We start from the raw sequence: 70,631 nt of genomic DNA, 5'->3' as shown, positions 1-70,631 counted from the left end.
CTGTTAGTTGCCACAGGGGTTTTAGGCAATTGTAAATGGAAGAGGAAATGTCCACAAAACAGTCTGTTATACACATAATGGGAGAGTTTAAGAGGTCCTCAGCTAATAATACACCCTGCAGGAATTTAGCAGTGAAAGAACAGCAGACTGGCAGAAGTGGAGTTGATCATACTCAATACAGCGCATGTGAGAGTCTCTTTAAGGTTGTTTGGCTTATGTTACGGTAGAACAGTTCTGTTCTTGTTAACCCTACTGAAGTCCCATAGGGGACTACTTGTTAACTTCTCAGTCCACAGCATACCTATTATGTTTTAGTGTAAAATGACTGAGTAAAACACCTGTCTAAGGCCTTGACTCCTTCACTGGCCAAAGGGATGTTGTACAACAACCAGGTCTAAACCCTTGTTCTGCTAGGAAGCTTTCACCACCTCTCCGTACAGTCCCGGCTGTTCCATTAATGGCCAGATATTACATCTCGGCCTTGCCTCTTCACCACCTTTTTTTATTTTATTGCCCTTTGAATCTTTGAAGCTTAGACAAAGCTGATGGCATCCAGAACTCATTGAGATCAAAGACCATTTTCTTTCCAGAGAGCTATGAGAAGTGTTCTGGAGAAATCACTTGTTCTCTTCAGGGTTGATGAAAACTCTCATTCCTGATTCTTCCTTAGGATTCTTCCTTAGGAGTAGTCCCCACATCCCTGCTATTTACCTGATATCTGCTTTCTAAGGAGACTGTGGTTTCATTAAGCCCCTGTCTTGGGTGACAGTGTTGGCAAGATCACTTTTACTTCTGTTACTCCATTTCCCTCCCTGTAAAATCATCATAAGCTAAAGCTTCCTTTCAAATGACATTGGAAGCTACTGATGAAGTGTCAAATAATGCTACACACCAGTATTAATATTAGTTGCCACTGAGACTTCGCTATCACAAAACTCAGGCTGCCTCCTGTTTTAACGTCCTTGAGGTGAACAAAATAACACCACCCAAGCCATAGTAACGGTAAACTTGCCTGAGTAACATCTCTCCTTCTGGCGTACGCACACACACACATTCATACCCTGTCCCGAGCCCCCTTCTGCTGCCTGAGCAACCTCCTGGCTGTCTTTTCTGATCTGTGAGGGAGATAAGATGAACAGTATTGATGTAGAGATTAGAAAACAGGAAACACGAGGCCCACAACCACCAGTGACAGGAGGAAATCCACCCTCCCTCTCTCTCTCTCACACACACACCCCACATCCTTCTCTGAGAGGATGACACACGGAGTGAAACCTTCCAGCTTTTCACCCAGGTCCATCAGGTAGGTCCTTCTGGAAACCTTTGTGCCAACAGAGCAGGCCATGAGCCAGACCAGGGCGTAGCTATCGTCCCCTTTGGTTTGCCACAGCAGCAAAAAGGAACCTTCCTCCAGCACCTGGGGTGGGTGAAGCAGTGACTGGACAAGCAGGGATCTCCACAGCTTTCTACTCCTCAACTTCTCATTACCCAGATGCACAGAAAAAGCCTGTGTGGCAGGCAAGGCAATGGAGCCCCGGAGACAGTAACATCCTGTTGCCAGCACCAAGCAGCTAGAATGTGTGTTAGGCTCCCAAACACACGAGATTGGCCTACAGAACAAGTATTATTATTGTTAACAATAGATTTCAAATGAAGTCTTTTCCACTTGCCTTCTTTCTTTTAAAACTGTCAGGACTCGTGCTTTCAGGCTCCTCTCCAAACCCAGAAGGAACAGAAACATGCTCGATTTTATAAAAAGGAATTCCAACCCAGGAACTGGAACGTCAAACCAAACACCACACCATTTGAGGCAAAATCACAAATGGTCATATCCCTGTCCCCTCCCCTCTAACTTAGAGCTGTATCAGAGGCCATCAGCCAGGGAGCAGTGAATTTGGGCAGTCCCTGGTCAGCAGTGCCGTCCCTAAGGGCCATTCCCGTCAACATTAATGTCAACACTCGTGAAGCTGTGCCAGTGTGTGCTGTGGGCTGGCTTCCTGCTGTCCAACAATCTTGGAAGTGGCTAATAGTGGCTTTAAAATACTGTTTTGCCTCCTACTTTTATCTGCCCTGGCAAGCTTAGGGCTGCTGAGGACTTAACCCACTAAACGCTCTCTTGCAAAATGACATGTGAGAGCACACGATGACATCTGTGCAGCCACAACACACACACAGAGGTAGGTATAGCTGTATACCCCTCCATACACATACATGTCAGAGGAGTTTTCACAGATTTTTTCCTCCCCTGTGAAGCTGACATGATCCAGTACTAACTATTAAAAGCAGCAGAGAGAGCTCCTTAAACCCTTATTAAGTCCTTCAGAGCTGATTTCCTCCATCCCGCAGACATCAGAGATATGCAGGCTGCATCCCCAGCCACCTGAAACAGCATTCAGATGAAGGGATAAAGTTAACAAGCAATCCGTCTAATTCCACCCAGCATTCTTCATTGCTTTGTTTGCACTCAAGTGGTCATCAGCCACTAACCTTGAGGCAAGGTGGGTGGGAAGTAGAGTGTATTGAGGAGTTCTCTTTCATTTTTACACAAAATCCTAGTTTTCTGTCAGAATCTTAGTTGCTTTTGCCTTTCTCAGGAGATGCATTTATTTAATCTGTCTCTCCATTGCAGGTTTTGAGCTCCCAGGAAGAGTGGTACAAGGCTGAACTCAGGGGTCAAGAGGGCTACGTTCCTAAGAACTTCATTGATTTTCACACCCCCCCGTAAGTGTCTCAGACGCTGCGTGCACCACCACTGCACAGTGCTACGGAGTGCTGTCAAGAGAGTGTGTCTGTGTGTGCGTGCAGGTGGGCAGGTGTGACAGAGGAAGCACTGGTTATAACATACTGCAATTTAAGGCTGGCAAGGACTGCCATAATGCTGTACACAGTTCTTCCAGCGCACCTTATTCCTACCATGAAGCATCCCGTGTTCTTTTTGAATTGAATGGTTCTCAATGCTCTGCATCACTCTCAAGTGACTCCTTTGTTAGTGCTGCTCAGAGGGATGTCACTGGGATGTGGCAGGAACTGCATTTAGCTCTCCTTGGACAGCAGGAGAATAGGCATGATGTGAAGTCTTGGCAACAGAGGCAGAGTCTGAGCACAAAAGGAAGAGCAAGAACTCTCTCTATAAATGAATTATAAAAAAATGTAATCCGCCCCCCCCCCGACTCTTAACTACATTAACTCCCTTTTCCCTACCCTGCCATCCACGTTCCCTCCCCCCACGAAGCGTGTGCGAGTTTCTCTCGATGCGCTAGAGGTCAGTGCAATGCTGCACGAAATGTGACAGCTGGTGTTGCTCATGGATTGACAGAGACGATAGACCAGACATGCCACCCTGCTCCCACACACATGCAGACACACACACACACACACACCCCTCTCCACGCTTCGTGACTGCACACCCAAACACGGATCTGCCAGAGGACAGGCATACCCCCCGTCCTCCCTCCCCGCTGTGTGGATGACACGACAGCAAGGACTGATAGGTGTTTAAACGCTTGCTAAATGTGCTGTCCAGCCCCATGCCATAAATATGCCAGCGGGTGGCATTTTTATAACCTTCTTCCTTTCAGTTGGCAGAAATCCTCCCTGAAGCCCCTCTAATTGCCTTCTTTTGTAAAAGTGATGCAGCATTTCGGAAGGAGGCAGAGCGTGCACCAAGGCCAGTCCTGCTAGCTCTAACACACTGGTGCCCTGGGCAGGCGAACCGGGAGCATGCAGGGATTTTGTGGCCTACAAAGAAGTGCCGCTGTCCCCTTTGGAGGTGGCACTTACTGGATAGACTGTTTGGACATGAGCCAGCCTCCCTGGCTGAGCTGAAGGACGTTTTTAGTTTGCTCTACAAATACGGGCTGTTGCTTTTGGGCCTCATGGGGACAGAATCTCCCAGCTAATTGTGCTTGTTCACTCTTTCTCAGGGCTGTGGCATCATGCAGGGACACTAGCAGCTTCTTTTTTTTTCACACACATTCTCCTCATGATGTTTTCTCTGTGCAAGAACTGTGAAGAAACATTTCCACTTTGACACTTTTCTAAGAGTAGCACGTCTGCCCTTTGAGGGCCAGATACTAGAACCAGGTGTAGGGAAGAAAGGTGTCTCCTAATTTTGACGGGCCATTTTTCCCATCTATGTATTATCAATAATCATCAAGAGCAGTTATCAATGGTGATTAAAGTCTGATTTCCCTTTTGATTGTTAATGATACATAGGTAAACTGTGATGATGGTAAGGAGAAGAATAACAAAACTCAAAAGAGGAAATGACAGTCTGAAATTATCAGTCCTTAATTGAATGCAATACAGGTAATTAAGCATTACATAAAGGCAGAAGACTGCAGATTGTAGATCTTATTAGCCGCAAACATATATGAGTGTACATGATCTTTTTTTCTCTCTACTTAAAATTTCCTATTGACACTACATTATTTTACTATTTATGGTGACTTTTCTCATTATTTGTCCAGTGCCTTATACTATCCATTTGTTATGTTTGGTTAAATTTACATAAGCGTACTTATGTATTCCGTGTTTCTGAGATTTTGTGGTATTATAACTCTTGTAAAAGCCAATTTATTAGTACTGAAACTTTCATGCCTTGCTTCTGTTAAAAATTTATGTTTGTCCCTTGCAATATATCCATCACAGTCCAGTAATTTTCAATCAGTTTACCAAGAGCAATTTGATGTATGTCTGAGAATTGTGCGTATATGTACATATATATACACATTTGTAATTTTAAATTTCCTTGACTAACGCCTTAGTCTACTGTGCCTGTAATTACACTTTCAGCTGAGTGTTACTTAGCAGGCCAAAGCTTACGTGGTTCTCTTTGCGTGTACATGCTTTTTCAGCTCAGAGAAAATGGTCTGCCTCCACATGGCCAGTGGGAGTAGTCATGTGGGATCCTATGATTCGTTTGTTTTGTCTTTCCTCCAGCCTGTTTATTCATGTTCTCCTTCAGTTCTTCTATTCCTTAATTTAATTCACCTTCTTTATTCTTGTCTCCCTGATTTTTCCCACTTGACAGCTGGTTTGATGAGAGGATATCCCGCCACGAAGCCGAGAGCATCCTCATGAGCAAAGGAGTTGGTTCCTTCATTGTGCGGGCCAGTCAGAACTCTCATGGTGACTTCTCCATCTCTGTCAGGTATCTGCTCTGTGCATTGTTTTCCTGCCCATTCTCCTGGTTAATGGACTCTTCCATAAGTGGTCTCTTCTAATGGTCTGGCTTCCTAATGACAGGAATCTCAATGTGACATTGCCTCTCAGGAATTTTGCATGCTGCCAGTCACTGGCAGTGCTGCTGTGTCACATGAAGGAGAATGAATTAGGCATCTGATTCGCAAATGTTTCTGTCTTTCAAGTGACACAGTGAACCCCATTTCAAAGCTGCATCCCCTGGTGACTTGCTTCTCTGAAGAAGCTGCAGCAAAGCAAGGTGGTTCATAGGACATCTCCCACAGTGCAAAAAGTGTGCCTCCCATTTCTTTTATTTTCTTGACAGCGCCATTCGCTATATCCAAGAATTCCGCTTCTACCAGAATTATATTATTAGCTTATTTTGCACAGATCAATAAAACTGCCATTGGATAAGAATAGCCTTTTTTCTTTTTTTCTTTTTACTAGCAGCCCACTTTCATTTCAGCCACTTGGTGTATCTCAGCCTTTCTCAGAGCTTCAAAGCAGAGCTGTTAAATGATGGTTGGTTTTCTGATTTTCAGTTAATCGATGTTCAATCAATAATTGGTTTTAAATTAAAGTAGTGATTGGCAATGCCTTTTCCAAGCATTTTGAAGTTTCTGATTCAGAGAGTTCAAAAATTATCTGGGGGGAATGCTGGAAAACACTTTGCCAGGAACACTAACTCCGATGTGGCCACCACTTTTCTGTGTATCAGATGCTTGTTTAAGTCATCCCTTCCAGTTCAGGGTAGACTACAACTGTACCTTTGTGTCTCGTACATAGGCCAGAATAAAGCTATCAGATATTTGTGGACCTCAAAACTCCTCTGGCCTTTATTTCAAATGAGAGGCTTTAAAACCCTATGCTTTGTTCTGATAGCACTTGTGACTGGCCCGCCCTTCGACATTCCACGTTTGTAAATTGATGTGTCATTTGAAACACAGAGCCTCATCTAGGTCCAATACACACAAGGGCTAGCATTGGTTTACTTTCCCAAAGTCTAGATTTGGCCAAGTGTCAGAAAGAACTGTTAGGGTTCCCTTCGGGAAAGGACTTTTTCAAAGCAAACAAAGGTGCAAGCCAGTTGGTGATCTCTTACTTTTTCAACTGGATTCAGGCATGAAGATGATGTGCAACACTTCAAAGTGATGAGGGATTCAAAGGGTAACTACTACTTGTGGACAGAGAAATTCTACTCGCTAAACAAGCTGGTAGACTACTACAAGACAACTTCCATCTCCAGGCAGAAGCAGATCTTCCTGAGGGACGAACGAGAAGAGAAGGTAAACACAAACTATCCTTAGGAGTTCCTCAGGGAGAAACCCTTTTATTGAAGGAATTTAGCTCACAAGGATATCTAGGAGGGAGATTTGTCCTTGGAAACCCAATCATATCACTGTGCTGGTGGGCCCTGCAACAAAGATTTTTAGTTAATTTGAGCAGAATTTTCTGATATATATTTTTTAATTATGATAGAAAATGCTGCAAATCTGCATAGAGGTGCTTTGCTAAAGCTGTGCTGAGGCCTCAGAGCTGAACTCCTAAGATGCCTTGCACAACCAAGGGAAGCAGGTCGTGCCTTATGAAACGCCTAGATTTCATAAGGTCTGGTACAAAGTTTGCTGTTAGGCTGTGTCTGAGATGAATTTGAGTCTGGTTTCCTAGCGTCCTTGAATGTACACAGAGTGCAGCTGTTATTACAGTGGAAAGATTGTGTGCTCAGAAGAATCATCTGTCTCCTGTTACTTAGTGAATGGAGTAAGGGATGTGGAGGAACCCAAGGCAGAATCTGTCGCAGTGGCCGGTGGGGGCTGAAAAGTCCTGCTGAGGAGAACATAGCAGATCTGGGAACAAGCTGTGCGTTCAGGGAGGACGTAGTAGATGTTTAAGAAAGCAGGGAAATCCCAGTCCAATGAATGCCTGGTTTTGTGCCAGGAGAACAAGCAAATGACATAGCAAAGCCTGCTATGCGTTGCACACACAATAGTGGGAGTGAACACACCTGGTCACTGCAGTAACCAAAGTCCTGCTTTACTGGGAAGCGGATTCTGGTATTAAATTACCAGGATGTACAGGTAGAGGCAAGGCGGAAAGTACACGTCTTGCTCACTGCAGCAGGAGAGTGTTATAAGCTGCATGTGGGTCATTCTTTCTGGCTCCGATAAAGAGAGGATTTATTTTTCAGTCTGAAGGAAGGGCTTGTGTTGTTGTCTCTTTCTAGACCACTTATTCAGCGCTTTAAAAATGCATTAGTAGGATGTAAAATAGGCACTAAGGGACCTATGAGAAACAGATCACAGCAAATAATAGTTTGGGGAAGGAGAAATAAAGACCAAATGCATGTATATCTATCAGTAAGACAACCTGTTTGGGCTGGCTTTGAGCAGGGAGGGAAAGGGAACAGCATTTGCTCCAAGATGCAGACAGGCAAATGAAAGAACAGGAGTCAAGTTTGCTTTGGCAAATGCTCTGTATATTTGTTATGGTGATAGGCTCAGCAGGGTATGTTTAGCGCTCATCACAGTGGGGTTTCAGTTCACAATTAGAATTTCTAGATGCTACAACCATATGATAAAATGATAGTAATATACAGATTTTAATGCAGAGACAAATGAAGGTTAAGGGCAGTATTTCCAAAAAGATTTTGCCTCCTATGCTCGTCCTCACATCAGTGATCACATTTTCAGCCCAGCATCACCTTTTACTACGCACTTTTCGAATGGGGGATGGGGAAGATCTAAAATATGTGATTCTTTATTTGTCCTTCTGTTCAGAGGGGCAGGAGCATACCTTTGGAAGAGCCTTCATGGTGAAGGATAGTGATAATGATCAGTAGGTAATGATTGCTAAGCTTCAGTCAGGGTTGTGGTGGGAAGCAAACCCTGACCTCACTTTTGGGATCTTTCTTCCATCAGGAAAGGCGTGGTGGGAGTCTGGAACGCATGGGATGGGAAGCACTCCATCTGGGTGGAGCATCTGGTGAAGCTCATTCTTCTATATCCAAGAGATACGTGGATCATCCAGTCCCTGTACTGCACCAGCAACAGGTACTACCTGGAAAGAGGTCACATGAAGCCTGGGCACATGAAACATTGGCCTTGATTGCTTGGTAGAAAGTGAACAGTCACTTTATCAAAATCTGCCGCCCTGAGTCTGCTTTAGGAGGCAGAGTCAGTTAGATCTTCACATGGAAGTAGCAGCAGTGATGGTATCAGCCTGGACAGATCTTTGGGCTGAAACAAATGTCAGCTTTTATTTAGTTCTGTGATCTTTGGGACTTACTGACAAACCAACAACAACAACAACAAAATCAGCACACTGTAGCCCTTTCACTGGGAACCTGTGACTACTGAGCTCCACCCCAAAAAATGGAAAGCAAGGGTAGTGTCTTGTGACACAAAAACACTCTCAGATCTTGCACACACAAATAGGTAGTTTCAGGAACTCCTCTCGAGTCTGTAGGACAAGTGAAACCTTGCTGCCTGTTTCTTCTCTGTCTTATTCCACTGACAGTCTGCACCACAAAACACATCAGGGATTAGAAATGACTATGGTAATCCTAGAAAACCCTGGCTTCTTCCAGAACATTCCTCCTCCTCTTCTGGGTTCTTTCTATTCCCTTTCATCCCATTGCACCCCTGATGCATGATGTTTCTTTGCTCTCTTGCTGGCATAGGGACGGAGAGGACAACAGCAATACTTGGTGATGTCTTCAGAGTTCCTCCTGATTAATTTGGGGGGAAATAGTTTTCACAAAAATCCAAAACACAGCATCATATGAGCCTCTACAAAGAAAATTAACTCTAACCCAGCCAAAACCATGACACTGGGGTTGTTTCATGTCTCTAGGCAGAGACAGCATAGCATCAGCCAAGGAGAGGACTTGTCTTGCTAAAGGGATGAAATCCAAAGCCACGTCCACTAAGGCATGAGAGCATGTATCACATGGCCAGGGACAATCATGAAGTGGCTGTTCTCTCATCAGACAAGGAGCATTGCCTGTCAGGGGACTGATGATGGAATCATACAATCTCTGACAAAGCTGAGGACCTGCACTCTTTGGAGCACTGTCTATGCCTGAGTCACATTCGTTACAGAGCAAAAAGACTCATAGGTGTGAAGTGTCCATGCAGTAAATCTTGCAGCTGCAAAGCCAAGTTGAGTTCTGGCACATCTAGGCAGGGACAGCTGAGGTGCAAATTGTGCCCCAGTCTCAGGGACCTTTTAGACAGACAAAGGTGTAAGTGATACCAAGGGAGCATGTAGAAGAGTAGGAGCAAGAAAATCAGAGGAAGAAAACAATAGCTGCTTACAGCAAACACAAGCTGTTCTTCCTCCCCTCTGTTGATACAACTGATCAGATCTTGTGTCACTGAAGTACTGCTGCAACCTGAGCTAACATGATAACAGATTCTGTCAGGCTGTTATTGTAAAAAAAAAAAAAAAAAAAAAAAAAAAAAACTTTGGTGCATGTAAAGGCCTGAAGAGCTGAAGACACTCAGCACTTCTTGGTTGTGCAGACAAAAGAGAACTTGCTCTCTGGATGATTTGTATTGATGTGACTTCAGATGTGCAGCCATATGTAAGTTTTTCTATGAATGCTATTTAGTCTCTTTCCTCTTTTGTTAATTAAGTTACTGGATTTGAAGGCCTGTTCCCTGCTCTTTACAGTGTGGGGCAGCCCAAAGAAAAAGTAAAGTAGGGAGACTGGGTCATAGTAACTCCAAAAAGGCAAAAGTCTCCTTGTAGAGCTGGCTTTTCACCCATGCCTTAGAACCATCTTAGGTTTTCTCTAAAATTCCCAGAAGCCAAAAAAGCCACTGGCCCCTTTTCTCAGTAGATGTGGAACACAGCTGAAGACAGTCAAATTCCAACCTCTAAGAAGAAAAATCCAAAATAGAACAGTCTAAGGTGACCTTTTCCATGAGAGACATTGCTTCCAGGACTGCAGCACAGGGACTATAGTGGAAGCTGACTTTTAAGATGATTTGCATGAGGCTTGGACCCTGACCACCAATGACTCTTAAAGCCCCTTGTTCTTACACCTCAGTATATTCGTGACTTTTCTCTTGCTGTTGCGTTTCTAGGATAGGTATGGGGGAAGCCTGGACAGGAAAGAAGGGCTGCATGGACTAAGGAATCATGGCCAAGGAAGTGCAGCAGCTATGCAACGGAGACACACAGACCCCCTGCACCAGCAGACACCAGTAAGTGATGTACCTGCATGACCCAACTCAGTGGGTCCCTTGTCAATGGCAAGCAGTCTAGGCATTGCTCCCTGCACAGAGGTTGCACGAGGAATAGTGTGTTAAGCCTGTTGAGATATATCTTAGAAGATGTTTCTGAGTCTCAAGACTATCACAGCTGCTTGAATGTGGTTGAGTCTGCTTGAATCCACATGAGCGTAGTTCCAAGACTGTTCTCAAGATCAGTCTTAGTTAACAAGCAGAATTATTAGAAGAGGGAACTTAGCATGACCTCAAACAATAAGCACCTGGGGCTTTGTGAGTGGGCCTGAGCTCACCAGTGGGTCTGGATCAAGCATGTGATTCCTTGTTCCCTGCCTGTCTCTGTCTCCTTCCCAGCGAACGCTATGGGTCCGTGCCTTGTACGACTTCGATGCTGTGGAACACGACGAGCTGGGCTTCCGCAGCGGAGACATCGTAGAGGTTCTAGACAGCTCCAACCCATCATGGTGGAAAGGACGTCTGCGTGGGGAACTGGGTCTCTTTCCTGCCAACTATGTCACACCGGTGCTCCTGTGAGGGCACAGTATGCCCCGGAGGGCTGTATCAGAGCTGCTCTTCTGACGTGACAGGGACAGAGAGGGAGTGAATCTTCCCTTGCGCCCAGGACATATGGTGTTTTTGGTTTTGTCTTAATTTATTGGGAATTGATCTTTTGAAACGTTGGTAAGAAACAGAACCCTTTAAAGAGAGTGGGAATTTTTTTCCCGTTTTGTACATCCATAAAGGGGAAGGGAGCAAGAATCCTGGTCTGTTTACTGAGACCTTGCTGGATCCTCCCTGCTCTGTTATTACTTTGGCTAAGTATTGATAACTTCCTGCAATTAGGTTTGTTTTGTGGAAGTGCACCTCAGACAAGTCAGGCTTCAATCTTTAGGTAGCACTCCCCCTTTCTTTTAGATCTGGTTGCACTCATGGTCCCTTCAGGCTCCATTTCACCTTTCTTTCAGAGGCAGGACTAATGCCAAGGTGAGTTAAATGATGATTATTAATTACATTAATCCTTCAGGTAGGGATGGAAAGTAAGGGGTACTTAGGCTGAGGTGGAAGGCAACCTTGACTTTTCTAAATAGATTTTGGCCTGCACCTGTAGTACTTTCTGTGGGCGTGGAATGTGTGGATATATAGCAGATGAAGGGACAAGGTCCTGTAAGCTTTTGTACAAACAACCAAGTGGTAAAGACACAGGAGGGTGAGAAGCTAATTTCATAGCTTCTTCAGATAGTCCTGCTCTCCGGCACTTCTGTCTGCACCAACTTGTCCCGTTCTCAACCTGCTTTCCAAGGTACCAAAACATCCTATTAGACATCCTGGTTAGAGCAGGTCAGGCCCGTCAGCTAACTGAATATCCCCTGGATTGAATAACAACAGTGGATATCCCTTACTGATACCTTTCTAAAACTGAGCTGGGGAGGGGTTGAGGAGAAGAGGTTTTTCTGTTTCATGCCAGAAGTTCTTTCCCTGAGAAGGTGGGGTGATCAGGATCACCCCGTATACAACTCTGACTTGCCAGTGGAATGCATCATGCGACTTGTTGAGCTGTGACTTTACAGTGTGCAGACAATAAAGTTGTGGCCATTGAACAGTCTATTCTCTGTTCCAGTTTCTTTTAGATGAAATAAGGTAAATGAATAGGATTTCAAATCATTGCTGACTGAATGCCAAGATGTGATACAAATATACTGCAAATGCACATTAAAATGATCCAAGCCCTGAGAAAGAGATACTGCTGCCTAGCCACCGCTCATGCAAGTTTATATTAAACAAGCTGCCTGAATTTTTCACAACATGTGGAACCTCAGCAGTCAGCAAGGAAGTGATGAATTATCATTCTTGGGAAAGAAAGAAAAGGTAAGTGAAAAAACTCTAAAACCAAATCAGACTCAGCAAGAAAAATGTTCTTATCTTTTGTTAGTCCTAGTGGGAGAAAAAAATCCAGGAAATAGGTTCTTGGTGCAGTCCAATTCAATGTAGCTGGCCTAAATAAAGCTGCCAGCTAGAGAGAGTATTAGCAGAAAGGACCCATTGTCAAGGATTTGAGAGAACTCCACCAAAAGCAGATTATTAATGGTTGAAGTAAAATGAAAATAATTAACAAGGCATATAAGCCCCTAAATAGAATAGAAAACTTTGAAAAACACATTAAGAGCTAATTTCCATTGGCTGAGGGGTGGCTCAGGAAACGGGGAGACACCATATGACTTCCTGAGCTGGACTTGGCCCTGTTACTCTTGCAGGGGCTCTGTTCTGGGCCTTTAGCATCACACCTTTAAAGAGGAGTAAACTCCATGTGGCTTTGTTTGGAACAAGCTACATTATATCGTGGGTTGATGTGGGGGTGTAACCTCTGTGACTCCACAATTTTGAAGTGTTTTGTTTTGATTCACTCTTTTTGAATTTATCCTTTTCTTTTACTAAGCTAATGTCAAATTTGGAAGATAAAGGGTTAATATTCAATGAGGGAGAGGATTAAGACCACAGGAAAGGTGGAGGGAAAGAAAAAAAGCAGTCAAAGCAGAGGAGGGATATGAATGATGATTCTTTCATTCCCGCATGATCTCCTTGTTTTCCCGCATGGCATCCTTTTCTCTAGATCGGGGAGACATGGGTTTGGCAGATGGACCACCCGGTAGGTAAGGAATTGGCTGGATGGTTGCACTCAGAGAGTTGCGGTCAGCAGCTTGATGTCCAAATGTAGATCAGTGGTGACTGGCATTCCTCAAGGGTCAGTATCGGGACCCGCACTGTTTAACATCTTCATCAGTGACATGGACAGTGGGATTGAGTGCACATTCAAGTTTGCTGATGGCACCAAGCTGTGTGGTGCAGTTGGCACAGTGGAAGGAAGAGATGCCATCCAGAGGGACCTGGACAGGCCTGAGCAGTGGGCCCGTGCGAACCTCATGAGGTTCAACAAGGCCAAGTGCAAGGTCCTGCACCTGGGCAATCCCAAGCAAAATACAGGCGTGGGGAGAACAGATTGAAAGCAGCCCTGAGGAGAAGGATCGACGTTCAGCTCTGGGGCCCCCAGCACAGGAAAGACATGGACCTATTGTAGTGGGTCCAGAGGAGGGCCATGAGGATGATCAGGTGTCTGGAGCACCTCTCCTACAAAGACAGGCTGAGGGAGTTGGGGTTGTTCAGCTTGGAGAAGAGAAGGTCACAGAGAGCGGCCTTCCAGTGCCTAAGGGGGCCTGCAGGAAAGCTGGGGAGGGACTCCTTGTCAGGAAGCATGGTGATAGGACAAGGGGTAATGGCTTTAAACTAAAAGAGGGTAGGTTTAGATTAGATACGAAGGAGAACATCTTTTCTCTGAGGGTGAAGAGGCACTGGCACAGGTTGCCTTGGAGAAAATGTGGATGCCCCATGCCTGGAGGTGTTCAAGGTCAAGTTGGATGGGGCTCTATTGGTGTGTTCACCATTATTCCCACTGTGTCAAATCATCTTTCAATTAATTCTTTTTTCTTTTTTTTTGACTAGTTACTCTTTAAATTGGAAGTAATGCCTCCTTTTCCTTTCCTCAGCACTCTAAAGACCCTCTTGGTAGTGAAGATGTAGTTGCACAAAATTAATTGAAGATAATGCACTTAGCAGTCTGATAGCTTTTTCACACATTTGAAACCCCTTTACAGAGATCGACTAATTAAGCAAGCCTAAGTAGTTCATCGTAAGTACCCCCAAGTTAAGTCATGATTCTTCTGAGGAAGAGGTAAATTTCCACGTGATTTTTTTTAATTGACGTTTAAGGAATTAATACTTAAGGTAACTAGCATTAAAGGGCTGCATGCTAATTATAGACAGCACATCAGGACCACAGCTAAATCATGGTTTCCCATTACGGGCAGCACCTGATGACACCAAAATTACTAGGCAGCAAAGGTTTCGTGGCATCTGTGATAACAAGACTGGTGCCATGTCCTGCACTGCCTTGCACAGCCGCAGCCAAGCCTTGGTCTGCGAGTCCCAGTGTCACTTTTGTCCTGGGAAGCAGAGGCAGTGCTACCTGCGGGTACTGTGCATGCCAGCCGCTGGAAGGCACAGGAGTCAGGCTGTAATTTTGTACCCTCCTCCCACAGCAGAAGTTGTTTTCCTCGCAGCAAAACAACAGCACAGAGAGCTGTGGCCCTTCCCAAGTCAACGGAGCCCCTGGCGACAAGGAGAGGTGTAGGCAAAGGGGGGAATTTTGCTGAGGTGGAAGACGCTGTACCCACAGGGTGGAGGAGTTCTCCATGCCCCATCTTCTGCTGGAGTCTACCCACAAAATGAAATCTCCCATAGGTCAGGTCAATTAACAAGAGAGAGACACATTCCTCTCCTCCACCCCTGTATCACTCCAACCTTCCTGTTTCTTCTTCCAGCTGGTTTTAATAACACGATCCTTGTTAACATTGTGGTGCTTCGCTTACAACTACGCTATGAAAGCTTCAGATTCTGCACAACAAACGTGTCAGCAACTGAAGACGGTGGGCCTTAAGATGACGGTGTGGTGCACTGAGCTTTCCTGGCATTTGTTGGTGTTTGGCAAAGAACTAACCCTCCAGAACACAGCCTAAGAGCCCACTGGCAAACAACAACAAAAAAGGAAGGATTAAAGAGGAACCCAGAGAAGTGTTTTGTTGGTACTTCTCTCAGGCAAGAAAGACATTTCATGAGAAAAGAGATGGTAAACAGAGATAAAAGTAGGAATAGCATGTGGGAAGGCAAACATTATTATAACAAATGAAACAGAGGAAGCTGGACTGCACATGGAAAAATAACAGTTTGATGAGCACAGCTGAGCTGTGCTTTCTCCTGTCAGAATGAACTTTTCGCCTACATTCTGCCGCAGATCCATATTTTGTTTATAAAAGTCTCTGTGATTAATACGGCTGAGCGAAAAACAGTAAATGGAAATCTCCTTTCATGAGAAAGCTGTCCAGATGCTTTTCTGTGTCACGGAACAGAGATGTCTCTGTCTTGGTGTACCTGCTCATGCCGGTGGCTGCGCTCACTGGAGCGCTGAACAGGCACGTGCCTGGTTCCCGTACGACTGCTGGCAACATAAGAGCACCGGGGAGAGGATCCTCAGCACGGGCACAGATCTGCCCTGGGTGGGCTGCTAGGCCAGTTCCCCTGCACCAGGCATGCAAATGCATTAATGCAACAAGTTCCTCAGTTGTTGGTTTTGCTTTTTGTTTTTCTGTCTGTCTTTTTAATGAAGGTAGTTCTCAATTTCAACGGGCTGTGCAGGAAATTTGACGCTTTTCACCACAGACACCTGTTTGTCACCTTTTCTGTGCAGCAGCACCTCTCATCCTTCCTCTCAGAGGGGACGCTGATGCTGCAGGCTCTTGGAAAGCTATTTTGCTTTCAGCCATCATGAAGAGCAAGCAAAGAAGGCAGCAGCAGCAGATCCAGCAGCCAAAACCTTGCGGTTGGGAGAAATCAACCTGCCTGGAACAGCAACGTGGTATCAACTGGGACAGCAATGCCCCAGTGCCGAGGTGAGGGGTGAGCTCTACCCTGAGTGGGAAGCAGCAGATCTGCAGTTGTACCCATGCCACATCACAGGGACAACAAGGATGTCTGGCAAGACAGCAAATTTGGCCATCCAGGCTAGGATTGTGCTCAGACTCTTGCTCTGCTTCCACAGCTCTCTGCCAAGGAGCCTGGGTTGCACCAGAGTAGGTGTGAGAAGTATTTGGCAACACTTCCCTCTGAGGCCGCCCAGGGCTGCTGCCTGTCCCTGCCTAACGCAGCTAGGAAGCCTCCCTGCACCTCTCTGCAGCTGCAGCCCATCACCCCGCTGTCCCTCGATGCACCAGAAAGTCCACCAGATGCTTCATTTCAAATACCTGTTCAAAGCAATTGGCTTAGCTGCTTTTAAATGAAACCCTACAGAGATCAGTTGAAACCATTAGCGTTCCCTAGATGATCCAGGCAGTAAGATCTGCTGGTTTAAACGTACGCGTGGAGTAAAGAGCTCCTGACACCCAGCCACTCTTTGCTGCTGAAAGCTTTGCATTTCAGTGGGGAAGCGTGAAGTGAGTGTGTGATAAAGCCTTTCATGGCCCTGAGGAAGAGGGCAGAGCATCACCAATTTCTCTAATTTTTAGAGGCAGATTTTCTGTGACAGAATTCAGGAGCCTTAATTTGCATCAGACACAGAAGATGTTCCTTACATAAGCAGAACTGACAGTCGAAAAGAGATGAGGACTTATCTGCGAGGTGCAGGACAGCGGGGAAACGGGCGAGTGAGTATGAAAAGTTCACCGACCTTTGCGCAGAGGGAAAATTCAAAGCACATTGTTTGCTGTCGCTGTGCAAGAGAGAGAGATGCTTGGCGGGTGTCCAGTCTGCTAACATGAAAATGCAAAATTTTACAAATGGCAGGTATGCAGGGATCCTTGTCGACATGCCAAAAGAAAATTAGCAGAGGCAACAAAGGGAGGAAGAAGAAACAAACAAATTAAAAGATGTCCAGATATCTTGTGGCTTCTCCCCGCTAGTCCAGCCAGGCTCATTTCCACCAAGAGTTATGAAAGATATTGCCATGGCAAGTCTGTTCAAATAAAAATGAGCAGAAATCTGTGGAGGAAAAAAACAAAACAAACAAAAAAAAAGGCAGCAGTTTAGGACTTGAGTCTACTATCATGAGCTTAAAGCCATAAAACTGTGACAGCGCCCTGAGAGCACGGCAGCATCTCCAGTCCCTGGTTAAGAGGCGCTCCTAGAAAACCATCCTGTGATGTCCAGCCATGGATAAAGAAAAGGAAAGTAAAACTAAAAGAAAAGAGGCACCTTCTCTATTAATCTAGAGGTCTTTTGCAGTCACATCAGTTGGTCTGTTCTGAATTTGTGGGAAAAAGTAATATTTCTTGCAGGTTTGCTACCAGCACCAAGAGGTGGGGGACCTGCCCCATGCTCTGCCCCTAATAAAGTTATATTCAGCTGGGGGGAGTGTGTGCATCGCCCACAGCTCATTCTGAACTAGCAGCTTTTTGCCCTCACTTGGCAGAGGTGTGAATCCCAGGAGTGTAGCAGCAGTGAGCCAGCTCTCTGTCCTCCCATATCTGTTTATCTGAGCTTGCCATTGTGATGGCAGCTGTTTGCCTGTTATCAGATGGAGATGGGCTGGTAAAAACAATGGCTGTGATTTCAACAGCCCCAGTGAGTCAGTCTAACAGCCACCCTGCACAGAAGGACCCACTTGTTTTCTGCTGGGTGACCGAGTGGAGTCAGCTCAGCCAGCGAGGCCCAGAGCCAGCGCAAGGAGCACGGTGGGAACGCGTGGCCAGGAGGGGAAAGGGGAAGGCAGAGCCTCCCACTGCTGGCAGCGGGCACGATTAGATCACCTCATCCTAGGCTGCAGGCTCAGCACAATGAAAACTGACTTGGCTCTGAGGTTGGCACGATGCCTTTACGTGAACGGGGAATCCTCGCTTTAAAGCTTGGTTAGGAGACACAGGAGGAGTGGGAAAGGGGGAAAGATCTCAGATCTGCTGCAAATAGTGTGTCCTACGCCTCCTCCGTGGAAGCTCATTCAAACAGCAAAGCTGTGAGTTTGCTATTTCTTGGACTGTAAATTAAAGTAGGAAAAAAAAAAATCCTAACATGTTCACGCTAGTAAAGCTCTCCATCATTCAAGCTACTAACAATGCGAGCTCTGGTGGGGAAAGGAATGTGCACAACAGTTTTCAGGAAAAAAAAAAAAAAAAAAAAAAGAAAAGAAAAAAAAGAATAATAGAAAGAGGCATCTCCCTGCCCTGTGAACCAGCTAAATTAGTGCCACTTGTTGCAGATGCTACTCTCTCTGGGTGGGGTGCAGCTTTCAGTCGTGTTTATCAGGTTGGAGAGCACACCAGTGCTTACAAGCTTAAATCTTCAGCATCAGCTGACCCAGATGATAGCTGCTGGTTCTCATTTAAAATGTGCATGACTTGAAGAGGGCAGACATTTCACAAGCACTTACGCAGCAGAATGTGTGCAGGAACAGCAGTGGTAAACATCTTGAATTTAGGAGTCCAAAAATAACAGGTAAGGCTTCAAGATACACAGATGGGTGGTTTGCACTTTACAAATTCTGACTGAAAATAAAGCATGCTTATTAAACAGAGAATGTACATGACCACTTGAACAGTTATGGTTATAGGAAGCTGGACAATACAGCCATGCCTGTCCTTTCCATCTTCTGAAGCCTCTGGCTCTGTCAGGAAATTGAAAGCCAACCACTCTGATGAGAGATACTGTTGCTAACAAAAGGCTGGTGTTGTTTACTGCCCTTACAACAAACGTTTAAATATGAAGCCTGTTTTTCTGAGAAGCTGGCTTCCCCAGGTCTAGAGGAAGCTGCCTCTGAACACCAGTCTGTTTTAGTGTGAGCGTGTGGCTGTGACACACGCAGGTTTGAGTGTGACTGGGAGGACATCTGAGCCGGCAGTGGGACTGAGCTTTGGCTGAGTAAGTCACTGCTGTACATCTTAAGCCCGTGGAGCTATTCTGATTTTTACTGGTTAAGTTTCTACCTCGTTATTCCAGAAAGAGATCGTAATTTAATTTGATAAGATCTTCAGGTAGGGAGGCAAAGGGTGTGGGTAGTGATTTACTCCTCTTTGAAATTATAATTATGATCTTTCATCTATTTAAAGAATCTTTATATTTACCTGGGTAAGGCAGTCTAATATGGTCAAAGCCACGTGGTTTTCTTTCTCATGACTCAGACAAAGCTGACCACAGCTCCAAAACTCTTCTCAACTTACTCATAACATTACGCTTTATTGTTTCTACCTTCCTTATTTTTGCAGCCTCCAGCTTATTGACAAAGCTGCTGCAATGGTGGTTTCTTTTTCCCCACCTTGCCTGTGTAGGGAAAATGCGTCATTTTGGAAAAACAGCTGGCTAGCTGAGAGCTAGAGCAGCTCAGTAAATAATCCAGGCTGGTGACTGTGGCCTGACTGTTTCGCAGTAAGTGGTCAAGCCAAGCATCCTGCAAGGGTGCATGCAGTCCGTGCAGTGGAAGTTGAGGACACTGTTTGGTGTCTGCCCACCTCGTGAAGAGTAACAAACCTCACAGCAGAGTCAGTGAAGAATGACTGTGTTCTAAATGCAGATAAATGACTGTCTCACATAAAGAAGAGCTATCATGTTGAGGAATACAGTGCCCAATGAGGCTAAAGCCTAGCCTATACAAGACACGTGTTGTGTTCAAAAAGCATTAACCAAGACTGACTAACCCATTTTTAATGCAGCTGTCTTTTGTTCATGCAAAATTCAAATTTATGTTGAGCATCCTGTTACTTCGAGCGTGGGTGCAAAGCTCTTTCTTGTAGGATGTTTGCTGCTGGTATAGACAAGGCTTGGCTGGCTCAGCACTGCGATCACAACAGCCTCCTATTTGCATCCTGCCACTGTCTCCCTTTGCACTCCCACATTAGCTGGAAGCGCTTGTCTTCATCATCACAGCTTCTAATTCCTTTGTCCTGCATTCCCAGCTCAAATGCTTCATTATGATCCTGAAATTCATTCTGCATTGTTCCTACACTTTGCCATCACCTTCTCCCACACCAGTGTGTACATCTGCTTTCCATTACAGTTGGATGGTCTGACCAGATGACCTTGGAGGTCTTTTCCAACCTTTATGATTCTGTATTATTTTTTTTTTAAGTTTTGTTGGTATTGTTATAGTATTCATTAGTATTATTCACAAGCTGACATAAGCATTTGGGCATGCTAAGTCCAATCAAGATCCCATGGGGCCAGCAATGTGTCCAGGTCCCAGAGTTCCTGCAGCTTCCATCTCATGATAAGAGGTGGATACAGGCAAGCAGACAGGCGCAGCACAAGAAAACATAGAGGCAGGATCGGTCACAGTGATGGGCCAAAGCAGCATACATTTTTGTCTCATCTGAATGTTTAAGCGCATGTTATACCTGTAAGTTATTTCCCTTCCTGACTTGAAATCTGTTCTGAGGGTTGTTTGTGCAAAGCAGTGTGGCTTCCCCAAGCCCAGGGGACATGGACAGGGGCTGGACCCCTCCAGCCACGCAGAGGCATGGCCAGCCAGTCCAGGTGTGGTGAGTCTGGCATGGCCTTACCATGCTCTGCTAGTGGTCAGATCCTTTACCCAGGGATAAGGAGAGTCCTCAAAGCAGAGGTCACCAATCTATGTGGGACCACATTTCTTATTTTTTAATCTGGAATAAATATTTTGCCTCACCTTGTCAACTTGTAGTTTGTAAGACAGGGCAGAACTTCCCTCCCTGCTGGCACAGCACATGGACGGTCGGGTCAGGAACTGGTCCAAAGGTTCGGGTTTCTGCTGTGGTAGGGAAGATTGAATTCAATTAATAAGGGATGGAGCTGAGAGGACCCCTGTGATGAGGGGATCCAAAGTCAGCAAGTCTGGCAGAACGCTGTGAAGTTTCAGCTTTGGCATCCCTGTCTGTCTTTTAGGAAGCAGTAGCCTGTGCTGGATCAGTGGCAGAGCTCAGGCAGCAATTAGAAATAAAAAAAGTAACATATGCCAGCCAGGGGAAAGAAAAAAAAGCAGAAATGTTCTAAAGCAGAAATTTAAATGAAGAAAACTGACAGGAAAAAAAAAAAAAAAAAAAAAAAATACATCAGGGACACAACCCTGGCTGGAAAAGCTAAAAATGGTAAGAGATTCTGAGAAAATCTGGTATATAAAAAATAGTTAACGTGTTTATTGATCTAGAGAAGACATGGGGCCTTGTGTTAGTTTTTATGGAACAAGCACTTTATGTTGAACTATGGCTTTGCCCCCAGCCCCCCCAAAACACAAGGGGTGAAAAAATGATATTCAAATTGTTGCCTGGATGTAGCTATGCTGAGAGATGATGTGGCTGATTCAGGAAATAAGACAGCCGGACCAACAAAGGGGGGAGAGGACGGTTTCTGTTGAACCGTGACTCCCAGGCCCACAAGTCTGAGCATCACTCTGAATAGAGGACAATGAAATGGGGGGGGTCACAAAGTCCCAAATCATAGAATCATTAAGGTTGGAAAAGACCTCCAAGATCATCTTGTCGAACTGTACCACCACCACCAATATCACCCACTAAACCATGTCGCTAAGCACCATGCCCAACCTTTCCTTGAACACCCCTATTCTTGAACTCCAGCAGGCTCGGTACTATGACCACTGCCCTGGGGGGGCTGTCCCAGTGCCTGTCCATGTTCTGGGTGAAGAAGCTTTTCCTAACACCCAGCCTGACCCTCCCCTGTCCCAGCTCCATGCCGTTCCCTCGGGTCCTGTCACTGTCCCCAGAGAGCAGAGCTCAGCGCCTGCCCCTCTGCTCCCCTCGTGAGGGAGCTGCAGGCCGCCATGAGGCCTCCCCTCAGCCTGCTCTGTGTGGGCTGAACAAACCAAGGGACCTCGGCCACTCCTCATATGTCTTGCCCTCCAGACCCTTCACCATCTTTGTAGCCCCCTTTGGACACTCTCTAGTAGTTTTATGTCCCTCTTATATTTTCGTGTCCCAAACTGCACACAGTACTTGAGGTGAATCCTTACGGAGCTCTTTATTTACCCACAGAATTACTTATATTAGCGGCCTCTAATGCCCATTAGTTACAATGGACCTCCCTTGCATAAGTGGGAATCCTTGCTTGAGGATCTGAACCTCCGAAAAGGACCCTCCGAGCACTGCAGGGGTGCCAGAGTGTCTTCTGCACCCGGGCTGCTGCAGGGGAGCAGCGCTCGAGGCCAGAACGGAGCATCCAGGCCCTGCGGCGTGGGGCTGCTGCAGCACGCAGGGCACTCCGGCACAGCCTGCTGACATCCTGGAGCAAAGTTAATTGCTCGTGTCTTCATTTTAGCTCCCTGGCTTTCCCACTGATGTTCCTTCCATATTGCTATGGTTTTGCGTCTGCGGCCGCCTCTGGTCCAGAAGGTCTGTTTTCTTCCCATGGTGACATCTGGATAGGCAGCAGAACTAGTTGGGTAGAGCGCTAGGAGGTAATTAGCATTCAAATAGGTCAGGAGCTCGCTTGGGGGTTGTGCATGACTGGGTTTTCCCAACTTCTTGTCAGAGACAAGTGTTGATAGAGTGAGGGCGGTCACCAGCGGTAAAACTGCAAATATGAAATCAAGCCTTGGTGGTGCTTATGAAGAAGTACGTGGGGGAAAGGAGGTGTTCACCTCGTGCGTTTGCTCATTTGCAAGGAAGGGAAATCCATGAATGCTGCCCAGAAACTACAGAGCATGCTGCAGAGAGCTCAGAGTTGGTTCCTGCACCTCTCCTCTGCTGCCCAGGCCAATCTCATTTCCTTTCTGGGGGATGCAATGTGTTCGGTGCCTCTCTGCCACCCCACGGCGAGCTCGCTGGTCCCTTGTTTTCAGTGTAGGCTAATGTGTAGGTAGACTACTACTGTGTGTATGTGTGTGTTTGTAGAAGCTGTAGTTAGTACCTGTTTAGATCTGTGGGTATGTGTGCTTGTTAAGAGTTTCATAATTTCTCCTGGAGTTTCCTTATGTGTAAAATGGAGATAATAACACGTAATTACCTACCTTGCAAGGCTGTTGTAAGGACAAATTAACCAATGCATGTGTGGGTGTTTGCAGATGAAAAGCGTGATATTAAGACTAAATATAATGATTGAATGTTGTAGAAGAGAGTTTGTGTTTATTATGATGATTGAACATGAGAGTGCTTTGCGTATTTATTTCTTGTGCAGTACCAAGTATTTGTGGAAGGTGGGAAACTGGGGGAGCTGAGCCTGGGCAGGTGTCAAAGAGATGGTTAATCTTTATATGCTACCAGCCCCTTTCTCCTCCTAACTAAAGCTGCTGCTGAATAGGGGAGAAGAAAACAAAGGAATAAAAATAGGGCCAAGCTACAGAGGAAGGAAACAAAAATAAAATACAATTAAAGATCATGATCTCAAAGAACAACAATGCACAAGCTGAATGGGAAAATAAAAGCTAGGGGAAATGAGGACAAGGGAGAGAAAAGAAACTTCAAGAGTTCATGATGTTAAATTATCTCAGTACACACAGTTATGGAAAGTAAACACCAGTTTAAGAGGCATCACAAACAATTGATGGAAAGCATATGCAGGGAAAGAAAAAGAGTGGAGTGGAAAGGAGGGACGGAAGAGCTGCACTTAATTATTTTTTGTTTTCATTTCATTAAGTGTAATGGCATAATTCTCTTATTTCCTATGCTTTGTCAAGAGGCACTTCTTTGCAAACCTTAAGATGGTGTCAAGTATTTTAGACACTTTTTCCATGCATTACAGGGGCAGGCTGGTGAGAGCTAAGGTACGGCTTTGTCAGGCTGAGAATGGCCCTGTCTGGTTTCATTTGGCTTTCATGCCATCCCTGGAGAATTAATGGAACAAATTAATTTCCACCGACTCCAGTGAAGCTGTGCCGGGAGTGAATCAGACCCATTCGCCCTGCTAAATGCAGCTGCTACCGCAGCCCTGTGAAACCCTGATCCAAAGTCTATTTCAGGTCTAACCCAGAATGTTTTGTGATTAAACACAGAAAATAAAACCAAAGCTCAATCTCTCAGTGAGTGTGGCACGTGGGTGTGAAAGCTGCCCAGAGGAGCGGCAAGGGCAGGTGGGCCGTGAGAAGGAAAACGGGGTAAATAGCCACCACACTGCAGAGCTTGGGGAGCAGACTGCCTTTCTTTGAAAACTGGGTGGATTGGAATGAAAATCACTGGCCAACATCCCTGCAAGGTCCTGCGGCTGGTTTCCCTTTGCTCTTTCTTTCTCTGCCCCTCTCATCTCCTGAGAAATATCCTTCCAGATTCTGGATGGCTCCTCTTCTTCACCTGGTCCCCATTTCACATCTCTTCCTCACACCCCAAAATTTATTTTTAGCTGACTCACCCTCACCTCAGTATTCTGACCCAAATTAATCTTTTGTGTAATTCAACTGACTAAAATTGACGTAAATGGAGTTACATCAGAGCTGAAATTAGCCCAGTCTGACTAAAATAGCACCTGCCTTCTTAACTGCACCATTGCTCCTCTCTTCCCCACCTCCACCCACACACCATGGCTTTCGTATTTCTTTTTCTCTCTTTGTTGCTCTTTCTCCTATGCCCCTGTGAAGAACAGGTTGTGCTCCTGGTGACTGGTGTTGCCCTCTCCTCTTCAGCATCTGGTTTTGCTTCATCCCCACATCAGAGGCTGTCGGTCTCTGTTAACAGAGGTTCCTCGCCTGCGCCCAAGCCTTGCGAGTCCAACAGCTTTTCATCTGCCATTGGATTTTGCTGACTTTCACATTAGGGAGGCACCAGCTGAGTTCAGAGCCTGGTTGCAGTGGGCACTTCACATGCCTGTAGTAATGACAATCTTACTCCAAAATAATAATAATAAAAAAATGTAAGTCAATGAGGTGAGACTTAAAAAGTGGAGGAGGGAAGGTAGGTGAAGGCTGCAGTGATGTGCCAAAGGCAGCACAGCAGGATGACTGCAGAGCTCTGGATGTTAAACTTCAAGCTCCCCTTCCTCTTCCATGATTACATTTCTGCCAACACAGCATTTCTTATCATCTACAACCCCAGCCTTTGAGCCATTACCCTCATGCATGTGTTAATCACCTCCTTTACTGTCTTTCTCACCTCCTCTGACTTTCTGATCTCTTTCAGCTTGCCCTTGGAGCCTGTTCATGTTGGCCAGGCTTTCTTCCCTCCTCTTGCAAAAACCCTGTCTGCTTCCAGGACACTCCTCTCTGGCTGATCCGTGCTTTACGTTTAGCAGTGTGCTCCACCATTCATCCGTATCTGGGCATCTCTCTGGGGCAAGGATTTATTCCATAATTGCCCTAGCTTATTTATTATCATGGCATATACATCTGCAGTGTTATGCAAACTGCAAAGGCTTCTAGTTCTAAAGGTCACCATGGGCGTAACTTGTGTTTACCTTCCAAATACAGATGAGCTCAGAACAAAAGGGACTGGCAGGCCATTGAGCAGATGAAGGCGGGGAATCTCCTGACCTAACTAACGTGGCAGGTCAGTGTTCTTAAAAGTGGCTCACCTGCACTGCTGTGGAGTCCCACGGCAGTATATGGCCACATCAGCCCAGCAGGCATTCATGTGCTGAGCACACAGAGCAGGAGCATATCCATTCCCCACTGCAGGCTGGCCCCACTACATCCCGAATGCTACATCCCGTATTCTTTTTGCAGGAATAGTAGAAGGATAAATTAAATATTTGTGGAAAAAAAAAAAAAAAAAAAAAAAAACGCAAAATGCTAAGCCATTAGTTGCAGCCCTTCCCAAGATCATCCGCTGTCTAATTGCGTTTCCTGCCTCGCTGTGGCTTGGGTCAATTGTCAGCATGGGGCACACGTGGGGTGGGGGGTGGAAATCCAATCAGTGCTTCCTCTACTAATTGGCAGCCTCAGCAGAGTGGACGTAGGGCCATGAAGACTGGACTCTGTCATCCTGCCTGTCAGAGCAGAGGTGCTCCTGGAGGGATGGGGATGTGCCACAGGCTGCGTGCTTCCCCAGGGGCTGCAGCTGCCTCTCCAGCAGAAGGAAATAAAGACAGGAAGGTGGGGAGGGAGAAGGTGGGGGGGTCTGACAAGCAGAAACATGCTGCTTAGCCAGCCTGGCTGGAAGAGTTAAAGGAAAAATGCCCCATAGCCTTTCCTGGGGGAAGGTTTTTGAAAGATCACGCTAAAGGATGACATGGCAAATAGAAAAGAGTAGGTAGGGAGGATAGGTTAAACAAACACCAAAAAGCAGGTCTGGGGGTTCTCCATCCTCAGGAGAAAAGGAGGGGAAAAAAACATCGTGTATAAGCTCAGAGCTGTGGCTTATTTCTACTAAAGCTCCCTCTCCCTCCCTCCTATGCATTTCACATGAGGGTGCCAGCATGATAACCTTCTGCAGCCTCAAAATAGACTGAGGAGCGAGGGACATCTGTCTGAGAGGTATCCCTTTGAAGAAGGGAATCAAATATGATGACCAAAGTGTTAAGATATTAACAATAAGAATGGTTTATGAATCTGGATTAGCTCAGAATCTGTTTGATTATTTTTAAACCTCCAAGACTGAAATCTGTAAACCTTCCTAAGAGAGATGCCACGTATTTTAGAATGAGCAGCAAAACCTTGATTAATTGAGTTGCAAAAGAAATGGATCTAAAAACTGTCACTGGAGGAACATAAGTGCATTATGCATTTAGGTTTTACTTGGGGAGAATTCCAAACCAGATCTTTCTGCCACTGCTGATCTGAAAATACAAAATTCTCTATGTGCATTCAGGTGCCTGTAGACCCAGGAGGGACAGCCTGGGTCACTGTCCCTGTGTCAGGGCCAAGCCTCAGGCTGGCTGGCTTAGACACCAGTCCCTGCTGATGTCCAAGGTAGGAACATCTCCTGCATCTCGAGTAGGGGTTGTGCCAGTCACTCCTTGTGGGGCTGCGAGGATGCGGTGCTACCTGGGGCATCGTTTTAGGCTGGGCTATGTGCTGCTCTGCAGGGTCAGGCTCAAGTTGATGAGGGGTGCTTTGTCCAGGGCGAAGCAAAAGGAAAAACAGAGGCAGGAGATGTCACCTGGTACCTTTTTTTAATAGCATTTATGAGGCAAAATAATGAAATGGTAGATTTCAAATGCAACTTCCTGTAATGTTTTGCTTTTGCAACTCTTGACGCACCTCTCCGGAAAGAGCCCTTCGCAAGGGAGGTCTGGCTGGCTCCTTTTGTTTGCTGGATGGAAACCCTGGCAGGTGAACAGGAGGGGGACATCTCCTGGAGCTACCGGTGCTGCTGATAGAGCAGCTCACCTCTTTTACGTTCCCTCTCTGGAGACTTTAAAGCTAAATGGGCCTCAGAGGTCAACATATCCTGACCAATAAAGGGCAGCTTCCAAACCCACTAAGCACAATTCTGCCACATCTTAAAACTTAGCTGCATCTCTCTTTGTGCTCATGAATCACAAATCTGCTCGTTCCACTGACAGATCTGAGCCCACACTCCAGCCTTCTGCGTCTGCTTTCAGAGCAGTCACTTTTTCTTTCCTGTGCTGTTCCTTTCACACGGTTTTGCTTTTATTGTGAGGACCAGTCTGCTTCCTGCTGGTTTATTTTTGTAGTTAAGGGACCACTTCAAATTGTTTTAATAATTATTAATAGCCTGATACATTATTATTCTAATGAATATTAATTAGTCCAATATTCTCCCTGCATCCAATAAGCCTCACGGTTTTATTCTTTCCTCCTCCTTATAAAAAACAGAAGGGTTTTTGTTTGTTTTTCAATTTTTTTTTGCTCTTTAAGCTCCCAGGATGGCTAAAACTTTGTAGACTCCAGAGCCTCATCTCAGCTTCCTGCTGCTCTCCCTTTCTCCACTGTCTATGCAGCTTTTCATTTAATTTGTTTGCTCTTGGACATGTCATTTGTCTCTTACATTCCCTCCACCAGCTCCTTCTTATCCACCACGTAGCCTTTGAACATCTCCTTGCCATCAGCGTGTAACGCCACCTGGCCTTCATCTCCCACCTCACCTTGCTGTGCTGGCTGACGGCCATCCCTCCTGTCTCTGCAGCAGGACACCCACCCTGGCCACCCCTCGGTGTTCTCAGGGCTTCTCCTCTGCCAGCTCTCACCTGAGCGTTTTCTTCCCCAAAAAGTCAGTCGCAATGCACACTGATGTGCAGCCAGGACATGGGCGAGGACAAGATGCTGCAGCCTTCTTGCTGCCTTACTGTCCCCGTGCCACCGTGGCCGGTGTTCCTTTGTCTATAAAGCACACTGTGCTTTGAGAGCTGCATCATTACAGCTGCAATTAAGCATCCTATTCAGGGACTGCTTTGCTTCTTCCCCACTATTTTCTTTTGTTAAATCTTCCAGGCAGGGTTTGGATCACTTAGACTTTACAGCTGTCTGTCTATTTGACCTTTGTGGGAGAGGGGAATGTAGGTGATGTTGGGCTTTTCTGTTTGGTTGTGGGACTTCCTTGTAGCAGTCCTGTGAAACAGAGCAGTATTTGCCTCGTTTTACAGGTAGGGAACTGAGGCACAACAGATGACCTGTCCGTGGCACTTCAGTGTAGCTCAGCTGTGTTCAGAAATGAAACCAGTTTTGAGCCCTTGTGTCTATGGAGGCTGAAAGATTAAGCAAGAGGGCTGGGTCAGCATGATTTCTTACAGGAAACTGCCTCAAAGGGTTGCCCTGTAAATGGGAGCAGCCAGGGAAAACAGCTACGGGCCTTTCTGTGTGTGCTCAGTGAGCAAATACCTTGCTGCAAGAAATAAGCCCACAAACACAGTTGCTCCTTTCTGCTCTCTTCAGAGGACTCTTTACCTATTTACTCTCACATGGAAACAACAGCTGAAAGGCTGAGTGGGAGGCCAGAAGCACTTGACTCACTTGCGGCAATTCTCCAATTCAGCAGCGAGGTTTTCTCCCTGAGGCACTGTAATATGATAGAAAGGAAGCATCTGAGAGCATTTCTTCATCATCGTCCAGATCGCAGCCTGTCACTGCTGCGGAGGTGACACACCTCCCCTCCGCCACTTGCGGCTCTCTGGGTCGCTGGAGGGAGAATGGCGAATGCCAGCGCTTCTTCCTCTCCACCCTGGAATCAGCTTGTTTCAGACTTTTTAACTCTGCCAACACCAGGACGTGACTAACACACCCAGTGCCGCGCTGCGTTGGCAGCCCTGGAATTTCAGAGCCAGGACGAGCCGAGTGTGGCTAGCCCCGTGTGTCATGTTCTTCCCACAGTCGCTTGGATGCCGCCTCCAAGAGAACAGAGATGGGGAGATGCAATCTGCACCAAGCCTTTGCAAGTCTTGCTTTGGTGCCAGCCGGCACAGGGAAGGAGTAGTGTTTAATAAGAACCACGGCACAGGCATTTATTTACTCTTCCACCTCCAGACGGCAAAGCCCCATCGCCTCGGGCTGAACTGTAGCTGGGCCTGAGAAATGGAAAACGCTCTCTTCTATCTTCTATCCCTAAAGCTATCCTCTTTTCTTTGCAAAACTCATTTTCAGCCAGTTCCCACTTCTTATCAAAAAAGCTGAAAGGTAGTTTGGTTGACCAGGGAGCTTTTGGTAAATCAGGTTGGTTTGTTTTAGAGGATACTTCCCTCTTCCCACCCAAAATAAATAAATAAAAAAACGGCTTTCAACCGTTTCATCCCCAAAATGATCCTTTCTTTATAATATTGCCCCATGGAAGAAACAAGATGTAAAGAGAAGGTAAGGCGAAGGCATCGGAATTTTATTCCCCAAGACCTGAGCACCCGAAGTTGCATAACAAGAGCCTGTTGCAGTTTGTCACAAGCAAAACATCGCTGGGAGGTTTATCAAAAACTATCGCATGAGATGGGCTATTTAGGGACTGAAATTACACAGGAAGGATAGGCAAGAGAGATGTATGGGACAAGCACAGTTACAATTAATGCTAAATATAAGGTGTCATATCTTTATCTAATGCACAACCTGCACTGCCTTGCAAAGGAAAGTGAAGCAATTAGGCCCAAGTAAGCAGAATATACGTGGGAGGTGTTTGAAGGCAGATTTAAAACACTGTAATGGGGCTGGGGAGGGTTACAGCGAGAGGTAATATTTCCTGATAGGTTAGTTTATATCCTTTGGAAAACGTCTTGGAACCAGACCAGAAAATTCAGCTAGACCTTAACCGTGATTTGGCTGGGACAACACCCAAACAAAGGTCAAAAGAGCTGAGACCCAACCCTGCCCGTGCACATGCAGCCCCTCCGGCAAGTAATCCCCAGGAAAAATAAATAAATCAAAGGTCTAATACTGTAGTTCTCCTTGGATTTGCAGCTGCCTCAGCTCAATTCAAAAGCAGGCTTCCCCTTTCTTCTTTCTCTCGAGCCAGCGCTAAGGTCAGAGAGGAAAACCTGAGCTGAAACAGTAATGAACTTCATCTAGAGTGGAAACTGGAATTCACTCCCCGGCCCCAGCCAGGCACAGGAATTTCCACCCACCCTCCTTTCTGTGTCTCTGCCTCTGCAGTCCTGAAGGGTTGGGTTACCTGTGGGATGGAGAGGGCAGTTTGTTTGCACAGCTCTTTTTGCCAGTCCTTTAGGTGAGGCTGTCAGCCAGAGGGTCAGGGAATATCAAAGGAGACTGGATCATCAGACTCTGTAAAAACTCCATATACAAAATACGCCTGGTTGGAACGTATAGCTGGGAGAACAGGTGGGTTGGGGCGGGGGAGCATGCATGCATTGGGAAAGGGTCTCTCTCAGCTTTTGTACAGCTTCATGCCCCTATTTCTCGTATCAACACGCAGGCAACACTTTGTCTTTTAATGTGAGAGAAGGGGGCTAGACATCTCGTCACAGCAAAGTGAAAATCTGCTGCTTTTACTTGGATGTGGGAAACATTCACTTGCTTTTAAATATAAAACTAAACATACATTTGTGAACCTACTGTCACTTTCATGTGGGAGCCTTAGCTGAACACAAAAGATTACATTGTGCAGCTACAATTGAATAGAGCATATAGGATTAAAGAGATTTTATTTAGCCACACATGAAATAGCAGAGCTGATGGCAGCCTCTGGTACAGAAGGAAAGAAAACAAAGCCAAGTAGTTCAGTGAGCACTGGTGCTAACAGAGCTGCATCCCCTGTGTATTCATGTATCGTGGCTGATTGACTGGGGTGTCTAGAATGGCATAAACTGCATCTGAAGCTTTTCATACAGTTCAGGAACTTATTAGTCTTTCCACTTTTATGGAATCTTTGAAGTCTAATAAGGCATGAACCCTTGTTGCAACTTTCCCTGCCAGGGGACTGTGATAGGGTCTCTTTTTGCTATCGGGCTATTTATTTTCACAAAACCTGTAGGGATGTAATTATGCTTCAGCCAAACTTGCTTGGAATCAGCCAGTGGGTTCAAAAGTTATTAGAGATGGCCAGACAAGAGACAGATGGAGACACCATGGCCACACAAGCCTCGTTTCCATAGGAAATCAAGCTAAAAGGACATACACTGAAATTATTTTTTGAAGGTGATAGGATAGGCAGAGGAGGAGATTTCTGCAAAGCACAATTTCAAATTTTAAGTGAATTTCATGCCAGGAAGAGCTAGTGATGGCGGTCTGGAATACTAAAATTCTCTCTTCCATCTAAAGGAGAGGAACAGCAGGGAAGAGCTACAGTGCCCCACCTCATGCATGGATTTTTTCTTTAAACTAACTCACCCTGAGCGCAGGTGATTGCTTACAGAGAGGATACAAAGAGCAGCTCCAACAGCTCTGTTCCTACAGTTTGTGCAGTTTGCTTATGTGAGCAATTAGGGCTAATCACATATGAAAAGTGCTGCAAATGCCTCCGAATGTTTGTATTTCACCACTGCCTTGCCTTTATCCCCGTTTCCTCGCTCATCTCTGCCAGCTCTGTCCCAGGGCTGCAAGGGGGAAGAGCTGCTTTTTGTCCTTTTGTGCGTGTGCTGCAAACTGCAATGGGGCCTGAATCTTGATGAGGGCCCCTAGCAACTATCACATACCACGCAAAAATCATCATTTACCATAACAGCCCCCAGTCTCTCAGCTGGAACACGTGCGTGTGTGAAGCCGGGGGTATTTATGCACGCTCCCAGCCACAGCAGTGCAGTTTTATTTCCAGCTCTGACACCAGCCTGCTGGGCAGCCTCCGGCGAATCGCTCTGTCGTCTTCCTGTCTGTACACAGGGCACCCACCTCCTGCTTTTTGGCTTTTTCTGGGAGTCACCGAGCTGCTCTCGCTGCTCTTTTGGTGGGTTTGAAAAGAGCCGGCTAGCAGCCAGCTGAGGCAGACAGACCCTGATTTGCAGCCACCGTCACGCTCTGCCTGAGTCCCCTCGTTCCCCATGAATGCAGTCACCACCTTTCTTCCAAGAGGAAGAAAATATACAAATCTTTTAAACAGATTTTTGCATTCGCGTGCCTCCACGCTGTAGGGCTACGCCAAGCAGCCTGACTATCCTTGCTTGAGGCAGTCGGGGCCCCCTGGCCCCACCGTGCCGGGGTACGGCCACCTCTGTCCCCCTGGGGCCTGGGCCCAGGACGGAGGGGACAGCCATGTCCCCAGCGAGCCCGGGGAGCGTGAGGGGCTGGCGCGGGGCGGTGCGGCTGCTCCACCTGTCGGGGCGGGCTCGGGCAGGCCAGGTGAGGCGGTGCTGGGCCTGCCTTTCGCTCCTTCCACAGCCTCCCGGCCGGCCGGCGCTGCGGGTGCCGGCAGCATGGCGGAGTCCCAGGTGGTCCTGCTGGACGATTCGCACGTCAACGAGAAGGTGACGGAGGCGCAAGCCCGCTTCTACTACAGCGAGGAGCAACGCCGGGCCCTGGAGGTGCTGGTGACCCGAGGCGAGGGGGCCTACAGGGAAAACCTGAGGAAGGAGCAGCTCCGCGACTTCCTCTCCAGCCGGGAGCTGCAGGCGCTGCGGGGCGGCTGGCGGGGCTACGACGACCCCCGGGACAGCGGCAAGGTGTTGCGGGGCCCCGGCGGTGAAGCCCTCTCGCTGGCCTACTGGCCCGAGTGCTCGGACACGGAGGTGCCCCCGCTGGACCTGGGCTGGACCGACAAAACCTTCTACCGGGGCATCAGCCGGGTGGCTCTCTTCACGCATCCCCGCAAGGAGGAGAACGCGCCCCACGTGAAGGAGGTGGTGCGGGAGATGATCCAGCAGGCGCAGAAGGTAGGGACTGGCCGCCACAACACGCCGGCGGCCGCCCCGCCTTCACGCCTGGGCTGGGGGGCGCCTGGGGTGGTGAGAGCCCACCACCACCAAGCGCTGCTCGATGGCCCTCTCCAACCGTGGTGACCCCGTCCTGGTGGTGGGCACCAGGCAGAGCTTTCCGTGGTGTTCCTTGCCGGTCACGCTGCGGTTTGCCAAAGCTGATATCCGGGATGGGGCTAACCCCCCTGCCTGCATCGGGGCTTTGTAGCCGTGGTTGGTTTGTGTGTCCCAGCCTGATGAGCTGGCTCGGGGCAGGGGGAAGGCAGGTCACTATGCTGCTCCAGCCACCCCTCCTGTACGTGCAGGTAACCCCAGTTAAACACAGGGCAGCCAGTTTGTTTGGGGTTATTTACTTTTTTGCGGTCTCCAGCCAATCCAACCTTGAGTGCGAGGCAGCCAGAGTCCAGACAATATGTGGCTGCTCCTCTTATTTATCTTGGGCTGGAAAGGACTGTTAGTGGTGACAGTGCACCTCTGGCAAGAAAACAAACCAGCTGTGATGCTCCAAGAGCGCTGGAACAGGCTCCCCAGGGCAGCGGTCAGGGCACCGAGCCTGTCGGAGTTCAAGAAGTGTTTGGACAACGCTCTCAGACACATGGTCTGAGGTTTGGGTGGTCCTGTGTGGAGCCAGAGGTTGGACTCGGTGATCCTTGTGGGTCCCTCCCAGCTTGGGATATTCATCAAAAGCCACTTATTCCTGCTCTTAGTTTTGCTGCTTTCTGTTTTTTCTGCTTGCTAATTCAGCGGTCTTCCCCCCTCCTCCTTCCAAGTGCACACTGCACGCACAGTCTTTGCAGAGACTTGTTAAAACCAAATCTGCTGGGAAACACAGAAAACTTTGCAGAAATAGGCGCACACCCCGTGATCTTGTTCAGCAACTGGTGTGATCAGTCATATAGAAGAAGCTGTAAAACGCTCACGCTCTGATTTGCTGCAACTTCATATCCTCTTTGCGCTGCTGCAAATGCCTCTACAGATTGTGTACAGGCAGATGACTGGGAAACTTTGCTCTTTTTGATACCTGGGCCTGGCAACTAGAAGTAATTAATTTCTTTGTAGATTTTTTTCACTGACTGGACGGAACTGTGCCCCTCCCAGCCCAAAGGTGGTTTCATGTTTAACAGTCATTTGCGTTTTAATGGTCTTTTTCTTAGATAACTGCCTATTGTGTTCAGTTGAGCTGGCCCTGGAGAATAAAATCTCCAGGTAGCAGCTTTTCATTCAGCAGATAAGAGGGGGGTTGTTGGTTTGGGGTTGGGTTATTTTTTTTTATTTTTTTTTATTTTTTTTATTTTTTTGGGGGGGGGGGGGGGAATGGTGTAGTGGTGGTCCTAAATAGATACTGTTAGTATCTGACACGTCTGTGGGTGTCCTATCATCAGTGTTTTACAAACGTACAGTAATTAAGCTACCTTGCCGCAATGAGATTGGCAAGTTAATGCTTGTCAATCTGTAAATACCTATGAAGAGCAAGGCACACCTATGGGTCCTATAGATAAGTAGTGTTATTATCCATAGGCTAGAAAAAGGAATGGTAAAAAAACCTCTTGCAGAGGGGTTAGATACTCATGCTCTGACTTGCTGCATTTGGAAAGGCTCCTAGGTTATCTTGACAGATCACCGGCAGTGACAGGGGTTTGGGAAGACTAACATCAACACTGGTGTTGCCCCTCTTACAGTTTTCTATCTTGGAAATGCCATCTGCAAGGCAGTTCATCAGCTTTTCATACAGGGCTGCAGTTTTCATGGATTTAGTCCATAGTCTTGCAAAGAAGCCTGAAGTGACCTAGTAGCAATTAATGGTCAGTCCAGCGTGTGCTCGACTTCTTGGGCTTTCTTGCAATTTCAAATTGGACTCCTTGCAAATGGAGGGGATGGAAAGAAAACACATTCACACTTCTATCTGTTCTTCATCAGTTCCGTCCATGGATGTTCTTACTTCACACGAATATTATCTAGCATTCTTGCTGCTTAGTAACAACATCCATACCAGAGTGTGTGGAGGGGAAAGAAAGCATTGCATGCCTCAATGAAAGCATGAAAACTTCATGCCTTTAATAATGTGTCTGCATACAAAGTTGTTCGGGAATAAAGTGGCACAAGTTCACTGATTTTCAGTGCTGACATTTCCTGCATCTCACTGCTTTGAGCTAAAAAGTGACAACCAACGTGGGACCTGAAATCCAGTTCTTCTGCCTAACAGAAGTTGTTGAGGGACTTACAATTAGCTTTTGCTGGACCTCCACCATAGCTCACCTTTATCAGGAATGTACGTGTTAATGATGGGCATAAACACAATGCCAGCTCCTTTTTTTATTTTCTAATCAAGAACAGCTCGTGTAAGCGCTGCTGACAGAAGAAGCCTGAGATAGCAGAGGTGTTGGTTGTTGTTGGCCGTACAAGCAGACTCAACAAAAACAGGGGACATTACTGTGGCATCATTTTCCCATAGCCGTTTTGCTCAAGGGCATTTTCAAAGCAAAGAGGCGTCTGGCAAGCATTATCCCCATTTCCACGGGGTGCTGCTGCAACTAGAGCTGCACGTCCTCCAAACATCAACTGAAGAAAACTCTACTGTTTGATCCAGTCCTCAGCTCCATTCACACCTGTACGTGCTGTCCCCAGCACAGTCTGGCTTGTCGCTGTGACCCCAGCACCTGGGGAGCTAGAATTTAGGCAACTCTATTTCCAACCTGCTGTCAGTATGAGAGCTCTGACCTGCCAAGTTGACGGTTCCTAGTGGGACTGGGAGAACCACAGCTTCCTTCATTCGTAGCCCCTGAAGTGCTGGGGAGAGTAACTCCTTTGGGAAGAAAAATGAATTGATACTTCAAATGGTGTAAAGGCTACGGAAAGGGAGAGAGACAAAACATGTAAGATCAGCATAAAAGTTGCCCACAGAAGTCTTGTTTTTGTTGTTACTCATCCTATGAATGTTCAGGCTTGTCAGTGATGTCAGTGCAACCTTTTGCTTTTATATAAAATCTGTGTCTGGAAAGAGGGATTAATTTTATACCAGAAAAGTATACATGTGAAGAGAGGGGAATGGTCATTTTGCCTCCAAATCTTGTATGTGCACTTCAGTCACTTTCTGACAAGTATGAGATATTTATGTTTGAGCTCCACGAGACGTTCTTCGTGAAGCCAGCCCTGAGAGCAGAGTTCTCACAGGGAATTTGTGAAAAAGGAAAATAAAATTCTTCTTGTCTGCACTGTGCACCCCATGGCTGAGGAGTCATGCCCTGATTCCTCTGCACATTCATTCTTCCATTACTCACCTTCTGAAGTGTTAGTGCTGTGTTTTTCGCTCTTCTTTTTTGGTCTTTTTTTCGTGTTTAAGTGGATCTTTACAGAGGCAAAGAGGGTTTCACAATACAGAGATAAAACTGGGTATTTGGCTTTGGCGTTCTTCAGGCTGCTGAAATAAGCCATTTTCCCCTAGAAGAAGGTGAACTCTCAAAGACATTTATTATGTTCCTTCCAAAATGCACCAGGAACCATGATGGAAAATTACAAGATCATTGGAAGTGTTTGGGCATGTACATTCCCATACTTTTGTCTCCCTTATATCCTTCTCCATATTCTGGTATCAGTGCTCTCCTTTGTTTTGTACCAGTGTGATGGGCTTCCCTATCAGTTCCTAATATTTTATTTAGTTGCCTGTCTACTGTCTTTTCATTTCCAGATTATTGCAGTGGCCATGGATGTATTTACAGACCGGGACATCTTCCGCGATATTGTTGATGCAGCATATAAGCGCTGGATCCCAGTCTATGTAATTCTAGATGAGGACGGTGTGAAGCTCTTCCTGGAAATGTGCAGATGCCTTGACCTCAGTGACTTGCAGATCCGGGTAAGATATTCAATACTGAACCATTATTTTCTGTAGGTCAGTGGCCTTCCTGAGTTGTAATCAATCTTGGAACTGACTTGGACAGACAAACAAATCTTTTTCTCCCTACAAGTGACCTCACAGAACTTAGGCAGGGGTTGATGAAATATAGAGGGATATGAGAGTGGCCTGTTGAAGCAGAAGGAAAGAGAAAGGGAAGATTTGGGTTATTTGCCTTTCACCTGAGACAGGTGTCTATGTAGTTTGTTTGTCTCTTGTCACCTAAGTATTCCTGTTTGGGAGAAAACTTGTCCAAGGAAATACCTGTTGGTCTCCTGTGCAAGTTCTTATGTTCAAAGCAGGTCTTGGTGTAAACTGGGATTCACACAAACAGTGATAGTACACTTTACACTTCGTGAAGTCAAGACTTTCCTATCCATCAGTGATCATCTGGGACTGAATGAGCTTGTAGACCTCCTTTGCTTGAGAACATAAGGGACTGGGGAGCACCACTGCTCCCCAGTTCCATATCGGAGAATGTTTTCATATAGTGCATGCACCACAGCAGAGTAGTCAGCCTAGCTTGGCTGGCAGAAGCAACTTCAGTAGGATCTCCGTCCATTACATGCAAACTGAAATTCTTTGTGTGTTTATAGTTACTTTTGTTTTTCCTACTGTTTTAATGGCTTTTAGCCACTGTCGCTACTACAGACTTGTTCCAAATACTGGAAAAGTTGCTAGGTTGGAAACAACCTACAGGGTGCAAGACTCACCCCTCTTGTGATCCAACTGTTCTGCTGAGCAGTTTAAAAAAAAAAAAAAAAGAAAAAAGAAAAAAGAAAAAAAAGAAAGAAAAAAGTGCCTGGAGGAAGGGCAGATCTTCTATAAACACTCAATTAATAGTTTAAAAAAAAAATCAAAAAGCTCTGAAGGTTAGAGAGGCTCATATTAACCATTCAAGCCGAGCTGTCTTAAATGTGAATGAAAATGACTCGCATATGTCTGAACAATGCTCCTGTGAACTACCACTCTGCTCCGAGTTTGTGGACTTCTTCATCAAAAAAAGACATCCAGCTGAGCAGCTTTCTTATCTTTCTCCAAAACAGAGATGGAAGTTTCTTCCCTCTGGTGTCTCTGAAAGCAAGACACAGACATCGTTATAACAGACCCGTTTCAAGCTTCAGGGTGTTCTGTGGCCTGGGCTCGAGTCTCTGGTACAAAGCTGTAAAAGCACAGCAGTTCCATTTGCTCTGGTACCTGTTTTCCATTTCTTTTCTCACTGTGTCATCATGTTGGGGAATGGTGACTTCAGTACTGCATATTTTCATCCATATTTTCATCCCTGGACAGAGTGTCTTGGCATTTTAGAAAAACTTGCAATGCTATTGGAGAGGTGAGTTCCTGTTTGTCTGCCTTTTCTGTTTAAAAAGTGTTTGGGCTCTTTCTGCTTTTCCCCACCCCTCTTTCTCCATAAGTATCTACACGCGCTTTACACTCCAAAACCAATTATCAAAATGACATGCTGCAGCAATGACTAGGTCCTGCAGCAGCTTCGTTGCATCACAAGGTCACCCTTTCCAAAGAGGCTGAGTTCAAACTGATGCCATCAAAAGCAGTAGAAAACTCTTGTGTCCCTTCTGTGCTTCCCTTCTCTCACAACAGCACTTGCTGTGTTTTTCTTTAAGACTCTGACTGAGCTGAAGGAGTTCCACTGAGGAATAACATTTTAACATCCTTCTGTAGTCTAGTTCTTCCCTCTTCTGCAGATTTCCAACCAACGGAGTGTTGCCTTCCACTTTTTCCCATTTTCCCACCTATCTCGTACTGTTTTGTAAATTCTCCTCTTAGGGTTTTTATGTTCCTTTTCCAGTACACCTAAGGAGGCTTTAATCTTGTTAAGGTCAATGCAGTTTATTCCTTTCTGTGGTCCTATGGAAGGACTGGGAAGAGTCTTCCTGTTGGGAAAAGCAGGTCACTTGTCTCTCAGGGAAGATGGCCTCTCAGTATCCTGCCCAAGTTCCTGTTGTTTTCCATCCTGGGTCAACGTGACTGTCAGCATCAAGAAGACCAGGAGCAGCTGGTTGGTCAAGTTTTTCTGCAAGGCTATCTTGGATGTATCTGTGCTGCAGTTTGGGTCAGTATAGCAGAAATCATCATACAGCCCGACACCAGGCTTTGGGTATGAAAGGAATCGCAAGCGAGATATGGTCTTTCCCTTGAGGACTTCATCCACCTCTTTATCTAATGTGTCTGGGGGTTCTGCACTTTTAGCACCGAAGACCCAGCTTTAAAGCAAGAAATCAAGCTGGGCTTCTGGTCTTGTTCTGGCAGAATCATTTTGTCCCACACTGAATTCCCACTGGAACTGCTGAGGAAGAACCAGAAACTCTAGTGCATGTAACTCTTACCATTCACCTATTTATTTTTTTTAAGACATCTTCCTCTTGACATCTGCTTTGATGCCTGAGTTTCTTCTACAGATTTTCAGCTACAAGGAGAACATTATCCCCTTCCACTTTCTTTTTGTGTAACTGCTTTGCTTTCTTATGAAATATTTTGACCATTGGGCCCCAGTTTGTCAGAAAAGGGAATTACGTGCTCTACTCTTCCTTCCTGCCCTTCTTCCCATCTTTTCTTTGGAATGCTTCTGTAAGATTTACAGGCTGGCCTTTCCACAAAAAGTTGCAGCAATATGGGAGGTAACTTTAAGGTTTAGAGGCAACTTCTCATCCCAGAGAAAAAGAGATGACACGCTCCCATGGGCTGGCATTGCTGCAGGGTCAGGATGCTTATTCTGTCTTCTGTCATCACCAGATGCTCAGATTGCTCTATGATTCCTGCCCTTTTGTTTGCATCACTCTCTCATCCAGTGCAGAGTGAATACCTCAACAGTCCTAATACAGGGAGGTTTACTGTTTTAACAGTGGATTTTGCCCTTTGTCTACGCAAAGTGATGGGTGTTTTCACAAAATTCCTGGCTATTGTATCTTTTTGAGATCGCAAGGTATCATGATCCACCCACAGTCTCACAGGAGGGAAACTGCTGTAGCAAGACTGTACTTCACAAAGACAAGAAGCTCTTCACTGACTCCAAACGTGAAATGAGAAGAATTCATTTTTTGTCTGAAGGCCAGAGATCAGTAAAAACGCATTTAAATTCAACCATCTGCACATTCATCCTGGGATGTCAGTACGAGCATGTCTTGTTTGTATGAGTCATATTGCTTCTTGAGCCTGCAGGACATGGTTTGCCAGACTTTTGTTATGTTTGACACAAGGGTGTTCTTCTGAGATCAGAATGAATCAAAGTTCTCATAGATATAAAATTCATAGCCCCACAAAAAGTCCTCCTCTTGTTGACCCGAGGGTGAGTGTTGTCACTGGTTTTTAGAGGTGTTCTCTTCCCCATGCTTCTGCTAACCAAAACATCAGTGACAGACACTTTTGCTCAAAGACAGGGAATTCAAGTTCACCTTGAGCTCCAAGGAAATCAAGGGAATGTGGTATCTGCAGGAAGTTCACCTTCATATTAATTTCTATATTCATTTCCCCAGCATGCAAGGAGTTCTTTTTCTCACTCCAGGTACTTTGGAATGTTGTTTCAGTTTTTCAAGTCTTTGCCTTCCAGCTTTCTTTATCCAATTCAAACTCAAGTAAAGAAGAACCTGAATGTGATGTGATGCAGTGCTGTTGTTTTTAATACCCAGTAGTGACACTACTGGGCCAGGTCTAGCTAGCTGCATTCCATACTATTCTACTTGACTACCTGCAAGTTTTACTATTTCATCACCTTTTCCAAAACTGTTCAGGGCAACCACATAGGATAAGCCTAGTCCCTCCCAACATTGCCTGGTGTTGGCTTCCAGATTGTGGCTGATTTTTTTCCCCATCTAACATGAGCAGCTACTACCCATCTCTCTGACCTAGAGGTCTGATGACCTGAAATGAGAAGCTTGCAGACCATAAAAAAGAAAGATTCCTCATCTCTTGTCACTGTGGTCCTGTCCACGTGAATCCTATCTCTCTCTTCCTTTTACTGCCTTCTGTAGAACCTCCATCTAGGATTTTTGAGTGGGAAAAAATGGGCATCTGTGCCTCCCCCTCAGCCCTGCACTCAGATGAAGCAGTAGTACAGGAAAACAGGACAGGAGCCACCCCAACAGATGCTATTGACTGAAGGATCTGATTTTTCCAGGGACAGCAGAAAGGAGATCTCTATATTTTGAAAAAAGCAGTTAATGCAAGGGACTGTTATGTCACCATCATGTATCATCTACTGCTTTGGTTTGTTGCCTGTCCTTCATCTGATTTAAATCTTTCAGTTTATAGAGCTCGCTCGTGCCATTCATCCCAACTGGAAATAAAGACCTCTGCTGCTTTGCAACATACATATCAGTTGTTCTTCTAAGAGGGAAGGGACACCAGGATTCCCTGGTGAAAATGCTTGCTACACCTGCCTTTAGGGTCTGTCTTGTGTAACTTATTCAATCCCCACTTCTGGGCACAGCTGCTCAGGTCTGTCAAGGGACAACTAAGGTCAGTCAAAACACAAATGTATTGCTGACTTTCCCAACTGAGTCTAATTTAACTTTCTGTGGGTTCAGGGTGAGGCTTAAAAGCATGTCACAATAAAGCGAGAAAGACTGATTCCTTTGCTGAGTGTATTAGGATGCTCTGTCAGGCTTGAGCGTTACCGGTCCGTATTAAGCTGCTGTCAGGGAGATGTTAGTCACTGCTTGCAATGAGGAGTGGTGTAAGTCTGTGTAAAGGCAACGTGCAAATCTAACACAGACTGCAGCCTCCATGAGCCAGGATATGACTAACCCTAAGCAGGTTGCTGCAAGAATACAGATTTGGAGGGGTTTCTTCTACCTGGAGAACTAACTGGTCCTTTAGCCAAAATATTTGTTACTACAGTAACGTTAGTGCCCAAAGAAAATGGCTGAAATCTCACCTCATTTATATTTGTCTCTCTGCTTTTGTTGTTGTATAATCCTCAGTACATGAACCCAGGCTTGTTCCTTCTCTGTACAGCTTGATATATTAGTCTTCAAATGCTCCAAGATCCTTCAAGGCAGAAAACATTATACAAATAACCTGTTAAGTGACTCGATGTTTATATGACTTTGTGTTTGTTTTCTGCATTACAAGATGCATTTATGCACTCCTGTGCCTACTTTGTGCAAGGAGGTTTATGTGTTCAGCTGTTTGCTTCTATCCCCTCTGTGCCCTTCTAAGGGTTATGTCTAGCTCAGTTACTGCAGAAATTCAAATTTACTTTCTTTCCACCAAAAGAAGGTGATACAACATACAAACACGGTAAAATCCACGCTGGTTACATGCTAAGAAACTTCCTGCTCACTCAGGCTGATAGTCCTTGATTCAGAAAGGATTGCTACGTGTCAGAGCTGTTGGCTGCTTTGAAGGACAGGCATACTTCTTGACACTTGCAGTCAATATTCCACGATTTGGCAAATCCCAAATCCAACTTTATTCAGCAAGGAAAATAAAAATGACTTTAGGCGACCAGCCAGCCATCTACAAATGTTATTCTAAATACTGGAAAGGGTACCCTTCCTCCTGTGTTCTGCCCAACCTGCATTCAGCATCCCACACATATGACTCACTGCTAGCTAGGCCTTGGGCAAGTCACTTCATCTTTTTTGTCTCTCAGGTTCCTCGTCTTTAAAACAGGGTGATAATACTGTCAGCGGTGTTGGGAGGATTAATTAGCTAATGCCCACACAGGACTGCAGACAGATCAAGCAGTAGATGAATGCAAAATAGTAGTATCATCAGTTACTGTTAGTCAGAATTTGTACTGCCACTGCTGTATTTTACTGAGGAAAATAGGAACAGATTCAAAAGGTAAGATTTATATTCAGAAAACTGTTTTTGAAAGAAATCCACATTCTTCTAATCACTCATTCCTGCATGCTGATTTCTATAGCCTATCGATATTTAAGCTGTCAGTGAGATTCATAATAATAGTACTTAGCTCTTTGTGGGATCTGAGGCTGTGCTAGTGCTAGCCAAATCCTCCTGATTCTCCTGTTCTGCAGATGGGGGAAGAATGAAGCAAAGGTGAATTGCCTTTTTCCCAGAACATCACAGGGAATAGAGTCAGAACTGTGATTACACCTGGGACTGTCTGACCCCTAACCCTGGATTTATTACTCCCAATCACAATACCTTTTAGCTTTTCATTGTTAAAGAATTCTTACAGAAACAGATGGCGGAATGAAGAAAATGATCTAAATTTGTGTGTCAGAGTGACAAGATAATTTGCTCCAAACTTATACTGACAATAAATGCTTTGGGGTTTTGTTGGCTTTTTTTCATGTTATTCAGTACATATACATATACCTGTTTGGCAATTCATCCTCGAGCAGCCAGGACCCATGGAGTTCAGCACTGGTCTGTGCAGAATAACGCTCAGGCCACCATGCAGATATGTTCTTCTATTATGTGCACACCTGAGTCTGTTGTAGAAAATGAGGTAACCTTAAATCTGTAGTTTTTCTCTATCCCTAGCACTACTTTGTTTCATTATTTGCAGGTTTGATGCCCAAAAGGTCTAAGTGGGACAGGAGATCCATGGAGAGTTAATACCTTCCTCCAACTATTTCAGATAATTTAATCAAAAGTTTTGCCTTCCTCTTCTCCAGAAATTACTCTTTGCTCATCTACTTGAGACATCAGCAGAGACTCTTACCATATACCTTTTTTTCAAAATAAAGTTCTGTGTTTTTCACTCTCAGTTGAACAGTGAGGAACGTAGGAAGACATTGTAACTGTTTGGGATTCTTAGCAAAATGATATAGGTCAGGGTTCTTTTCTTATAACACACAGGAAACATCTATGTTTTGAATAGTGCGGCTGTTCCATTACCTCTTCTGTAACAATTAACTTGTCTAGTCTTATAATTTGCCCAGTTTTGTCAAGCTGTATGTTGCTGGGCTCAGAACACAAGCACAAAAAGAGGCTGATTTCGTCCTATGTCATACATTGCTCTTCGAGTAACTGTGTCCTTTGGACTGCACAGGTGTTGCAAAGTTCCTTTGTTTTGTGGTCCTTCTGACATAGCCTGGAAAAGAGCTCACAAGTGTCATGGAGTAGGGATTGGGATTCCGAGAGTGCAGGTATGACTCAGAGCTTGGTCTGATTCATTTGCCTGAACTGGGCTGGGCCTTCTGAGCTACAGCACAGGGCTGGGGTTGGAGGATTATTTGATTTTGAGAGCACTGTCTTGCCAGTGGGCTCAGATGAATAGCTGAAGACAGCAGGCAGGGTTACAAAGATGCTGACCTATCGGACAAGGCTATAAAATGATGCATGGGAGTGACTTGTATTGACAGGCGATAACAACAGGGCTTTCAGCACTGTGCTTTCCCTTCTGCAGCCCTTCTGATTTCTGGTGGCTAATGATGAGCTGTAGTCCCAGCAAGAGTGAGATAATGTGAGGGATGTGTTAAGACTTGGAGCTGGCAATTATCTAATTCTCTGCCCTATTTATTGTGACATTTTGTCTTTTAACCTCCCTGTTAGAACATCCGCATACGTTCTGTGACAGGAGTTGGGTTCTACATGCCAGCAGGGAAGATCAGAGGCACACTGGCATCCCGATTCCTGATGGTGGATGGTGAAAAGGTGGCCACCGGATCATACAGGTGGGTTGCTCTTGCTTAGGGCAGATGTACATCCTTCCTGTAAAGAATGGCTTGCAGCTTTGCTTGAGAGTCTTCTCATGTCATTCCTTTTCTTATCCCAGTCTCTGTAATCGGTTTGGCACCTGTAGAAAATGAGGTGGGATAAGAGAGAAGGTAGTGTAGAGCACAAGCTGCTCCCAGGAGAACAGAACATACCCATGCTAGTGGACTGTTTCAGTGGGCTAGAGACAGAGCCATGCTGCGGTAACCACTGTAGGTTGTTCTCCTTGGAGAGGTTTCCAGTCTGTAGACTCCTCCTGTTGATGTCATGTTGCTTTTTTAAAAGGTTAAGTTGTCCTTCAGAGTTTTCGTGCCTTTTCTTCCAGATCTTTACTGCATGCCTAAAAAAGAACAATAATAACAAACTTCACCTACCTATCCTGATCCATCTTGGCAAATGGCACAATGCTACATATTCCTACACAGTGTTTCAGATATTGTTGGGTGGGCTGGGTCAAGCATGCACCCAAATATCTAATTTCCATTCTGTTTCCTATTTTTAGCTTCACATGGAGTTCATCTCATATTGACAGAAATATCCTGCTAGTCTTGACAGGACAGCATGTGGAGATGTTTGACGTCGAGTTTCGTGAGCTCTATGCCATCTCAGAGGAAGTTAATTTATACAAGGAATTGGGTATTGCTAATCCACACCTTCTGGGAACTGGGAAGCCAGGCTTTCATTCTTCCACTGTGGCTCGGAAGATCATTAACCCAAAGTATGGCTTAGTGGCAGGGGCAGCCCGTGGTGATATGATGCTCTGGGCTTCACGACACAAGCAGGATAATCAGGGGAATATGGAAAAAGAAGAAACAAGTGAGTCAAAGAAACGATTAAATCAATTTCTGAATGACTTAGTCACATTGGATCAAGAGCTCCCAGAAATTGAGCCACCTCTGGAGAACTTGAACAAGCTGAATCGGAGCCCTCAGAAACTGTTCTCCCGACTCCACATGGACCTGAAAAACAAATCAAAATCCAGAGAGTCTATTCGTGATGTGAAGAAAGATGATGCACAGGCCAATTCAAAGCAAGGAAAACGGTTTTCCAGTGGGCTTTTCAGTCGCAGGGCCAAACGATCTCCAGGCTCAAGCATTGAGGCAAATTCTTTTGCCAGTGAAGGACATTCAGGAGAAGACCTTGGGAACATGAAACTGGAATATGAGCAGCTCAGCATCAGCCATGCCAGTGTTCAGAGCGCTGACGGCATCTCAGGTAAAACCTCTCCTACCATCACGTTCTGCTTCTGTGGTCTTAGGCTGTCCCTTGTTCTGAGCCTGGTTGGTTGGTGCAAACATATTCAATGTAGGCACCTGCAAGTAGGTAGATCCTGCTATTTCCTCTGCAGTAAAATGAGCAGGATCAAAGCAGAGTAGAAGTTGTATTAAATGAAGCATAATTCCAATAGCAATTTAATGGCCATTTTATTGTAAAATTGGTACTTCTCATGTATATGTTTTCTGATACCTCCCAGAAAGTGGGCATGGGACAGAGAGAAAGGTGTCTCCCTGTATAAAACAAGCTGTATGCAGAGTTCTTGAAGAGCACTGCCCTGATAAGCAGTAGCAGTACGTTCAGTGTTGCGGTTAGCAGTGTGCAGGCAAATTTCCAGTGTAACCTCTCCTTTCATCATTTGGGTTTAGCCAGCTGTGTTTATTGTGACAAGGTTACTGGTGGAGAAGGGAGAAAGTGTTTATGTTGAGGTGAGGGAGCAAGGAGGGAAGGAGAGGGTGGAAGGCTTTTCAATTTGCTCCTCTAACTCCATTTGAAATGGGAGAGAGGGTCATGAAAATGGAAGCTGTGGAGAAGCACTACATCTGAACCTTCCTTTCTTTGCTAAGGTACGGTTGGTATTTTCACTAAAAGTCCTTCCAAGGTTTCATTTGGTTGAAGACACGAATGATAAAGATTTCTCCCAGTTTAAGTGTTCGTAGCTAACGTTCCCACATTTTAGATGTTTTGTCAGATTGAAGTAAATCTATTGACTGTTCAGCCTGGTTGTCTTCCTCTCTCAGTGAACTCTGCTGGGTGTCAATACACCCTGTACCAGCAGGAAAATAAACTAGTTCAGGGGAGGAAAATTTCTTCTCAATGTATCTGGCCAGTGGCCATTCTGTGCTCTGATGAATGCGAAATGCTGGAGAAGAAGGACTGAAATCCTTTGGGACTGCCATGATGTGAAGTCGAGAGACATTCTCCTGAGACCAAAATAGAATAGCAAGGTGTCAGGAAGGTCAAAAACAGCGATTGATTAGATTCTTAGAAATGTTTCAGGCTAAATGAAGAACAGACTCAAAAATGCCAAATGAACGTGAGAGAGGAGAACTGTAAAAAGGCTTGGATGGTTTATTTGAGACTACAGTAGAACCATTTTAGGATGTTTGACAGTTGGGGAGACAGAAGTAAATCTCGGTCTTCATCCTCTCGTCAAATCACATTACTTTCTGAGCACAGACAATACGTGCTGTTGGGCCCCATTCTTCAGAGTCAGGAAAAAACAAAATCCATAACGACCTATGGGGAGATGTATGGGCATTTCCTCTCGGAGAATGGACCTGAGGGCTTGCACTACCCTCTAGTGACAGAAGTGGAGAACTGTGTAAACTGATTTGTCAGCACTTCAGCGTCAGATTCCCTGTGTTTCTCCCTGCTCTAAAGCAGACAGCCTGCCATTCCCACAGCGCCATGGTGAAATTCGACCCCGATTAAGCCATAAAAGAGATTAATGTCTCTGACAGTGGGGCACTGAGCCCCCCTGGGCATTGCACAGGTCAGGGCAGCAGGGATGTCCCTACTTTTAGCACGGTGGATCAATGCCAGCTGGTCTGATGCTCGGTCTGGACCATTTCCATAAAGACACTATCACGCCGCTACGTTCAGGTTTTGTGTGTTGTCACTGCTACTTCCTGAGAGCCAGGCCTCCCTCAGTGAAGGGGAACGCAGACCTGAACATTTGGGATACCCGTTCTGGTTCCAGGCAAGCCAGGCTCACAGCTGGCAGTGCAGGGAAGCAGCAGAGCTCCAGGTGCAGATCCGGCTCACCAGCCTTCCCGCTGTGCTCGTCCTGACCCGAGAAGTCTTTCCGAGGAGTCCATGCAAATATTTTTTGTTTTGCTTTGTGCTACTTGAGCATAAAGTTCATGGTGACAGCGGGAGTCTCCGCAGCTTTTGAAGTGTGGTGTAAGCAGGCTTAGGTCATCCGGTACAAAAGGCTGGAGGAAGATCACTGCCTGTGTGTTACTTTTGAATTGAATCACTGCTCTTGCAAGAAAGCTTCTCCAGCCTAGTGGTCCCAAAGCAGCACGGAAACAGAGATGGCAGAGGGCAGATTAAAGAGATGAGGCTCATGAGAAAGAGGAAGAAAGGACTCAACACATTGGATCCTGCAGTTACTTGATCAGCAGCACATGTTTCAGTAGGGTTTAATAAAAACTTCTTGAACACGGGTATGGAATAGAGTTCCAGCTTTAAGACAAAAATAGGAGGCCCTTTGTTCTTGGGGAAACTGTAGGACTGACTTAGTTTTAAAAGTTTAAGTTGTCTTTGAGCAGGCCTAGTAAAAACTGATGGCTGTGATACTCTGAGTGACAGAAGGGAGGTGGGAAGTGGAAATGAGGGAGGGAGAAGGTGCTTGGTATGCAGTCAGGTTAGGATGCAATTATTCAGAGCTTCACAGTTTGAAATAGCTGCCCTTACCTTTTGTAAAGATTAAACAGCACACTTAAGCCCTGTGGGCCTGCCTGTGCACACATCCTCCAAAGTCACTATTAATTCTGTAATTCTGTAGTACCACAGAGACACAGCCCATCTTACAAATGCAGAGAAAGACCAGATCTACACCCCGAGTCGCTTGCAGAGTAATTGAAAGACATTATTCAAGCAGGCTAAAGGTCAGGTTCAATCTTGTAAGAGCAAATGGTGACGAAGAGAATACGAACTGGGGAGGGAAGTGCTGAAAGTGTGTTTTGCAACAGTCTCTGAAAATCTGACTGGGTATTTACATGCAAGAAAATGACACCTACAAGTTAGGATGGGAAGCCTGGAAAATCCAAGGGCTCCAGATAGTAACATCTCAAACCAAGTGTCCAAATGAACATCCTGGGGTGTTGTCCTACCACCTTGTCTTACAAGGCTTGCTTAAACCACAACATGAAACTGACACATTTCTTGGATTTCAGTGTCGCCAGCTTTGGAACGCAGCAGCAGCTCCGAACCTGACCAGAATGTTGTTAATTTTATGCTGCTGCTGGGCAGACTGCGATCGGCAAAGACACTGACGTCTGTGTGCCGTTTCTGGGAAATGCTGCAAGGGTTTGAAAGCTGTATGCCTTTGGAAGGCACTGCCTTTTTGTTTTGTTTTTCTCCCCCGCAAGCAGCAGTCAAAGTGGGCTCGTTCAGGAGGATCTGCTATCCTGGGTTTCTCTGTACATCAGCCTTCACTCCTCAGGAGTGCTGTTTGCAGAATAGTTACACTTAATAGCAAGATTTTGTGTCTCATTTTTGGGTGCTTCTTGCAACAAGAAAGGGGATTTACACTGCAGCACTGCAGAATTAGCTGCTTAGTTATCAGCAGTGCTTTTCAGCCCCAGTAGGATCGTGGACTGGTGGTAAGTGGAATTTTAGCCCCCGTGCTAAAAAGAAGGAGGGAAGTGTTGCTGCGAACATTCAAGGACAGTGTTTGCTCTAACTGTAGCAAGATCTGTAGAAAAAGACCAGAAGACAGGATAGAAAGAGTGAGAAGAACAAAGGTGTTGGAAGATAAGACTAAGCAGAGGAGGAGCGTTGATGCTGGTAGGTAAACATGAAGGTCTTGAATGTGATACGGACAGGGAGGGGTAGCGAGGAGATAGGGATAATGACAAGCTCAGTAGTAACATACACATAGGTCAAAGTGAGGACAGCAGGTAGAACGAAATGCCGTGGAGAGACGTGAGGAGGAGGCTGTAGCATACAGAGCAACCACAATAGCAAGGGTGGGCTGCAGCGCAGCCTCCCACGTGGATATGGAGAAGTTGCAGTGGGGAAGAAGGTCAAGAGGAGGAAAGGGAGATATTCTCTTCACCATCAGCTACAGGTGAGGAAAATGTTGGTCAGGTACCCACAAGCAAGAGAGTGACATGGAAAATAATTCACCTGAAGCCCAGTTCAGAGGCAGTGCCTGGACTGAACTTTACCTTATCTCAGCAAGGCTGAGCATCATGTCACCACGACCGGTGGCAGTTTTCACTCTATGCTGACTACTGGCATGAGGGATGTACACATCATTTCCTTCTGTAGAAACACAGGAGTGGGGTCTGCCCTTGTTCAGAGTGGCTGCAAGCCATGTGGCAGCCCCTCTCAGTGCGTACTGCGTTAGGCTATATGTCATGTGAGCCTTGCTGAGCCCAAAGTACAGCAGAGCTCCCTTACTTGCAAAAGCCTACGCAAACACCTTGTAAAAAGTGAAAAAAGTATGGCCTTGAAAAAAGTATGGCCTTGAAAAAAGTATGCTGGGGCATCCCCATCAGGATCTGGCTGTAATAAAAGGGATCGTACAGCAGTGCAAGGATTCAAAAGCACAGATACTGAGAGCAGAAGGAATCTAAGGAGTGAGCAATGAAATAAATAAATAACTAAAAATGGGGCGGCATGCTAGGCTACTTAACCAAAAGACCCTGAGGCCTCTGGATTTCTCTTGCAAAGGAAATGGTGGAAATACTGCCACTTGAGATGCTTAAAACTAAAGACAAGAAAAGCTCTATTGAGAATGTGGGTTGACATCAGATGGATGAGATGACCTGACTTTTTTATTTTCATCCGTTGCTGCTTGGAAAACCTCCCACCTCAGTCATGGCCAGCCTGCTTTTCAGTGCCAACGGGGACCTAAGAATACCACTGACGCTGGCCTGAGTACAGGCCAAAGCCTGGAAATACTTCTCCAGTGGTTTTCTCTACAATATACTCTGAATTTGCTCTTATTTTAGTGTCTCTTCATTTCACAGAAGTAGGAAATAAAATCCCAAGGGAGTGCAGAGCAATGTAGGTCTTACACAAGGCATATAATAAATAACAAGAAAGGACTGAAGCGTGAGTCCAAACTTTATCCAGATCTTGTTTACTTAACGTTAACATTTTTTTGAACTTCTTTTCATTCCAGGTAACCCAGGTCCAAACTCCACTCTGAGCGATAAAAACAAACAATCTACCTGTGTGTTATCTTGATTGGGAAGGATTGCCTGGAGAACTGCAGCCTGAACAATCTGGAACAGTAACCCGTTGATTGATTTTGAACCTCCAGCCGTGTCCTCACACAGCGGTCCGTCAAGCCGCTGCGTGGTCCTGGATGTACCTGGCACCTCCAGTTAAAGCACATTTACCGGGTGAAGCATAGACTTTGAATGGTCAGTCCCTTAAATGAGGGTCAGCGATGAATGTATTAGTCCATTTGTGTGTGTGCATACAGATTTTATATATAAAAACAACTGTGATGACTGGGTCTCAGAGCTCGCTCTGCGTCCAGATAAGTGGAGGAGATTTTCTGACTTACTTGTGCTGCTACTTCAGTCTGTCTAGCTACAGACTCTGAATCACTGTGTTGCATTGTTTACTCCACTGCATTGCAGAAATGTGTTGGTCTGACGGGCTGGAAGGTGAAGTCCAATCAAAGTGGCAAATTCTGGGTGAAACGGTGATGTTTACAGACAGCAGAGCAATCCTCTGTCCTCAAGGAGTCTTCCTGTGGATGCCTGCTGTCATTTATCCACAGGGAAATGAGTGGTTAGGGGAGAAGGGTTTAGCTCGAAGAGGCCAACAGATTAGTATCTTAACTGTTTGTTTCGTGTCATAAATATAGCAGCCGAACAAAGTGATTTGGCACTAATCTACTGGGATATAGGGGGATGTTTAACCTGCAGCTGAGGCTCGGTCAGAGAAATGCCTTACACAGGAGAGCAGGCAGATCAGGGAGTAGGTAAGCAGCCTTCCATGGCTGTTATAAAATCCTGTTTGTTGCTAAGTCAGCAATGCTTCATGGAAACTGTATGATTAAGGAGCACATCTTCAAGGCTGAAAAGAAGAAGCAGGGCAAGCATACAAGCTTTTCAAATGCTCCTTTTTTTTATTTTCTTTTCTTTTTTTTTTCTTTGAAGTTAACCTTTCCAGACTCTAAAACATGCCAAAATCCAGGGCTTTGATCCATAAGAAGAGCTGCATGCAATCAGACCAAAGGCCACCTAATCTGCTATCCTGTCTCTGAGGACAGCCAGTAACAGGTGATCACGGAAGCATAAAAAATAAAGCTTAGATACAGAGGTCTTTCTCTGACACCGTTCCAGTAGGCTATGGACTTTCTGAACTGGCAGTTCCTTCTGGACCTGGCCTTAATGAATACACGGAGTCCCCTTTTAAAAGTCCTTTTGTACTTTTGGCCTCCACAGTGTTCTGTGGCAGTGAACCCTGAGTTCATTGTGTGTTATGACAAAGAACTGTCTTCAGGCTGTTTTAATGGTTTGTTTGATGATTTCATCGAGTGACCCTAATTCTTCCACTGTCAGATGCAGTGATGACCACCCCTATTCCTTGCCTCCTTGCCATTTTTTACAGACCTATATCATATATGTCCTCAGTCATCATTATTTTCCAAGCTACATAGTGTATGTAGCTATTCATTATATGGGACCTGTTTGACACCTCTGTCTTCTTGTTCACTGGCTCTTTTCCAGTTCTACCCACTAACGAAGTGGAGAAGCAGGTTGTTTTTGTTTCTTTAGTAAGTGGATTGATGTTTCACCCTGCTTTATTGCCATCTAAATTACATACTCTCCTGTCAGAAATAAGCCCAAAGAAAAATAAATCCCAATCATAAGTACGCACCTGAAAACTAACATACCTACTTGCCAGAACTATACAGATAGCAGAAAAACACTGGTTTGCTTTTCTTCCTTTTTTGTTTAAGAGACACCATGTAGTTTGTTTCAATGTGCAAAGACAACAAAAGCCAACTGCTGCACTACCAACCAAGAATAACCTGTTCTCAAGACTCCTCCAGGTGCTGGGTTGCAGTATTAGTTGTTCTACTGAAGCAGCTGCATGTAGTTGATGATAAAATGTCATTGATTGATTGATTGATTGATTTTCCTTCTTTTCCTGGAAGTGTATTTAATTTGAATGGCAAACAGGTTAGTTTCACTCTGATTTTATCCTGTAGAATGTCTTCAAGACCTCAAAAGCTCCAAAGGTATTATGCCCTCTGTTACACGCACTCCCTCTCACTCAGCGGGTTAAATGATCGCTACTCTATATAATTCTATATAGCCTTCTGGGAACAGGATGTAGTTTTACAGCTAGGTCTGTCAGCTCCTATTATCAGCAGTGCTTTATAAAATTGTTCCTGGTAATGGGAGAGAAGAGGTGTTGGAAATGACACCATCGCTTGGACGTAGAAGTAAGTTAATACATGAGGTATCCTGTTGGCTTCAGGAGCACAGTGCCTGTGCCAAAAGCTATTCACTGTATGTGCGTAGGATTGTCTAAAATGGCTTGATTTTTGCCATGCTTCCGTTATTCTCCAGATGTTTAGGAGATTTTTATCTCTCCCAGTATTTATTTCATTTTGTTAGCAGGGACCAGAGATAAATGTATCAGGCCAACGTTGTTCCGCTTTTTGTTCTCATAAGAATTTTCTCATCTGCTGCTTCCTTGGTCTCCCAAACTTTCAGGTTATTTATTTATTCTTTTAAATTGTGCAATACGTTAATTAACTAATTAGTACTGTGTTGTATACGGTCAGGTTTTCCAGGAAGACCTCTATCTCTTTGGTTTTAGGTCTTTGTTGCTTCATCTTGGGTGGAGTGCCTTAAATAGTCAGAGAGGCTGATTTCACTTGCCCTTTCCTTCATTCTGTGCTTGCTGATGTAACGTGCTTTACTTTCTCTTTCCTATGACAGATGTGAAAGCGCTTTTCTTTAACCTTGTCAACTAGCAGGATCTCCTTTCCAGTTAGAGTCTCTCACCAGTTTATCTTCTGTACTGTTGCCACACCAGTTTCTAACAGGTAGCGTTCATTAGCTGTTTTTAATTCCTTTTTTTTTTTTTTTTTTTTAATTTGGAAGTCACAGAAGTCAAATCTCATGCCTTGACTCCAGAGCCTAGTAGAATTCCTTAGGCTTATTACGCATTGTTAATTCACTTAATTTAAGAGAGCAAACTTGCTTTCTTGCATGATGTGAATCAGCTTCTTAAACGCAGCGTTACTCTTTGGGGATGCGTGCAACCTTGCTGCTCCAGAGTGGATGTTTCAGGCTCTGGTGGAACTTGTTCTTCCCTGCAGATAAGATCAGCTGAACTTGGACCATCTGGCTGCTCCTATGGCAACAGCGCTGAGTCCGGGTGAGGTGACTGCATTTATTTTGGCTAGTTTTGCTAATTGTGGTTCTTTATGAGTGCCAGAAACCTGAGGCTGTGACCTGTAAAATGAATCTCTATCGCTCTCCAAATAAAACGTGGGTGATGGAGCTGGGGGACGGACAGGCAAGGAGCAGTGGTTATGAATTTCACTGGAAGTCTGCTAATGGAGGCTGAAGGTGCAGCGGCACCTATAGCAGGCACAAATAAGCTATTATTTCGTCTTGTCCTAGAAGCCATCCCTTGGGACTAATGTAACCAAGTCAGTAACCTTCCAAGGGGGTGGGAAAGATGGGAGATAATTGTTGCTATTTTGGAGACCAAGATTAGCTCTCTTTGGAGTCTGTTTCCTGAGCCTGGACAATTTCTACTCTTGGGCATGTCAGCCCAGATTTGCTGATCTGTATGGCATACCGTGGGACCTGTGCTGGCCAGTTCTTGGTTTTTGAAAAAAGAGTAATCAAGCTGGGGCTCACAACTCACTCTTTCTGGCATGAAATGGGGAATGGTTCTGAAAGAGCTTCTTGGCTGAATGTGTGCCTTCTAGGTTTCTCTAAGTATGCAATTATATATTTAATGTACATGTGTCCAGTGATTTATGCCAGAGACCTTTTCTAAGTCAAACAAATAAACTCTTTGCTATGTTACGTTCAGGTAGTTTGTTCACTGGTGTCACTTTTAACTTCTCAACGGCAGCTCCTGGATTGTTGGGATTTTTCTGATTGTCAAGAACCTGAACTGTCTGGATTAGAGCAGGTTTTGTGTAACATGTGAACATCTTTGGTCTGTGTTTGGCTGTGCTCATTAACAGATGTGTGGGCAGCTAAATCCCCCCCAAGTACAGTGTCCTGCGGCTCTGAGCACCTTGAGAGAGACTCAGATTCATTGGAGCAGGCTGCAGCAAATGTCCTTTTCAGTTTCTCTTTGGTTTTATTTTTCACCACCACTCTCTCAGCAGCTGAACTGTGCCTTGCTGCAGCTGTAAATGCATGTGACAAAGTGCCATCTCTGTTTCCCTCTCCATCCTTCCCATATAATTTGTACCCATCAGTAATGACATTTCATTTATGAAACTGAGTCCCTCTGCTACATTTCAGTTCTACCTGGTACAGTGCAATCCTTGACATTTAAGTAACTCCCCAGCTTGTTTCCCGGGTTCCCTTTGTGTATACAAAAGCCTTTTTTAAAATTCCTGACCATGTTTCAGAACAAATCCAGTCTCTATTTTACTTTTGGGCATTACAGTACATGAAAATGTATTTGCAGTAAACATAATCTTTGCCTTTCTGTGTTTAAAGTCCACGTAGCAATTGCATTCTTACTGTTTAAGAGAAGTCTGTCTAATCCATGCTCATTTCACAGGCTATGTCAGGGCTCCATGGAATCTGATCGTCTTTCTTTAGAGCATTAGCACTGCCATCACTTTGTGCCTTTTCTTTCTCTGTGCTTATTTTAGGGAGGGTCTCCAAGAAAGTAAGATAAATGGGTTCTTCTCCTTGCTTCACTGCTACTTTGGTATTACGCTTTCCTCATCTCTTGACAGTTTTGTCCATGCTCTTTTAAAATCACGGTACAGCCCAGGAATAAATGACCTCTTTGTGTCCCTAGACCTTATGTCCCCTGTCCTCAGCCTGCTGAAAGAAAGCAGATTTGGGAATTCTCATTCCCAAGAAAGGCTTAGGAAAAGCACCATCGATAACTATAGGAAGAGAAACCTATCGATAACCCATCGATAACTCTCAGAAGAGAAACCTATGGATGTAGATGAAACTGGAAGACCTCGTAGCAAGCCTGGGAGATGTCTACCTACCTCTCCGCACAACACCTATTTCTGATCTTTGCTGCAAGTCTGGGCACGCGTACTTGGGGAGTGAAGGTGCAGAAAACCATGGCGTCATATGCAGCAGCATGTCAGCTACTCCAGTCTCACTCGTGATGTGGGAAATTCACTGTGCTTTTTCAGCGAGATAGGGAAGTAAGGGACAGTAGCTGAGAAGCATCTGCACAGGAACGTAGGGCTGAGTCGCTGTTATTTCCTGAATTTATTACATGATTTGCCAATGTCTCAGGTTTTGGAGATGTTTCTAATCCTGATTCTCTCTCCCTTTTCTGTCTGCCTGGTTGCGGTATCAGCTCCTGCCTTTTCATCCGGCTTGTCAGGTTTTGTTTTCTTTTTCTAAAATATTAGATGTGTCACCTTGTAGGAGAACTGTAAGCATAAAACAGCCCTTCTGCTGCTTTCTACCCGAAACAGAGACAAGCAACTTCTAGATGCTGAAAGACATGATTTTATAGACAGTGGATGTGTGAAATTGCACATAACTGGGAAAACACAAACAACAGAATTTGTGCAGGAAAGCTGGTGGAGCACGGAAGCAAAACAAATGTTTGAGTAGTAGGAATGTAGCCATTATAGGGGGCCTAGAACATAAAAATGAGAGCTGATTTTAATGCAAATGCGTAAAGTAGCATGGGGAAGGATCAGGGACATCAGGTCAAGGATACAGTCAATACAGAGAGCAAAGTATTCCAAGGGTCTTCTGCATTTTAAACTTATTTAAAGTTAAAAAGCTTCTGCTGAATAGTGAGCTTTATTCCAATTGTGCAGGTGAGAGAAGCATGTTGCACCGGTAGAGTGTGGACTAAGAAGCGTGTTGCATGGGTTTTGGGGTGGTTTTGGCACATGCCCGCTGTGGGCTGAATGAACACGGGCTATTTGACTGCCCAACTGGAGTGGCTGTCCCAGGAAGGATATTGCTCTCTGCAATTGGACCAACACTCAGGATGGAGCACTAACATCAAGGCTCTCTACCCTTTGTCCTGTGGAAGGCATTGTGCCCAAAGCAGGACCCCCAAACGTAACAGTTAAATGAACAAGAGATCATGGGGTGAACCTTCTGCAAGGTGTGCATCTTTGTGGAACACAACAGACTGCTTCCCCTCAGCTGGCTGCAGACGAAGGGTAGGATGGAGTACGGAGAAAAATCTGCCCGTAAGAGCAGATTGTTTGCTTCAGAGCTGGATCCTACACCACACAGGGAAAACAAAGGCCATGCCAACAGGGCGCGTGGGATAGGAATGTCGGTTCTCTTTATCTGCAGAGTGGCAGCAGCCCAGCTCTGGGGTTTTGCACAGTTGGGACTGCAAAGAATACTTTTTTTTTTTTTTTTTTAACCTGAGTATTTACGTGGGCAGACCCTTGTTTCTGAGGTTTCTCCTAGGACATAAGAAAAAGCATAAGCGCTGCTGCTTGGTGATAAAGGGCAGAACCATACTTGCCTCTTCTTGCATTGTTTGGTGGGTGTTGTGCCTAAGAAATGCAGGGGCTGTTTTATCTTATGATGCTCTGGCTTCTCTGAAACTTCAGCAGTAAAGAAAGCAGTAAGGCGCTTCCAGGTAGCTGGGCTCCAACTTCTCTGGAGAGGATGCTTGTACAAAGAAAAATAATTAAAAGGAAAAGCTAGCTCCCTGAGAAATTACAATATATCTGGTGAAACCGTGTGAAATCCCAAGGTGCAGATGCTAGACAACCTTGGGAAAAGGGCATTTACTTCGAGTGTTTGAAAAGAAAAGCTATTTAAACTTTGAAAGAGCTATTGGTTTTATTGTTGCAATATTTATGATCCTCTCTTTATAGGTCATGCAACCATTTCCTTAGTTATCCTTAATCTCCTACCAGAAATTCTTCCCCTTGGCTGGCAGTCCTCTTGTGCAGAGCACTTGCACTACAGGAACGGAAAATAGCAAATCTAAACAAAGTGGGATCATTTATAGCTGTCTCGCTAAGTGCACGAGACATCTGCAGAAGGATCGGTTGCTCTGATTTAGCATGGCCATTAGTGACATTTTGCTGCCACTGAAAGGAAGAAAATGGCTCTGTTTAGTAACCTGAGGTATAACTGTGCTAATCATAGACATTAGAAATGGAAAAGGCCATCAGGTCGCCTGGGCCATTGCCCCAGCACAATGAGCAGCTCACCAGCATACCTTTCCTTGGTAAATTATTCTACTACCTGTTTGAGGTTCTCCTTCACAGTCTAATAAATCTCAGAGGAAGGAAGTTTTTTAAAGAAAAATAACTTTTTGGAGAGGTACGATAGGTAAAAGTCCTGGCAGGCATTGCTCTGAAATGATGACCTGCCTGCTGGTTTATCAAAGCATCTGCCATTGCCCTTCCACAATGAGGACACTGTAATATATTCTCTTCCTTTGTTCTGTATTTATGACGACGGCATTTCAATAAATCAAAACTTTTCTGGAAGGAAAAGTTGGAGCACTCTCTACTGGTTTCTCACCAATTCCCAAACCACTTTTAAGCATGCTAATTCAGCTACGGAGCCAAAGTTATACTTTGCAAATCCAGATTAATTTTCCTTCGCCCAGCGGGGTTATGCTGGAGTTACTGACAGCACGGTACGACCAGCAGCTTCCTTGTTGCATCCAAGGAGACAGGCTCACGAGAACAAAGGCAGAGACAGACGAGCACAGGCGCCAGCTACAGATGCTGTACCCTGCAGCCAAAAGGAGGGCGTTGTTTCGGGCAGGCTCCATCTTGTTCCAAAACCTTCCGTGTCAGTAGCGCTTGGTGCAAGTGAGGGGGAATTCAGCCCCGCACAGCAGTGCTGCAAACACAAGGAAACCCTTGCAATCGCTGCAGCATCTGTGCATTGAACATTGCTGCAGAAGCTATTGCCACGCCAGAAGGGCTTCTGGAGGAGTTGGGCTCTTGACAAACACAGCTTTCTTCCTGAACACAGCCCTGGTCTGGAATGTCTTGGAGGAGCAGCTTAAACGTGTATTTTCTTGCTCTTTGTGCTCTGGCTAGCCGCTGGAAGCAGGACCGTAAGTTAGAAGAGCTGCCAGGGCTGGTTTAGGCTCTGTAGGGGTCTGAGTGACAATAAGCAATCCAGCAGCAAGCCAGTGTGGTCCAAGCAGTGGAAGCAAACAGACGAGAACTGAGCTGCTGAGGGGTCTTCAGAGGCAACACCTTTCCTTTAGCAAGGGCCTTGAATCCAGAACAACAACAATGGAAGAACACCTCGCTCTCTTTCTTTCAGGGGGAAAAAGAAAAACTCACCAAACTGTTGACTTTCTCCTAGCTATCTGGGATTAGCTTTAGGGCAGGATTAGTAGGAAAGCTCGGGGGTTTTTGCTTGCTTTCTCCCAAGTGAGAGAGAAAGAATATGATGTTTTGAGAAGGGTTATTTGTACATGATGAAATCCACTAGAATCCTGACCATCCTTCCTTCCCCGTGCAAAAAGTAGTAGCTCAAATGCTTTTTGAGCCCTGAGCAAATGAGTCTTCCTCTGTTTCTGCCTGCATGAGCCTAATCCGTGGCTCCGAAGAGATCTTCTCTGCTACCAAGAGGTCTTATAATTGTTCCCAGGAGCTGGCCTGAGGGCTTTGCCCACACAGCCCCACCCTGAGCTCCCAGCAGCAGATCAGCCACAGGGAAGCTGCTGGCAGGTTTTCCTTGGGAAGGTGACACAGAAAGCTGTGCTCGTGAACCTGGGTTTGACTTTGCTGCCAGCCATTGCAGAAGACGAGCTGGGACAGCGAGTGAGTCATGGGGTTTGCGAGCATTCAGATTTGAGCAGTAAAGAAGAAACAGCTTGGCCCACCCAGCTTCACTGTTCTTTGTTCCAGCAACTGCTGGAGGCAAAGTCATGGGAACGGCTGCTGCCGGTCCATCTTCCCTCGCAGCTCTTCCTGCTGGTACTCTCATCCCATTGTCACCGTCCAGCCCCTCTGCACAGCTCTCTGCAGGAGCTTTGCTAGGGACTCCCTGCAGCTGAGCGGGGGTGACGCAAGGGCGAGGAGGAGACTGTGGCTGCCGAGAGCCAAGGAATAAGGCTGTGTGTGCTTGTGTGCACACGTGCACCTGCGTGTGAGGGACAAATTATACCCCTCTGCCTGCAGCCCTGGATCCAAGAAACCTCCCATGTAGCTTCCCACTCCTTGGCATATAAAATCTTCCCCATGTTTTTCCCACCATCATCTTCCTCCTTCCTCGCACTGGGATTTTCAGTAACCTTTATTATTGATCCCAGTTTTATACTGTCTTTCAGCTGTTTTGCTACTCCAGCTTTCTTACTTAGAGTGCTCCCTTCCTGAATTATTTTCACTTTGTCCTCAGGTTCTGCCATGATTGACTCTGGCCTCTTTGCAAGTGGCAGTTAGCAGTCCTGTTACACACTCAGCCTGGCTGGTTTTAAATAAAAATGTAAGTTTGATGCTTTCCCCATTAAACACCCATTTTGGAAACACTGGGGAGAAAAGGAAGCCTGTGAAGGGGGAATAATACAGCCACCATCCGAAGCGTGGAGAGTTCAAACAGTCAAAATGCAGCTCTAGCTCCCTGATCAAACTGATGGCAACTGTTTTCTTTCTCACCAGACCAAAGAAGGGCAGCTGCTTTGCCCCTGGGACTGCTTTCAGTCCCGCTGGCAAGTGCGGACAGTGGCGTGCCTTTTTACTGAGGCCAGCCTCGCTTCCCCAGACTAAGGAGAAATGGCAGCCATTCCGCTTGCTTTGATCTCATTAGTAATAAAGCACAAAGGGAGCCCTATTGAATATGAGGGGAAAAACCTGAGCTAAAATAAAAAATTAAACAGCGTACACAATTAATTAGAACCACAGCAAAGCCTTAGAAAGCCACAGTCTTAAATTACTATACAGCCAAAACTTCCAGCAAAAAATAATAATTAAAAAACAAACAAAAACCAGCCAAATGTTCCTGCTGGCCTAATAAGAGCTTGAAATAGAGAGACAGGAGCTTTCCCCAGCATCAGTATTGGTCCTACATGCACGGTGTTACCACGTGTGCACAGCTTCCTTATTCCCCTCGTGCATGGGTACATGCGTGCCTGCAGTTCTTGTGCAATAGGGAAGGAGCTGGCAGGTTTGTGCCCCAGCCCTTTTCTTTCTTCCAAGCCCGATTATCCTGCTGTGATGGGGCTCGGTGACATAAATTTGTACGTAAATGAATATTGCACATGAAAGTGTGGCTACCCTGGGAGCAATGAAAACTCCAGTGTACACTTCAACCTTGGCAAACGGAAGGAGAGAGTGCCCGTAGCAGTTACCCTGTGTCTCGATGTAAAATTCTAACGCTGTCCTCGTGATGAAGGTGGAGCTGAGCCAATAAAATACTGTAATTGCTTTTACATACACCTATGCTTTAGTTTTTATTTAGGTTCAATGAAAGGTGACTCAAAAGCGTTTTGCGCAGGCTTCTACTGGTGTTGAGTGTCGTGCCTCTGACCAAGTTGGTGGAATGGAGAGGCTGAAAGGTAAATAAAACCTCACCTGAAGAGCTGTTTGACCTCTAGCCTCAGCATAACGGCTCCAATCCCAGCCACTAATTCATATATGCACACTGGTTTGTTTTCAGCGCTGAAAGCACAAAGCAGGCATCTTCCTCTGCCAACACAGTAAAAAAAAGGGGGGGGTAAAATAATACAATGTCATTCAAAAAATTTTCCTAATTGCCTTTTTTCCATTAAAAAAATCCCACATGTTAACATTGTTTTGCCAAAAATTGCAATATTTAAAATAGCTTCAAATAATGTTAATGAAGCATTGTTTTAATTTTGCCTCCAAGAAAAAACAAAACAAAATACTATTATAAATTGTTCTCTGTTTAAGAACAGCTGCCATCATACTGGTAACATTTTCCCTTTAGCTGTGGGCTGACGGCCTTCTCTTTTCCCTTTTTCCTTCCAAGTGTTATGTGAGCACAACAGTACAAGTCGAAACTTCTGCTAAGCGTTTTGCCCAAGACATACATAAACTGCTCGTTACTATTGCAACTGCGTTTCTTTCATGGGTATGGCACGTAAAAATAAGTCATGTCAAAATAAGCTTATTATGCTGGGAGCAGTTACAAACGTAGACATGTCTGACTGCGACTTGAAGCTCAGATCTTGAATGCTAGCAGTCATTAAAGATATGTTTTTAAACTGTTTTTGCAAAGCAGGGATGTTAGTGTTAATCACCTGACCAATGTACAAATTTGAAAATTATATTTGACGTTATCTCCCTAATTTCCTCCTGCTATTTCATTTAATTCTAGCATTCATTACTTCTCTTTTTCCTTACATTGCTCCTTTATGTTTGTTCTTTGCTTTTATAGCTGACCTAGAAAGGAAAAGAAAAATAATTGGGTTGAAATCTTCTCTATTTTAAATACAAATCCTTTTTTTCCTAACCCCATTTTTATAGCTCCCAGGCATATGAAGTCTTACTTCCTCCCTCTCTTGCTTGCTCCCTGAAAATCTATGTGAAGGATGCACAAGAATGGTTGAGAAACACTCTCGCCATCCAGTTGAAGTAAAAGGAAGCGCTGAATCCTTAGCAAGTATCTTTTCTGAAAGTAATTATTAGGATAAATACTTTTAAATAAGGATAATCAGTATTTTAAACAGCATACAAATGTTTCCAAATATTTGTTTTATTCCTGTGGTACTTTGATGTCATATGCCTGCTGAATCTTCACTAAAGTCTTCTAGGAAAAGGACAGAGAAAAATGCAGCTTCCAAGGAAAAGAAATAAGCAAGAGAATAACCTAATCAGCCTGTCTTCATATATAACAAGAGAACGTAAATTCTTTTATTACCTTTTCATCTTTTGAAAGATGAAAAATCATCTTTTTAACAACAGCCATTTTCTTTTCCAGTGCTGGCTGCATCTCAGTCATGGCTAAAGTACAGCATTATATCATACATTAAATGCTGCATTTCATTCAAAAACGCTTAAACGTAACCTACAATAAAGAGCAGCAGCATACGCTTTACTGTGGCTTCCCTAAAGGTAACCGGCCTCTACTCGCAACACAAGTCACTGAACAGGTACTTTCTGTGCCCACTAAATGCCTGCTGCTTAAAAGACCTGAAGCAGAAAAAGAAAAACAGGGTTAGCAAAGAGTATTTTTGTATTTTTTCAGTATCAATAGCTTTTAGAGACTGACTACCCAGAGTTCATTCAGGTGCATTAATTTAAAAAAAAGCTAGCAATCCTATAAAAAAGAGGTTGAAATAATACATTAGTGCCAGATATGAAAAAAATGACTTTCAACTCCAAATATCAAGGTTACTTTTACTGTTTTGTCCCCTTTCGTGCACTCAGAATTGTCCCAAGCAGGCAGCACTCTTGTCCTTGTTTGTCTGGAGAATCTCTTCATACAGCCTGTTCCCACACTGTATCTCTGTCAGATGCAGTATTATTTGTCTCTGATATCACAGGTAAATTTAATTAAAAAAAAAAAAAAAAAGAAAAAGAAAAAGAAAAAGAAAAAGGAAAATAAAATGCCTTTTCATGGCATAAGGAGGAGAGGTCTTAATAGTCAAAAGGTTGTGGAATTGACCCCACATCTCCCTCAGGGCCCACTCGCTATGAGGTTTTACACCTTATGAGGTTTGCACGCAGGGTCCCAGCCTGCTTCTGCAGAAGCCAAAGGGAGAGTGTCCACGTACTGCAGTGAGCGCATTCCCCTGTGCTTCCATGGTCTTTCCCATCACTCACCACCCACAGAGGAAAGCTCTTCCAGAAGTCCTCACCCCAAAGCAGCCCAAGCTTTCCCAGCACCTGGCAATGCACCGCAGCGGTAGTGTAATACTGACATCCAGTGGATGAAAAAATGCAGTTTCACTAGCCAACTCGGTCCCATTTTTGGACAGAAGTGGTGATTGGCTAGATGTGGAGGAAAAAAAAAAAAAAAAAAAAAAAAGAAAAAGCAAGAACTATTTTGTTGATATGTGTTAGGCCTTTACGAGAGCCAAAAACTAGCCCAGGAGCTGTGATTCCCCCAAAATCCGCAGGCGAGCCTAGCTGAGATTTTCTGAGTCAACCATTATCATTTCAGACAAACCAACAAAATCTGCTTGCTTTCAACAGTTCAAATTTGTTCTGTAGTTTGTTCTAGAGGGGCGATGCAATGTGGTATCTTTTCCTCCACTGAAATGAAAGTTTCCAATTTCCTAGGTTTGTGCAAAATAAATCACATCGCTTCACCTTGCTTTCCACGTCCTGCCGTGCACGCTACAAAGCCCTGAGCTGAACATGTGAAGGAAAAAAAAAATAAAGAACTGCAAAAGAAAGCCCATAAGAGGAAAGGGAATCTAAACAGTAAAATGATATTCCACTTATGGCAAAAACAAGGTCAGTATCTCGGACATTTCCTTCTGTCCAACACCTGCAACCTGTAGCCTCAGTGTGTTAGTGGCTTCTGCTCACACCACAAAAAACGGATGTGGGGACACAGCCTACGGACAGTTTCTGCTCTGTGAATAAACACTGAAGAACGGACAAGATCCGCACCCCCATTTTAAACCATTATTTCATATTGATTTATACAGTGACTTCTGCATGCCTTAAAGCACCGCAGCTGCCCCTCCTGTGAGGACTAACTGAGCTGTGACGGGCTCTACGTGTTTTCCAAGGCAGGCTGTGTTTTCCACTCAGCGTCCGTAGAGCAGTTCGGTAACATGAAGGCTCAACCCATTCTCTCTAGTTGGCGGTTCAGCGCCAAAGCTGTATTTTTGGCTGCCCGATACTCTGTTGGTCAGATTGTAACAGGATTCTTGGAGGGCTGCAAGGCTGGTGGAGGGCCTGGGACACAAGTCCTGTGAGGGAAGTGGGGGTGTTGGTCTGGGGAAGAGGAGGCTCAGGGGACACCTCATTGCTCTACAACTGCCTGAGAGGAAGGTGTGGGAGCTGGGGGTCGGCCTCTTCTCACAGGTAACTTGCGATAGAACTAGAGGGAATGGCCTCAGGTTGCGCCAGGGGAGGTTCAGGTTGGAGATGAGGAGACATTTCTTCTCAGAAAGAGCAGTCAGGTGCTGGGACGGGTTGCCCAGGGAGGTGGTGGAGTCCCTGGGGGTGTTCAGGGAGAGGTTGGACGTGGTGCTTGGGGGCGTGGTGTAGTGGGTGACAGCGGTGGGAGGGGGTGGTTGGACCCAATGACCTTGGGGGGCTTTTCCAGCCCCGACGGCTCTGTCATTCTCTTTACTCGGTGACCGGAGCCCCCCATCGCGCCCTGACTGAGCGCCTCGCTCTCCCCTCCCCCGCCCCCAACGGCCACCGGCGACGCTTCGCGGCCCCGTCACGTGCCCAACTGCCCGGGCCACGTGGGGGCCCCTCCCGAAGCCCGCTCACCCTCACGCGGCCCTGCCCCGCCCGCTGCGCGGCCAGGAGCGGATTGACAGCTGGATCGGCCAATCAGCGCGAGGCGGGCTGTCTCCCCGACCCCCTCCCGCACGCGGCTGCTGTGTCATCCGGCGGGTGACAGCGGGGGCGGTTGCCAGTTGGCTGCGGGGGCGTGGGTCTTCCACCAATGGCGTGGCGAGCCGTACGATTGACGCTTTCCCCGCCCAATAGTTGCGGTCGGGCGGGCAAGCCTGCGCAGGGAGGGGCGGGGCATAGGGTAAACGTCGTTTGCGGTCTGCGCAGTGTGGCGTTGTTGCCGCGGTCTTACTCATTATCGCATGTGCCCGTCACGGCCACCCCCTCCTTTCACGGGCAAGGGGAGGGGGCAGGATGGCGCGGCCTCCCCCCCCCCGCCTCAGCTGGGGGAGGCCCCAGCTCCGCAATCGCGGGCCGCAGCTCGGTGGGCGGGCCTCCGCACCGCTGCGGCGTGACGGGCTCCTCCCCTGGCCAATGGCGTGCGAGGGCGCAGGCAGCGAGCCAATCGGGAGCGCCGGGGGCCGGGGCAAGAACGGGCGGGCGGGCGGGAGCGCCGTTTAAGGGGCCGATCTCGCGGCCAACTGGTGGGGTGCGAGAGGGGGCGGGAGCCCGCAATGTCAATATGTGACAGGCACCGAGGGCAGCCAATCAGGGAGGTGGTAGTGATGAAGCTAGCCAATGAGAGGAGGTGGGAGGCGGGCGTTCTTCTTGATGGACGTGTACCGCGGCTAATGGGCGGGGAGATCCTCGAGGCTCTCCCCAATGAACGGCGTGCGATTGCGGAAAGGGGAGCGGAGGGGGAAGATGGGCAGGCGGGGCGGCCAATCAGCGAGAGGGTCGGCGGGGCGCCGTCCAATGGGCGGCGCGAGGGGCGGCGCGGGGGCGTGTCCCGGTGTGTTTGGGTTCGTGCTCCTCGGGGGAGGGAGACGGCGGCGAGGAAAGTTTTTTTTTCTTTTTTTTTCCCCCTTTTTTTTTTTTTCGCGTCCCGGCGGCGGGGGGGAGGGGGCGGCTCCGCTCTTCGCAGCCCGCTCGCCTCTTTCTCTTCCCCCCCCCCCCCCCCGGGGGGGCGGGGCCCCCCGGGCGGCGCCCCCCCCCCCCCCCCCCCCCCACCTCCCCTCAGGGCCCCTCAGAGGGAGGGGGGGGGGGGACGGGGCGGGGGGGGGTGGCTCCAGGGCGCTGCCCTCACGGCTCCGTTGCCGCTCGATCCCTTCGCAGCGCCCGGCCCGGGGCAGAACCGCCTCCGCTGCGCCCCGCCGCGGCCAACGGTGCCCACCCTGCCTGCCTCCCTCCTTCCCTCCCCCCGTCCTTCTCCTCCTCGCTCCCCCCCCCCCCCCGGGGCTTGCGGGAGCGCCCGAGGCCGAGCGGGGCGTGCAAACGGCTCCGGGAGCCCCCAGCAGGTTCCTGGGGGCCGGGGGGGAACGAGGGTCCTATGCGGGGCGTGATGCTGCTGCCGGGGGTGTGGGAGGAGGGGCCGTGCTCAGAGGTGCGTCCCAAACGCGCAGGGAGGGTAAAAAAGAAAAGTAAAAAACTTCGCCGAGCGGCTGGTAGCAAAACAAGCCAATGTTTGTGTCTGGGGACGCCTCGCCGGCCGCGGGTAACGCCGCTCGCAGCCTGGTATCTTGCGAGGCAGAATCTGCTTTATGGAAGCGCGTGTAGGAGTAGCTGCTGCTGCGGGATGTAGCGGGAGCTTCGGGGATAAGACCCAGCTCCAAGAAAGTGTTTTCCTGGCTAAAATAGATAAGGCTAATACTGTGAACCGTACTTCGTTTTTTCCCATGTTTTCTTCCATGTTAGACTAACCTTAATATTGGTTTTGATAACCCTCCAGAGCCTGCAGAGAGCCTTTACAGTTAACTTAAGTTTCATACTTTCTTCTTTACGCTCCGTCATTATTATTTTAACCACGACTTGTTAGGTTTCAGTGTTTGATCCTCTGCAAAACCCATGAATCTTAGTGAGAAGTAGTAGGTAGACCTTTGCAGTTTGTATATGTCCATATTAAAAAGATACGTTTTACTCACAAGTTCCCATTAATACTGCTATTCAGATGAATTGTAGTTTACCTTTCTGGGACAAGTGTAGCATGAGTAACAGTTTTGATTCTCAGAGTCTTTAAATGCTTTCACAGATTCAACCAGCTTTGTATAAAGCTCGTCTGTACCGGAGTTGCTCAGCAATTTCACCTCTCTTGTCGTGGCTCTAATGGCTCAGGTTCCTTGGAGCATGCATGCTGTTGAAGAGCTAAGTCCGTGTCCTGATCTGCTGCAGCATCTGAGGTCTTGAACTTAACGGTTAGGTCAAGGTTTCCGTACGTGATCCAGGATTAGCGTTGGGGCTGCCATGTAGATGTACCTCGGGAGTGCTTTAAGGTGACTTTTCACCTGCTCAGTTAGAGGTAAAGCTAGCCAATTCTGCAGTGAAGAAATAAATCGCCTCGCGAAAAGCTGCAGAAGGGAGCACGGGACCCTGTGCAGAAGCAAGCATGTGTTAGCTTTTCTGCTCTCAAGTTCTGGTGGCAGCAAGGTGCAAGCAGATCTTATGCTGTAGAAACTAGGTGAGGTTGGTGTCATGCCTTGTACTTTCATCTGGGCTAGCTATATTGCACGTGGAATTATATATTGACAGTGTTTGCATAAAACTGTGTATATAACCAGTTAGCGCAGAATTGCTGATTGGAAGATTCTAACATGCATGCTTCTCTTGTCAACTTGATGTTGAAGGTTTGTTTCCTTACAGCGTTGTTATCAGGCTGCTTACTAAAGGGGCTCTCCTCATTCCGGTAGTGTGGAAGTACTGGGAAAAACCGTAACCATAATTTATAAAACTGCCAGTGTCTCCTGGTTAGATGGGCATGTGAATTGATGTGTTACTGCAGCTTTTGTGTGGCTGCAAATTAAGCTGAAAATCTGAGCCTTCATCTTGAAAATAAGGTTTTACTAGCTCAAATGTTGGGAAAGAAGAATCTTTAAAGCGTGAATCAAAAAAGAGTCGTCTGCCAGAGATTATGTGACTGAATATTCCAATAAAACACTTGAGTTAGAATGCGTGTCATGGCTTTGCTTGGTGATGAGTGTTCGATCATTAAAACTTGATAGAGTGTACAGCTGATTCATGTTGCGGGATAACTTTAGAAGAGGGAGGAGCTTCAAGAGAGAATTTTGCGGTTACAAAATACTATATTGTGCTTTAGATTTGCCTTCTCTTACAGGTAGTAGAAAATAGAAATAAGTTCCTTAGTAGAAATAATGCATAACATGTAGCATATATAGAGATAGCTGCATCCAGAACGATGGAATGAATTAGAGTACTGCTGTAGAAAAAGTCATCTGAAATTAAGTTCAAATGGGTTTTCTTCTCTTGGGTTTCGATTTTATTTTTTCAGTAAAACTTGTGCATTTCTGCTTACAGAAGAGATGGGATTTGCAATTAAGCTTTATGAACTGAAGAGCATAGAAAAAGTCTTTGGAGCTTAGTTATTGATGTGAAGAAGTTTATTAATAGTTATTAATACCTAATGGTTCAGTTACTTGATATGCCATTCTCTGCAGAATACTTGGATGCAAAATCTCTTGTCCTAGTCACTTACTGCCATTATCTTTCTTAATTTCCCTCAGAATGTCTCTTTATGCATAGATATTGTCTAGCTTGTGCAATAGGAACGATCAATGGTCATTCTCCAGCTTCTTTGTAATGATACTCCTCAGTAATTGCTCTGATGCAAGTGTTAGGTTCACAAATTCTGTCTGCCCCAGATTTACAAAGTCTGCAGTACTTCTACTTAGAATGTACCTTACATCTTGCAGTTATCAAAATTACTATTAGTTGTTAATTTTTCACTCAGACTTTTTTTATGTATAAATTTGGGATCCGTAGATCTGTCACTGTGTGAAGAAGTGGCACTTTGTGTCTTCATATGCTAAATGAAGTGCCTTTAGTGCATAGATACAAGAGGAAATAACTGATATTAGGAAGTATTTACCTTGATTTTTGTTTAGCATAAGAACTTTGTCACCTCAGTGCTTATAATATGTGTGCCCGAATTATCTTTGGAAATGCTTTTAATTAATTATCTTTGAGTTGGTTTTTGTTGTTGTTTGTTTTGTTTTAGTGCAACTTTTTACAAGTATTATGTCTGTCTTGGGGAAAGAATAGGAAGATGTCAGTCTTGTGTTCTATTAGTAAGAGCTTAACCACAGTTATGTGGAGCAATTAGTAGCATATATTTCTAACCGTTTAACCAGATGTGGTAGAACAAGATTTCTGGATTCTTGCTGATAATCTTCACTTACTGTCTTTTCTCCCTTTTCAGATGAAATATGTACGCTAAATTTGTTTGTTCTTTCAGCTCATAGTGTGTGGAATAGGGACTGAAGAATTACTCCTAACTTCTTGTTAATGCAAAGTAAACTTTCTGCTACCGTCTGCTTGTAAAAATAGGGGCGCTGTTTGGTCCTTGAGCCAGCTGTCACTGTCAGACAAGGAGCTGCCAGTTGGTATTTCTGCTTCTGTGTTGACTAGGGTAATAGTAATCGGGATATTCTGGTTCCTCTTCTCTGGCACTTTCACCGGACAGTAAAACTCTTACACTTCCTCAGATTGCTTTGCTTTACTCTTTGAGCTCTTTGCTTCGCACAAAAATAGCGAAAGCTTCTACTTGCTTACTTCTCTGAAGAAAAAGAATGTTTTACTATGAAGACCTGACGTTTCTTTTACTTCTGTGGAGCAGTAGGCAATAAGTATACCAAATAAATTTTGCCTTGTCCTTCAGGTAGCAGTAAGAAGGAGAGGGTGTTTTTGCACGGTTTTGCATGTCGTAGGGGAATGTTCTGAGGTTTTTGAGTTTTCATTGGTGTAAGGATTGTGGTTGGAGTTTGGATATTCTCCGTGTTTACCAGGTAGTGAGCTATGGAGATGACCTTTTCCAGTTTCAGCTAGGCAGTACGGATTGCGTTTCTGGGCCTTGCCAGCTTCTGAAATCAGATATCTTCCGTCTATTTCCTGATTTAATGTGTGTGGATTAGAGAAAAGCACAATGGTTCCATGAAAAATCCAGAAAGGAAAATGTTTCATCTGAGACTGTCAGCATTTAATTAAAAAAATATATGTTTAAGAGGTTGAAGTACGTCTAAAAGTAGCTCTTGGTCAGTTTAGCTTTCCTTTTTTTTTTTTTTTTTTTTGAGAACACTGTTTGACAAGAGAAATGGGAGGTATAGTAAGGCAGTATTCATGCTGCACGCTATAGGGGTCTTTACCCAAACTAATTGGGTAAAGTATAAACTCGTGGTCAATGTATTTTGACCCTCTAGGCAGAACATTGAAGGCTGAAAAGCTAATTAGCGGATGAAAGGATAAGAAGCAAAGTTGCAAAACAAAGGGTTGATAATTTAAAATAGCCCGTCAGAGGATTAGGCAAAAGGTGATACAATAA

The 70,631-nt window shown here is 45.6% G+C and overlaps 2 protein-coding genes across 8 annotated transcripts in view; both read left to right on the top strand.

Moving 5' to 3' along the window:
* Nucleotides 1-12,023, top strand: part of GRAP2 (GRB2 related adaptor protein 2) — a 104,650-nt gene extending 92,627 nt beyond the window's left edge. For all 6 annotated transcript variants that reach the window (XM_035315269.1, XM_035315272.1, XM_035315273.1 and 3 more), the window contains 6 exons: nucleotides 2,630-2,721; nucleotides 5,033-5,152; nucleotides 6,305-6,470; nucleotides 8,103-8,234; nucleotides 10,275-10,394; nucleotides 10,773-12,023. In XM_035315269.1, the coding sequence (XP_035171160.1) occupies nucleotides 2,630-2,721; nucleotides 5,033-5,152; nucleotides 6,305-6,470; nucleotides 8,103-8,234; nucleotides 10,275-10,394; nucleotides 10,773-10,952 (810 nt within the window). In that variant the 3' untranslated portion in view covers nucleotides 10,953-12,023. The remainder of the gene's footprint in view (nucleotides 1-2,629; nucleotides 2,722-5,032; nucleotides 5,153-6,304; nucleotides 6,471-8,102; nucleotides 8,235-10,274; nucleotides 10,395-10,772) is intronic.
* Nucleotides 12,024-18,431: 6,408 nt separating this feature from the next.
* FAM83F (family with sequence similarity 83 member F) lies at nucleotides 18,432-54,668 on the top strand. Of its 2 annotated transcripts, XM_035313494.1 has the most exons (6): nucleotides 18,432-18,449; nucleotides 32,566-33,056; nucleotides 36,784-36,951; nucleotides 44,479-44,600; nucleotides 45,143-45,855; nucleotides 50,777-52,743. In XM_035313494.1, exons 2-6 carry the CDS (start codon nucleotides 32,601-32,603, stop codon nucleotides 50,839-50,841), a joined length of 1,524 nt encoding a protein of 507 aa, XP_035169385.1. In that variant the 5' UTR covers nucleotides 18,432-18,449; nucleotides 32,566-32,600; the 3' UTR covers nucleotides 50,842-52,743. The 2 variants fall into 2 exon arrangements, with proteins under 2 accessions (XP_035169385.1, XP_035169394.1); XM_035313503.1 differs by lacking the exon at nucleotides 18,432-18,449 and having other exon boundaries at nucleotides 32,510-33,056; nucleotides 50,777-54,668.
* Nucleotides 54,669-70,631: the final 15,963 nt, after the last annotated feature.

The sequence above is a fragment of the Oxyura jamaicensis genome, chromosome 1 (assembly GCF_011077185.1).
Source record: "Oxyura jamaicensis isolate SHBP4307 breed ruddy duck chromosome 1, BPBGC_Ojam_1.0, whole genome shotgun sequence".
In the NCBI taxonomy this organism is placed as follows: Eukaryota; Metazoa; Chordata; class Aves; order Anseriformes; family Anatidae; genus Oxyura; species Oxyura jamaicensis.
This window is presented reverse-complemented; position numbering and strand designations above follow the sequence as displayed.

Coding starts and splice junctions, on each gene's coding strand:
- FAM83F (XM_035313503.1), top strand. CDS start 32,601: ATGGCGGAGTCCCAGGTGGTCCTGCTGGACGATTCGCACGTCAACGAG. Junction 36,952..44,478: donor TCAGTGACTTGCAGATCCGG/GTAAGATATTCA, acceptor CCTCCCTGTTAG/AACATCCGCATACGTTCTGT. Junction 45,856..50,776: donor GAGCGCTGACGGCATCTCAG/GTAAAACCTCTC, acceptor TTTTCATTCCAG/GTAACCCAGGTCCAAACTCC.